General features: G+C 46.7%; 5 protein-coding genes across 30 annotated transcripts; 2 read left to right on the forward strand and 3 right to left on the reverse strand.

Annotated features, from left to right (window-relative positions):
• Positions 1-484: 484 nt before the first annotated feature.
• On the reverse strand, positions 485-5,385 carry TMEM176A (transmembrane protein 176A). The gene is given in 9 exon segments (XM_032643772.1): positions 485-794; positions 1,379-1,489; positions 2,036-2,104; positions 2,107-2,247; positions 2,411-2,467; positions 3,576-3,686; positions 4,173-4,356; positions 4,949-5,087; positions 5,319-5,385. Coding segments are annotated over 9 exon segments (921 nt in total). The 3' UTR covers positions 485-752.
• Positions 5,386-5,403: 18 nt separating this feature from the next.
• Positions 5,404-13,860, forward strand: TMEM176B (transmembrane protein 176B). Of its 15 annotated transcripts, none has more exons than XM_032643854.1 (8): positions 5,404-5,707; positions 6,428-6,493; positions 9,122-9,321; positions 11,089-11,199; positions 11,570-11,626; positions 11,866-12,093; positions 13,027-13,077; positions 13,547-13,860. In XM_032643854.1, exons 1-8 carry the CDS (start codon positions 5,587-5,589, stop codon positions 13,634-13,636), a joined length of 924 nt encoding a protein of 307 aa, XP_032499745.1. In that variant the 5' UTR covers positions 5,404-5,586; the 3' UTR covers positions 13,637-13,860. The 15 variants fall into 15 exon arrangements, with proteins under 15 accessions (XP_032499745.1, XP_032499744.1, XP_032499742.1 ...); XM_032643851.1 differs by having other exon boundaries at positions 5,435-5,707; positions 9,125-9,321; positions 13,027-13,146; XM_032643852.1 differs by having other exon boundaries at positions 5,436-5,724; positions 6,454-6,493; positions 13,027-13,146.
• An 18,026-nt stretch (positions 13,861-31,886) lies between these two features.
• Positions 31,887-38,466, forward strand: LOC116759819 (GTPase IMAP family member 5-like). 5 transcript variants are annotated; one of them, XM_032643977.1, is made up of 4 exons: positions 31,887-31,955; positions 32,372-32,465; positions 36,007-36,055; positions 37,015-38,466. In XM_032643977.1, exons 3-4 carry the CDS (start codon positions 36,013-36,015, stop codon positions 37,893-37,895), a joined length of 924 nt encoding a protein of 307 aa, XP_032499868.1. In that variant the 5' UTR covers positions 31,887-31,955; positions 32,372-32,465; positions 36,007-36,012; the 3' UTR covers positions 37,896-38,466. The 5 variants fall into 5 exon arrangements, with proteins under 5 accessions (XP_032499868.1, XP_032499867.1, XP_032499866.1 ...); XM_032643976.1 differs by lacking the exon at positions 31,887-31,955 and adding an exon at positions 31,982-32,077; XM_032643975.1 differs by lacking the exon at positions 31,887-31,955 and adding an exon at positions 32,124-32,238.
• A 2,685-nt stretch (positions 38,467-41,151) lies between these two features.
• Positions 41,152-46,016, reverse strand: LOC116759818 (GTPase IMAP family member 5-like). Its single transcript, XM_032643973.1, has 3 exons — positions 45,998-46,016; positions 43,770-43,818; positions 41,152-42,284 (listed from the first exon to the last, which is right to left on the reverse strand). The coding sequence occupies exons 2-3, from the start codon at positions 43,810-43,812 to the stop codon at positions 41,398-41,400; spliced, it is 930 nt and encodes a 309-aa protein (XP_032499864.1). The 5' UTR covers positions 43,813-43,818; positions 45,998-46,016; the 3' UTR covers positions 41,152-41,397.
• Positions 46,017-51,534: 5,518 nt separating this feature from the next.
• GIMAP1 (GTPase, IMAP family member 1) lies at positions 51,535-59,233 on the reverse strand. 8 transcript variants are annotated; one of them, XM_032643967.1, is made up of 4 exons: positions 58,990-59,194; positions 54,766-54,814; positions 52,919-53,775; positions 51,535-52,189 (listed from the first exon to the last, which is right to left on the reverse strand). In XM_032643967.1, the coding sequence occupies exons 2-4, from the start codon at positions 54,806-54,808 to the stop codon at positions 52,160-52,162; spliced, it is 930 nt and encodes a 309-aa protein (XP_032499858.1). In that variant the 5' UTR covers positions 54,809-54,814; positions 58,990-59,194; the 3' UTR covers positions 51,535-52,159. The 8 variants fall into 8 exon arrangements, with proteins under 8 accessions (XP_032499858.1, XP_032499854.1, XP_032499855.1 ...); XM_032643963.1 differs by having other exon boundaries at positions 52,131-52,189; positions 52,919-53,847; positions 58,990-59,195; XM_032643964.1 differs by having other exon boundaries at positions 52,131-52,189; positions 52,919-53,847; positions 58,986-59,195.
• Positions 59,234-68,509: the final 9,276 nt, after the last annotated feature.

Genomic DNA, 68,509 nt, shown 5'->3' on the forward strand with positions numbered 1-68,509 from the left:
CTGTTAGGTTTGGCGAATAGGGAAAACTAACAAGAGGTAGAAATGGGTAGTTTGGGTACTTATTCCTCAGGATGCCTCACTGCAGAATCATCTCAGGCTGGCTGTGTTTCTCTGGGAAGGTGAGAGCTCAAATCAAGCACCATCTCCATCAGGTTTCTCTGTCTCTGGCTGAAACACAGTAATTGCTCCCCTTCCTCATTCTTTGGGTTTAGCTGATGATACGCACCCCTCCACCTTGGTCAGCAATCCTGGTATGACAAAATTCATACCAGAGAGTGGGGATCAGAGTCTCTCTTCCTTTCATCCTTCATTCCCAGGCATTTGGGCCTACAGTCCCAGGACCAGCCTCAAAGAGAGTCTGTTTTCAAGACCGGCAACTCTAGACCCAGACTGGCTGTTGGGAGTGGAACGAGCTTTGTAGGTTTGCTGTTGCCTCATTCTCCTCTGCCTCCCTCCAGCCAAGAGAAATACCCTAAGCAAGAAGCTGGGAGCAACAGCACGGGAGTTTATTATCATCATTGCTCAAGAGGGGACATGAAGCAGGCAGGATGGTGAAGGTGAGCAGGAAATGGACCAGAGAAGCTCTGATGGTTGGTGGTGCAGGGCAGTAGCTGTGGCCATGGGGGAAGGATAACTGGGGCCAGAGGAGAGCCTCTCTTCCCGGCCTGGTTCTTCTTCCACGAGGCAGATGCTGGGACACCCAGTCCAGTTGGAGCTCCAGACATGAGTCCTCTGGAGAAGCAGGGCTAATTTCACTCACTCCTAGCAGTTTCTTCCAAGGGAGGGTCTCTTTTCTAAGGGAAAGGGAGGGGGTGGGACAGCCCATGGGGGAGAGAAAGTATAAATGCTCTGCACCAGGGAAGCTTAGTTCTGGAGCCAATCAGATCCACCATCAGCCTCATGGTACCTGACGCAAAGAGCCCCAAGGTCCCACCACGTACATGGACTTCCCTAGCTTCCTAGGGTCTCTTTTTCAGATTTTTTTTTTTGATGTGGACCAATTTTTTTAAAGTCTTTATTGAATTTGTTACAATGTTGCTTCTGTTTTATGTTTTGGTGTTTTGGCTGCGAGGCATGTGGGATCTTAGCTCCCTGACCAGGGGTTGAACCAGCAGCACCCCCTGCATTGGAAGGTGAAGTCTTAACTGCTGGATTGCCAGGGAAGTCCCTCACTAGGGTCTTTGGACTGGGTGTTACTTGGTCAGGGACAGGGGGTCTCTGGGCTGGGCCACTACTGGGGTGGAAAGACAGGAATGATGTCCCTTGACACTCACTGTAATGACACTTTTCTCCTCCCCAAACCATCCGCTCTCCATTCCTGTCTCCCCTGGACAGCACTGCTGCCCCAAATACACAGACACAAGCTTTAGGGACTCACCTCCTTAGATCGGTATTTTCTCCAGCAGCACAGACACAGGGGGACCAGAGATGCTAGAAGCAGCAGAGCCCAGACCCCCAACAGCATGGCACTGATGCTTATGAACAGGGCCTGGGGACAGAGGACCGAAGTTGTAGGCACCCAGAGTGACCGCTGCCATTTGTGGTCTGTCTTCACGCTGATCATGGCACAGGGTCACTCTCCACCCCATTCATCCCATCCCCAAGTCGGTAGCTTCCGGGGTGGGGGGAGGCTGAAGAAGGAGCCCGGGGTGGGAGTCAGTGGGTGTAGCATGCAGAGAGCGGCCAGTAACCCCTGTCACCGGGTCTCAGCGTCCTCATCTGAGCAGCGATGGGCTTGGGCTGTGGTCTGGTTCCCTGACAAGCCCAAGACTTGAACATGCATTTAACACCTTCGCAGCTCTTCACGTATTTGCAGTATTAGCTCATTTATTATGAGTTCAGTGTTTGTATTTCCCACAGATCTGTAACTCCCACAACCATAGGAACCGCTTCTGTTTCGCTCGCTGCCATGCTGTAGTGACGGCAGACGTGCTCGGGGCAGAGCAGGTCACGCCCTGTTTGGTGGACAGCCTCACTCTCCTCCACTGTCTGACCCTCCCCGCCCACCGCCTGCTGCCTTCCCCGGCCCGGCTACCTTCAGCATGTTCACATAGGAGGTGCACAGCTGCAGCCTTCCCTCGTCTGCACTCGGAGAGCTGGGGCCCCGGTGGGCCTCCAGGAAGGGGAGACATCACAGATACCATTAAAGAGAAAATGGTGGTACTCATGGAAACTTGTAGCCCCAATGATGATGGCGGCTGTGGCCGTGGAGAAAGGTGCCAGGGTGAGCAGGGTCCTCAGCAGGGCCTGGTGAGGGCAGTGCGCAGAGACAGACCTTGGAGACTCAGTCTCTCTGGAGCCCATCCCGGGACGAAGAGCGGGAAGCCTAGTGGAGGGGGCGGGGGATGGGCGGCAGGCTGGGGGTGGCCTCCAGCTTCCGGGGCTGGTGTCAACCCCTCCCCGAACTCACCCAGTAGGTGCCGCCTCATTTCTCATAAATGAAGGCGACAGCTGCAGCCAGCACAGCCTGGGGAGAGATTGAAGCAGCAGGGGTAGCTCAGGGCAGCCAAGCCCCGCCCCCCAGCAGCCTGCTTCTTTTTCCTTCCTCAACTCCCACAGGCAAAGCCAACCATCCTGCTGGCCTTTCCCCACAGCACCCCACGTGGACCTGAGGTTTTGAGCTGAGCTCTGTTGTCTTCAACGGTGAGGGTATTGAAGGCCCGAGGCTGCAGGACACTCTATTTTAGGGACATCAAAACTGCTCATGGTCAAGCCGGGTGTAAGCCCCCCTTCCCTTCTCCAAAACCCTCTCTTTTTAAGCAACACCAGGTGCTTTATGAAAGCTCCAGGGCGATGGGGTGGAAGGTCCGGGGTGTTGGAGGAGCTCTCAGTACAGGATCAGCGTCCGCTGCCTCGGGGTGAGGGCAGGCGCTCGTTCCAACAGCACTCAGCCTCCCACCCAGCGGGTCTTCCAGGACAGGAAGTCTGGTTGATGCCAAGGGAAAGATGGATCTGAATCCTGCTTGGCAGTTCTGTAGCTAATCTCAGTGCTTTCGGCCGTGGGGTGGATGAGGATCATTACTTTGGGCTCCTCTCTTAATCGATATGTGTGTTTTGCTCTTGTTCTGTGAGGGTGGGCAGGACAGAGGGCGCCTCTTTCCTGCTATGATCCGCCCACCCATCTCCTGCTGCGGGTGGCACACGTCCATCTGCTGACATAGCTGCTGTTGTCCGGTGAGCCCCCCTGGACTTCCCCTGTGTGCAGGGCCTGCAGAGGGCAATGGGAAACCACCGGGGGGTGCATCTCCCTTGCACACACCCTCCAGCACGTTCCGCCTCCCTCCATCTCAGTGCAAGTGCCTGGAGATGAGCCCTGTCCTAGATCCTTAGCTGATCTGCCGCTGAAGGTGGGAGAAGTGGTGGGAGAAGCCTGGGGCAGGGAACCCGGAGAGCTGACCGGTGACCGTGGCCCTCCCAGCCCTTAGCTCAGCTAGTTTCCCGTCTGTAGAAGCCTGGTGTCAGCCTAGAGCTCTGGGAGTCTTTGCAAACAGTCTACATTCTGATGGGGTCGATGGTGGTGGTCTCTCACCTCTGATAGGGGGTCCCTCTGCCCACGGTCCTCCCGCCCCACTCACCACAGCCCCTGTCCAGATGGGAGCTCCCGATCCAAGCAGCGTGGTGTAGTAGAAGATGAAGAGGAATCCCCCCAGGACCCCACTCAACACTCCCAGCACGGTCTGCACCACCTGAAAGATGAAAAACTTAAGAACCCGGATCCCGGGTTCCCAGGCCCAGTCTGCGCCTAAGCCTCAGGGGAGTTTTGAGGACTTTCCACTCCATGAAGTAAAGGTTAGAACCCTATGAAAGGGAAAGAGAGAGAGAAGAAAGAGAGGGGGCACGAGAAGGGAGAGGACAGGAGGGGAGAGAAGGCGAGGGGAGGGGAGAGCTAGCCCACGCTGGGTCATGAGAGGATGAACTCCGGGTTCCACCAGCTGGGACTTTCAATGGTCAGGGGCTCCTCTGTACCCTTCAGCCCACAGCCCACCCTACCTACAGCTTTCGCTGAGAGGCCAGTAAGGGAAGGAAAGGCCAGAACTTGATCTCTAGGAAGAGCATAAGACTGGCTCAGCATCCCATTCAGAGAGAGGCTGGCTGGGAGAGTGTGCGGCCAGAGGAGGGGGCTTACCCTTCCCAGTCCGGGGAGCCTGGGCGCCCGTCCTCGCCCTGCTCACCCAGGAGGCCACCAGCAGCCAGCGGTGGCCCAGGGCACGTGGGGGCTGCAGCAGGGGACACGTGCTCAGCAGCAGCTTGGCCAGAGCCGACTCCTGGTGGATGTGCACCTTGATGCAGGTGGGCTGGGGAGCCCCAGAGGCCACGTCCCCGCCATCTGCCACCTTCAAGCCGGTGGACACCCGCCTGGGAGGGAGGAAGGGGGCGCCACGGGGAAGAGTTGGCAGGAGGTTTGCACAGATTCCATGGGAGCTGGCGAGGCCCCCGGTCACAGTGCAGCATCTGGGACCTGCCTCGAGGGGTGTCATGTGAGGGATCCCTGCGTCTGCTGAGGCTGTGGCCACCGCTCAGCCCACTGGAGCCGCCCTCTTCACCCTAGACCTGCTGTCTCCCCATCCTCCACCCACGGCCTCAGAGTCTGGACCAAGCAGTGCCCTGGAGCCCTCACCTCTCTCCTTTCTGCTCCCAGCCCGCTTGTGTGATCACGGTCCTCACCCTGGCTCTCCCCTCTGCCTCTTCCCCTCCAGAGCCCTCAGGCTGCCGGACCGGACAGAGAGAGAGTCCTGGCTGCCTGTTGAACTACTGTTGCGGCAGTGGCTTCCCAGCTGAGCCCGGGGACCCACCCCCCGCCCCTACATATTTCCCTCTCCATCAATGGCTACTCAGCCCCATGCTGCCTGTTCAAACTGCGCCCCCCCAACCCTCTGCATGAAGTTGTGGGTGCAGATGGAGGCCAAAGGCCAGAAGGACTTGGCATCAAACGGGGACAAGGCTGTACCTGGCCTCCACTCCTGCCACCTTCCTGGATGCATATCCTCTACATGGTGGTTGGTCCTTCCCTCCCCAGCAAGTTCTGGGGGGCCTTTGAGGGGGCAGGGTGTGGACTCCTCTGGGGAGGCGCCCTGTGAGAAGGCTCTCTGGGAAAGGGCCACCTGGGCTGAGGGTCGGCCTCACCTGCTCTCCTCAGGGACCGGCAGTCACGGTCAAGGGTGATAGGAGGGCTGGGGACGGCTGAGTGGGGCCTTAGAACCAGGCAGAAAGGGGAGGGGTTTGGTGGAGCTCCAGAAAGGGAAGGATGAGGCAACTTCTCAGCATACAGCTGGAGCAAAGGGCCCCTCCAGGGTTTTCTAGCTGCCAGGGGAGATCACTTGGCTCCGACGCTCTGGAGAGCACAGAGGAGACTGCAGAGCTGACCAGCCCTGGAAAATCCCCCATCCCCACCAGGGCAGGGGCTTTCTGAACAAGGACTTGCCCGTGCTGTGTGCACCCCAGTGTGTGTGCTGCATAGGGAGGAGCACGCCAGTGTGTGCGTGTTTGTGCGCTCTGCCTTCTCCGGCCAGCCTGATTATCTATTCAAGACCAACCCCCCGCCCCCAGAGGGGCCCCTATGGGCCAGCTCTTTTCTGGGAAGTCAAGATGCTGAAGGTCAAACCCTCATCACTCCACCCCTTCCTTCTGCTCTCTCCCACCCGCTGCCGGGTGCCTCAGCTCTGGGCAGCTCTGCTCTACTCGGCCGCTGGTTCCCAGAGGACAGCAGGTGAGCAGGGCCCTCAGGTGAGCAGTCCAGGTGACCCGTCCCAGGAGACTCAGTGCAGGACCCCTCTCTCTTTCTCTCGAGGAGTCTCCAAGACCAGTCCCCAAAGCCCCCATCCTGTCTCACAGGATGCCATTCTCTCCCCATTCCTGGTCCCTGTAGGACCTCCTTGGGAGGGAGGGATACACTAGATAGAGGACGTGACACTAGAAAAATGGCTAGGGAGGTCGGGGGGCCCGTGCCTGGCCGCGTCAGCTGGACTCTCCCTCCCCAGTGCCCCATATCTTTATTCTGAGGGTGGGGTGGCTGAGGCTCGGGTGGTTTCCTGGTGAGAGGTCCTTCAATAGCAAAGGCAGAAGGTGGAGGGCCCAGGGTGTAGCTGGGATGCTGGCCCTCTCTCCCCAGCTTCAGGGGCACAGGGAGGAGCTGGGCAGAGAAGAGTGTCCAAGGCAGCAGGGGAGAGCCCCACACCCTGGAGTTAGGGTGGCGTGAAAGGGGATCTTCATGGGGCTGGCCTGGCTCAGAGGAAGGGCAAGAATCTAGGTTGATCTGGGGATTGGAGCTGGGAGTGAGGCGAGAGGGGGAAGCAGTGGTATCCGGAGGGCTCAGAGGGAGCCGGAGCCCAAGGCACATTCTGGACTCTGTAATATGGTGCTGATTGCTGGGCCCCAAGGAAGATCTGGCCAGAATCCCGGCTGGGCTTCCTTGTGTGTCTGTGAACAGGTCTGAACCTCCTTGCACGTCTGCAGAATCGTCAAACACCTGTCCTTTATACTGCACGGAGGCCAGGTAGGTGAAGAGAGAGACTGCTCTGTAAAGTTCATACGATACAAATGGGAAGGCCTTAAACTTACTGCTCTTGCTGGTGTTTTTAGAATTGTTATTAATAACGCTATGATTTAAACAGTGATAAGCGGGATGCCCATGAGAACTACCTGGAGAGGATTTCCTTTGGAGCTAGGCAAGTTGATTCTAAAGTGCCTAAGGAGAAGTAATCTAGCAAAAGTGGCCATGAGGGGCTTCCCTGGTGGCGCAGTGGTCGAGAGTCCGCCTGCCGATGCAGGGGACACGGGTTCGTGCCCCGGTCCGGGAAGATCCCACGTGCCGTGCAGCGGCTGGGCCCGTGAGCCATGGCCGCTGAGCCTGCGCGTCCAGAGCCTGTGCTCCGCAAAGGGAGAGGCCACAACGGTGAGAGGCCCGCGTACCGCAAGAAACAAAACAAACAAACACAAAACAAAAACAACAACAACAAAAAAAGTGGCCATGAAAGAAAAAAGTAACATGGGGGGGGCGGGTCATGAAAGAGCTCAACTAAATATTAAACTCTATTCTCATTATTAAAATCACAGTAATGCTGCCTGACTCATCAGATCCACCAATGGGCAGAATATAAAGACTAAAACAGGCTTGGATTCCTACGGGAATTTTATTTTTGCTCAGGGGAGCATTTTAAATCAGTGGGAGAAAGATGATGTATTCCGTAAACAGAATATACTCTTTAGAAGTTAACCATCTGAAGAGAACAAACCAGAACCAACTTGGATCCATTTTTTCCAACTTACAAGATAAATTCCAGATGGCTCAACATTTAAGTGTGAAAACTGAAAACATAAAAGCACTTAGAAGAAAACATGGATGAATTATTATTTTATAATCTTGAAATGGGAAAGTCCCTTTTAAGTACAATATAAAACCCAGAAATCATAAAAAATGACTGAAACCTTTGATTATATAAAAATACAAATGAAGTCAAAACTAAATCACAAATTGAAAGCCTTATCTGTAACTCGAGTCACCGATGGTAATTTTTCAAATACACGAAGAACTCCCATAAAGACCAAAACAAAACAGGGTAACACGAGGAGTTCATAGGATATGAAAGGAAAGCTCGCAAAAGAAGAGGAAAAAGGCTCTTAAACGTATGAAAGATGACCAACCTCACTCATAATAAGAGAACTGATACTGGAGTAGTCACAGAAAGCAGACTGGTGGTTGCTTGGGGCCAAGGGTTGGAGGGCTTCCTGGGGAAGGGACTTTAGGGGACTTTTTGCAACATAGAAAAATGTTCCTGGGGAAGGGACTTTAGGGGAAGGGACTTTTTGCAACATAGAAAACTGTTCTGTGTCTTGATTGTAGTTATGGTTGCACATAGGTACACATTTGTTAAAAGTCACTGAGATACACAATTAAAAGGGGGCATTTTATTGACTAAAAAGGATTAAAATCTACAACAGAATGTCATTTTTCCAAGAGACATTTGAAAAGATTAGAAAGTTTGCTGACACCTTCTGCTGGTCTTGGGGAGGAGCAGTGGATACTCTTGGAATTGCCCTTGCATGAGAATTGCATGGAAGTAGCTCCATGGAGGGAAATACCTTTTAAAATTACAAATACACATTCCCATTGACCTGCTGATTCCACATTGCTTGTAAGAAAGAAAATAGAGGTCCATAAATAGGGGACTGCTTAAAACAATTACGATGCATTCGTATAATGGAATACCATGCGGCCATAAAAACGAGTGAGGACGTATTTTATGGACTGATGTAGGATTATTATTTTATTTTATTTTATTTTTTTTGCGGTACGCGGGCCTCTCACCGCTGCGGCCTCTCCCGTTGCGGAGCACAGGCTCCGGACGCGCAGGCTCAGCGGCCATGGCTCACGGGCCCAGCCGCTCCGCGGCACGTGGGATCTTCCCGGACCGGGGCACGAACCCGTGTCCCCTGCATCGGCAGGCGGACTCTCGACCACTGCGCCACCAGGGAAGCCCGATGTAGGATGATTTTTAAAAGATGGTTCTGTGAACAAATCATTGTGCAGAAACTGTGTGTGCTATCCTGCCATTTGTGGGAAAAGAGGGAGAGAAAGAATATTTTTACATGTTTTTATATGCAAAAAAGTCATTGTAGGATATATTAGAAAATGATACTATTTTTCCACCTGGAAGACAACTAGCTGGCTAGGAGAGAAAGAGAGGAGAGTGGGTTTTAGCGGTATACCCTTTTTTATCTTTTGATTTTTTTTTAACCATATGAAAGTGTTACGTATAAATATGTACACTACGTTCCTGAAATAATTCAGATTCCTTTCTTTGTCAGTCCCAAGACCCAGACAAACTGTATCTGACCATTTTGGGAAGAGGTCCAAGAGTCTATATGGTGAAAACTCTAGAGGTGATTCAGATTTGCATCCCAGATTAAGGTCACTGTGACAGAGACTTCCCTGGTGGTCCAGTGGTTAAGACTCTGTGCTTCCAAGGCAGGGGGCATGGGTTTGATTCCTGGTTGGGGAACTAAGATCCCACATGCCGTGACTTGGCTTGACTCAAAGACTGTTTTCTCTCCCCGCACTCATGCCGTGTATTCCTTTTTCCCTTACTTAGATCTCAAACCTCACTTCTGTGCATCTCCCCAGCAGGCAGGATGACCCAAAACATGCTGGCTGTGAATGGAGTCGATGTGACCTCTACGCTGTCCCAGCCCACTCACATCGACATCCACATCCATCAGGAATCTGCTTTGGCACAACTGCTAAAAGCTGCGAGCTCCCTGATGGGGCGCCTGTCCCACCATCCTGCCAAGGCCAGCATAAGCTACGGACAGCTGGCACTAGGGGTAAGGGCGGGATGGAGAGGTGGGTTAGCAAGGTGACACAGAGGAGGGTAACGCTCCTTCTTCAGTACGATGCGGAAAAGGAGAGTGGGTTGAATCCCCATGAAAAGTCACTATTAGTATCCCATCTTGTTTGGGACAAGAACGTTTGGGAAGTTTCGCCACAGAGATTTAGATGGAAAGGAATAGTGGATCCCTCCTTTGGTGCAACGTGAGCAGTCCCAGCCAGAGCTGGGGGGTGGGCGGAAGGGTCCCTGGAGGCTGTTCATTCAGGTTGATCGAACCCACGTGGACAGAGGGCCTGCGATGCAAGGCAATATGATAGGCACTTTGGGGGAAAAACTTCAGAGAGAATATCTAGGCAATAACCTGAAGGTGCCCAGCGTCCATCAGAAGGGATCAGGCGACTACACTAATGCCTAAAATTAAAGGTAGCTCAGGTGACATCCTTGGGAGGCAGGATGGCGTCCTGCAGGGGTAGGCATCTGAGCCAGACCTTGAATGGAGAAGCAGCGTGTTTAGACAGATAGAGGTGGAAGATGGAAGAAAAGGAATTTCGGGTTAAAAGAATGGCAAGAAAGAGGGCAAAGAAGCCAGAAAGCATAGGACAAGTTCTGTCAGGGTACAGAGAATGGGACTCATGGCTGATTAGACTGGAAATACAGACCAGGGCCATATTGCTGAGAGCCTTGAGTGACAAGGTGAGGAGTCTGCTGTCCTGAATCAGCTTCGATAGTGGGAAGACTGTGGAGGGATTCCGAGCAGGTGCCTGAACTTCAGGCACCCTCACAGCCAGGAGGTGTCCAGGTAAGAAGCATGCAACGTCACAGCAGAAATGAGGAGGAAAGAGAGGAGTCCAAATCCTTTGTGGATGGGGTTGCCATGACTTGGGAGTGAGTGGATGTAGAGTACAAGGGAGGAGAGGAGTCCGGGAAGATGCTGAGGTTTGGAGTGAAGGAGACCGGAAAATTGGAGCCCTGGAAGTCAGCGAGGCAGACGCTGAGGGTGTGCGTCGGGTCCGGAATTTGGATGCAATGAATCTGAGAAGCTGGCAGGACATGTAGGTGGTGACGTCCAAGAGGCTGTGATAGTTGGATCCTCCAGGAAGCAGACGCCGAGGGGGAGTTGGGTGTGCGAAAGGTTTATTGGGGTGTACCATCCATGCAATGAAAAGGGCAGGAGCAGGGCTGGGCAGGGGGAGACATCAGATCATGAGGCAGGGCTGACGAGGTCTGGGCCAGCCCAGTGGGGAGCTCGGGAGCAAAGACTGCCCATCACAGGAGTTCCGTGTTAGCTGAAAATGGCCCTTGAACCACTGCCTTGCTTAATCATTGGCTGGGTAGCCACCCCGAAAGACTGTACCCTCAGTTTGAAAGATGAAGGGACCTTGAAGGCGCTGACCACTGTAGGCTGTCAGCTAACCACTCTCCTTTCTTGAAGGAGGTCATCATGGCCCATCATGGATGATGGGCTTCCCAAGGGAAAATGAGGAGGAAAAAAAGGAGGAATCATCAGGTGGGATGACAAATTGTGGTATTTAGGAAAAATGGGATTTAGAAAAGAATGAAGGATAAAAGGCTGGCAAGTCAGAGGGATGAGGGAGAACCAGGACGGGCTGCTTCACGGACGCTAAGGGAACAGAATTTCCAGAATCGGAGCTGCGGAGAAGTCAGGGCAGAGGAAGAGGAGAGGAAAGCCACCTAGGTGGGAGCTGGGTGGCTAGAGCAGGTGACTCATGGGAAGGGGTGTGGTTTTCCCCGTCTCTTGCAGGTGAGCCAGATACTGCTGGGGGCTATGAGCTGTGCCCTTGGAGGGCTTCTCTGCTTGGGGCCCTGGATCCAGCTGCGTGCCTCAGGCTGTGCCTTTTGGGCAGGGTTTGTGGTGAGTAAGAAAGGGGTTGTGAGCTCTGAGGGAGGCAACTGTTTATGGACAAGGAGAAAGAAAGTTCCTTTTGGACCTGGGTCAGGGATTTGGGGAAGAGACCACAGACCCAGAGTCCAAATGCTCTGTTATGAGGAGGCTGCCTTAGGGGGTGGGCAAAACCCTTCCACCCTCTGTTTTTCTCTTTAAGGCAAGGCTGGGAATAGCGGGGCAGTTGTAGGTGGAGTCCTGTCCATCTGCTAGGTTTCTTTGCCTGTTCCTTGGATCCTGCTTCAAATTGGCTGTTCTGGGGCCCTGTTGGGAGAAGTGTGACGGGAGATCATTTCAGGACAGCCAACTGGAGGACTTTTCTGGTGTCTTCTCTTCCCAGGCCATTGCAGCAGGAGTTGGGGCCATTGTCCATGAGAAACACCGTGGCAAACTTTCAGTGAGTCTGGGCATCCTCTGTGCCCCACAGTGTCCTCTTCCCCCTCTTATGTCTCTGTTTTCCTGCCCTGTTTTTCTGTCTTCTCCCCTTTGGTTTCAAATATCCTAAGATCTTTCCTGGAGGGGTAGGGAGGGTTTCCTCAGCCAGGAAGCTGGGGAAGAGGAGACCGGTTTCAGGCCGGGACCCCACGGCTCTGCTATCCATAGAGGGAGTCTGCAGCCTGAACCTCTCTCTTCTAGGGCTGCATATCAAGTCTGCTCGCCCTGGCTGGCGTTGCCACGGCCGTGGCCGCCGTTGTCTTCTGTGTGAATAGTTTAACCTGGCAACTTGACTTCTATGACATCAGCTCCATGTATGACTCCTTAGTCCCTGACATCCCCACCTTTGGGTACGAACAGACTAGACGAAGCAATTCCTATTCATCGTGGAGGGAGGAGCGCTGCAGAAACTACATGCAAATGCTGACGGTGAGAAAGGAGAGTGTCTTCCAGGACGCCTCACAGCTGTGCATTGGGGAATTGGGGCACCTGAGGGCAGAGATGTAAGCTCTCTGAGTTTCGACCTCATCCGAGGTCTTTGGTTCAGGAGGTTTTAACTTAATCTGAAGCCATTGTTCAGATCCTCACGGCATGAAAATTCCCTGAATCAAAGGGGATGAGGACAAAGAGGAGACACTGAAGCGAGGATTTCTTGAACCACCCTTCCGTCTTTTCTGGTGTGTGGCTGTTATCAGTTATCTATCCCTGCATAACATACCACCCCAAGATGTACTGGCTTAACACTGCAATTTACTATTACTTCTCACATTCTGTGGGTTGACTAGGCTCACATGGGCAGTCCCATTGTCTCATGCAGCTGCAGTCAGGTGTCAGTTGAGGGTGAAGTCATCTAAGAGCTTGACTGGGCTGGACCGCTAAGATGACACACTCACACAGCAGGGAGCTCAGCTGGGGCTATGAGCCAGGGAGCCTACAATGGCTTCTCCATGTGGCTTGGGCTTCTCGTAGCCCAGCAACCAGGTTCCAACAGGGAGCATCCCACTGTGAGCATTTCAAGAGGTAGGAAATGGAAGCTGTCAGGCCAAATAAGGGCTACCCCATAATTGACCTAGTGTCACTTCTACTGTATTTTGTTGATCAAAGCATTACCAGGCCCTTCCAGATTCTAGGGGGTGGAGCAGTGGATCCCACCTCTTCACAGGGGAGAGGTAAGGTCACATTGCAGGCAAGCAGATGGGATGGAGTCAGTGGCTGCCCCCATAGTTGGAAGATGCAATCTGCTTTGGTGGGAAGTAGTTAGTTGGACAGGGTCTGATCCCTCCTGGGGTAGCAAGATGATAGTAACAGCAGAAGCAGAGGAGCAGACCCCTGACTGTAACTGTTTTCTTCCTTTATCTTCAGGATTTGTTCCTAGGAATCCGTGGTCTGCTCCTGGCCATCTGTGTCCTGCAGGTCATTGTATCCTTGGCTTACCTGGGTGTGGGTCTCCAACGCTTCTGTGGCCAGAGCTCCCGGGCCCTGGTGAGCTGTTAGGGAGGCACTAGGGAAGGAGCGGATCTGGTTGGTGGAGCTCTAGCGGTGGGAAGGACAACGGGGCAGGAACACTGCTGGGCAGGGCTCACGCTCCCCCTCACTCAGCCCGCTTCCTGTGCTTCGCTCTGCCCTTCACTTTCTGGGGAGCATGACCCCATCACTGTGTCCTGGGTTGAATTCCGCCTTCTGCCTCTGCGCCCTTCTTTGCTCTCATTTTCCCACGTTCCCCTCTTTCCCACGTCCTAGGTCTTGTCTAGCTCCCCTTCCTCCGTCACCTTTTCCTTTCCTCCTTTCATTTGTCTGATTTCCAGTTCTATGGAGCTAACTCTACTCTAACCTTTTCCTCCCAAGAATTGATTTTCCTCCTGTTTTTTTTTTTTTTTTGCAGGATGAAGAAGGGTCAGAGAAGAAGCTGTGGGGGGAGAATTCAGTGCCTCCCTCTCCCCACAAGCAGAAGAGCACAGCTGTTGTCCTGTGAGCAGCCAAAGACCCTGCCCGGACCCTGCATGTCCCCCCAGAGTAGCCCAGGGCCCCTCACTGCCCCGTCCCTCACACTCGCTTCCTTAGGCTGCCCCTCCTCTCGCCAACACCCTCACCCGCTGTTCCCACTCCAAGGTCCTCAATTCAGTGAACACGTGTTGTCACATTTTCCCCAATGCTGATTAAACAGAAACAACCACAAAAAATGATTTTGTGCAGAAAGGATGTAGTCTCCCTTTGTTGATATGCACGGTGCGTTGGTACACATGGAATTAAATGAGAGTTATGGATCATATGGAAACAAGGTCCCAGTAAGACTTAATTTACGTTCTGCTCTATATCCCAAGTGCAAAAACTCCTTTTCATGATTTCCTTCTGTTCAGTGTAAAGTGAAAATAACTCTTACATACTTAGAATCTTTTTACCTGCTAAGGTTTTCTTTAAGCATCTATAACTGATCAGTGGGCTTGACAGAACCATGTGAGACATGAAGCAAGATCATTTCCTCCCTCCCTCCCTTTCTTCCTTCCCTTCATCTTCCTCCCCCTCTGTCTCTTTCCTTCCTTCTTCCTTCCTTCCTCCCTCCTTCCCTTTCTTTTTTCTCTTTCTCCCCCATCTCTTTCTTTCTCTCTTGTTTTTTGCAGTAATTACTGTTGGTTCTCTCGCTATACACACACACACACACCCCTGTTATTCTTCAATTTCATTGTAAATGACACGATTGATTCGTTTTTCACTTTTAAATTTTTCTATGTACAATATAAGTATATAGATGTAAGCCCTTCTGCTATGGAACCAGGTTCCTTTGTCCAATGTGCAGCAAGCCAAATGCCGAGATGCTGAGGGGTGCAGCAGAGAAAGTGTTTCTTCACGAGGCAGCCAAGCGAGGAGACAGGAGAACAAATCTCATATCTGCCTCCCTGAAGGTGAGGGGCTTGAGATATTTATGGGATAGAGAAGCAGGCTGGTCTTAGGCATGGAGAAAGGTGATTGGAAGTAGGGAAAATGTGAGGTAGCTGGTATTCCACGCCAGCATATCTGAGTTACATGCTTCTTCAGGGGATACATGTCCAAAAATGGAGGTACTTAGCATGATCTGAGGGTGGAGTTTTCACCCCTCTGATGTCAAAAGGTCACTCACTGGACCCCTGTGCAGGCCCAGTTTTAGGGTCGTTGGTCCCAACCAGTCTTAGCCAGCTTGAACTGGACAGGAGCCGACTCCAAGCCTTGGAAAACAACTTAAGCCCCCGTTACTATAGTGAACCCATTCATCAGAGGTGTTATCTATAGGGGGCCACTAAGGAGTCAAAAAATGATTAAGACAAGCTTAGTCAGTGAACTCAGGTTACAAGGGAGGGGTTTTTAACAAGCCGTTCCCTTCCCTGCACTTCTGTAAGATGAGCTCGAGAATTTCTGTTAGTCACCAGTTTCTGTTAGCCTTGATTTCATCTCTGAAGGGTACAAAAGCGGCCATGGTCTGTAGAATTAAGACGTCATAGGGATTCTGGCATTTTCGGTTCCAACATAGTGAGCAGACTTGCATTTCCATTGTGGTTTTATGAAATCTCTGAGAGGTAGGTGTCATTACTAGTTAGAAGACCCACAGCAGAACTGGCTGGGAGCCCCGCCTTTACCCCCTGCACAATCCTGCCCTACGATGTGGTGTTGGCAAGGGCAGAGCTGCTGGCATGGGTGAGGCATAGCCCCACCGTTGGAGGTAAGGGTGGTGGGCTTGTAGGTAGAGATTTGTAAGCAAGCTTGTGTAATAAAGGTCAAAGGGATGAGGTGGTATTATGTTCAGACTATTGGACAGTGCTTGGTAAATTACACCCTGAGGGGCAAGTGTGGTCTGCCACCTACTTCTGTAAATAAAGTTTTATTGAAACACAACCACACTTCTTGGTTTACACATTGTCTATGCAACAAGGGCAGAGTTGAGTGGTCTCAGTAGAGACTAAATGGCCCACAAAACTTAAAATAGAGTTTGCCGTCCTCTGGTGCGGGAGACCCCAGTGGAGGGAGTAGCTAGTCCTACTGGGTGATTGACAGGAGCCGGGGAGCCTGTGCTCTTGCTTCCCCAAATGTGAATCTAGCATGGGCAACAGGGAGAAGGCTCTGCCCCACCCTAGACTGACTGAGTCAGGATTTGCATTTTCTCAAGATTGGCAGGTGCCTCGTGCCTCCATCACCTTTAGAGAAGCACAGAGATAATCACAACTAGGTGTCTTGTTCAGATATAGAACAAGCCCCTTTGAATTTGATGTCTTTCATCCTTTTGATGCATTTGTTAACCTTAGCATTTTAAAAAGGAATTTTCGTGAGAAGAAACAACAGCAGGGCAGACGCAGAGGAAGCATCTTTCCTCTCTTCCTTAGCTTAAGATGCTGTCGGTTTTTGTGGTTCGGTATTTCTAAATCGTCCCTTTAGAGCTGGATTCGATAGAAATTCTTTTCATTTTTCATTCTGGTGAATAAACGACAACTTGGTAGTTTGCTTATTTGTTGATTTTGTTGCTGTTTTTCTAGCATGAAGCGATCTCTTACTGTCAGAGTCTGGCAGCTTCTTTCTTTTCCCCCTGACGTCTCTGTATGTCTCTGAGGGAAGGGGTCGCCCCTCCATCTGACTTCTCCCTCTCCCCCATTTCTTCTTTTCTGGGCTCCACTGCCCTCCCTCTCCTTACCCTGTGAATAACCTTGGAAGTTTCATAATCTTTGTTTTTCTTTTCTGTAGGAAATCAGACGTCATCCCCTTCTCCCCTTGCTTTTGTTTACTTGGAAAAACCAACGGTTATTTGTCTATTTGCACAACTCAGTTTCCGTGACCAGATTGGATTTATGCAACTGACTTTATGACCCTGGGATCCAGCAATTAATCACAAGCCTATTTATATTTACTGAAGTGTTTTAAACCATTCAGAGTGTAAAGAGGAAATGGTTCTATTTTTCTTTTCCAATCACGGCTTTTTTTTTTTTTTTGTGATACGCGGGCATCTCACTGCTGTGGCCTCTCCCGTTGCGGAGCACAGGCTCCAGACGCGCAGGCTCAGCGGCCATGGCTCACGGGCCCAGCCGCTCCACAGCATGTGGGATCTTCCCGGACCGGGGCACGAACCCGCGTCCCCTGCATCGGCAGGCGGACTCTCAACCACTGCGCCACCAGGGAAGGCCTCCAATCACTGCTTTTAACTGTGTTTTGTCAGCTCCCCATTTCCCCATTGGATATTGGTCCTTTTAACATCAGGACCAGATTCCAGATTCCACAACCTGGTCATTAAAAAGGTCTCATGTTTGGTATACAAGACCCAGTTCTGGTCATGTTTAAAACTGCAGTCATCAGAGCTTGGGTCCCCCTGTCAGCAGAGGCCGCTGCTTGGACTGGGAGGGTTAGGGATGTGCTGTGCTAGTGTGTGGCCCCTCCCTCTCCTTCCGGTTTCCTAAAGAGTCCTGAGGGAGGCAGGGGAGGGGATGGGGGTCCGGGCTTTCTTGGCTCAGCCGAGGGGCAGTGACCATTTGCTGATGTGATGTGGGTAGTGTCTGTTCTTGCGCCGTCTCGGAGGCATCTAGGAATTTCCCTGCCGGCTGCTCCGTTAGCTGCGTGGCTCAATCAGGAAAACTTCCTGGAAAAGTACATCCTAAGGAGACAGCTATGAAATGCCGGGGGTGGGGAGGGCTTTCCTGCAGTACGAGTATTCATTTACTATTTCTTGCCCCTGCAAGGCCCAGAGTCTCTTCAGAGATATTTCAGTGGATGGGATAAGGCCCCGTCGCCTCAGACTCCACAAAGAAGGCCCTGGAGCCTCAGAGGCAAAGAATTGCTCACAAAAAAAGTTTGCAATTAATTTTTAAGGGAAACTAACAGATGTGTGGACACGGGGTGGGGGGACGGGGAGGGTGGGATGAACTGGGAGATTCGGTTTGACATAAATACACTACCAGGTGTAAAATAGATAGCTAGTGGGAACTTGCATATAGCACAGGGAGATCAGCTTGGTGCTCTGTGATGACTTAGATGGGCAGGATCGGGGGGGATGGGAGGGAGGTCCAAGAGGGAGGGGATACATGTATACATAGAGCTGATTCACTTCCTTGTACAGCAGAAACTAACACAACATTGTAAAGCAATTATACTCCAATTAAAAGAAAATCCTTTCTGAAGTAGGAAGCAGACATTATGAAAGTGTTCATTTCCGCGGTCAGCGTTTATTGGTTTAGTTTATTTCTCCCTCTCCCATCTTCAGTGCCCCACTCACTCCTCATTCAGGAGGATTTCTGCTTTCTTAGTGGTTTCCTTTGAAATCTTTTTTTTTTTTTTTTTTTAAAGCATGTGCATTTAACTAAACAAACTCTAACGGTAACCAGTAACCTCATCCTCGACCTGAAAAGTACTGAGCCTTTAGAATGCTCCTTGTTAAATGATATTCTTAACTTGAGTGTTAGTTCTATATTGACTTATTTCAACCCCATAAATTAGATATTTTATTTTTTTCGTATACTCAGTGTTTGTTTAAATTTACCTATATTTTTATTAACGGGTAAAATGTTCTCCTTTTCCTCCTGTAGTTCAGGCCTTCTTTCTGATATCCTTTTTCTTCTTTTTTGAGGTACATCCTTTAAACGTTTCTTTAATAGTAAAGATCTCTTGGTGGTAAACCTTCTTAGTTTTTATTTATCAGAATATTCCTTATTATACCTGGCTCAAGAGAACTAGTTTCACTGGATATACCATTCCAGCTTTAGTTACTTATATCTAATTCTGGTTGCTTTTGAGATCTTTACTTGTCTTTGATGTTTTGAAAATTTACTTCAAAATGTGTAGGTGTACATGAACTTATGTTCCCTTGAAAATTCCTCCTGAGAAAGTATTTTTAAAAATTCCAAGCCTCAGAGTTCACACAATTGTTTTTTTTTTTTTTTTTTTTTTTTTTGCTGTACGCGGGCCTCTCACCGCTGTGGCCTCTCCCGTCACGGAGCACAGGCTCCGGACACGCAGGCTCAGCAGCCATGGCTCACGGGCCCAGCCGCTCCGCGGCATGTGGGATCCTCCCGGACCGGGGCACGAACCCGTGTCCCCTGCATCGGCAGGCGGACTCTCAACCACTGCGCCACCAGGGAAGCCCCACACAATTGTTTTTTAACCTGGGAAACTCTGAATTATGCCTTTGAACAATTCCTTTCCCACATTCTCCCTAATATTTCCTTCTGAAATTTTGGTTTGCCGCATGTTAGACCCTCTCACTCTAGCTTCCTTGTCTCCTAACCTGGTTTGTGCTTTTTATTTTTCATCTCTTTATTTCTACCTGCTGTGCTCTGGTTAAATTCTTCATAATTATTAACCAAGTTACCCAATTTCTGCCTCAGTTATGTATAATCTGCTTTTTCCGTTCCATTAAATTTTAAGTTCCATTAAAATTTTCTAGATATGATATTTGCTTCTTTTTCAGATCTTCCTGCTCCTTCTTGATATTCTCTTGTTCCTGAGTCATGCCACCAATGACCTATTTTATTTCTCTAAGCTTACTACATTATTTTTTTATTTTCTGTAAGAGAAGTACCAAATTTGAAGTCTTTGCCGTTTTTTCTCCCAACTCTCCCAACTCTCACCAGTACTGTCTTATTTATTTTATTAACATCTATTTATTTTTATTAATTTTTTTTTTTACCATTTTGACCATTTTTAAGTGTATAGTTCAGTGACATTAAGTACATTCGCATTGTTGTGTGACCATCACTACCATCCATCTCCAGAAATTGTTGTTATCCTAAATGGAAACTCTGTACCCATTAAATACTAACTTCCCATTTCCCCCACTCTCCAGCCCCTGCTAACCCCCATTCTGCTTTCTGTGTCTATGAATTTGACTATTCTATGTACCTCATATAAGTGGAATTATATAATATTTATTATTTCGTGTCTAGCATATTTCACTTAGCATAATGTCTTCAAGGTTCACCTATGTTGTAGCTTATATCAGAATTTCCTTCCTTTTTAAGGATGGACAGTATTTCATTGTACATGGCACATTTTGTTCATCCATTCTTCTGTTGATAGGCAATTAGGTCTTGAATTGTAATGCTAAATAAACCCTCCTGTCTTGTCTATACAAGAGTGATATTAGAGGGAGTTGGGAGGACAGCTTCTAAATATTTGCTGGATGAATCAATAAACGGCATGAATTATTTTTTGCAGTGTGAGTAGGGTTTTGTTTGAACTAATTATACTGTCTGCGGTGGGATCAGTGGAATGTATTTGCGGGGTAATTGAGTAGGGCAACGATTCTCAATGTGGGATTAGAATAACATTCCCACTAGGAATGAGAACCACCTGGAGGCTTTCACAAGCTATCCTAACGTTCTTGGTTGAAATATCTTGGTTCCACCTCTGGAACCAATGGACTAGTGTCAGTATGCAGTTTCATAAGTAGATGGCCCCAGCATTCATCATTCCCCAATCTTCTAGGCACAGCCCTAGATTTCCATTTGGGGATCCAGTTTTTCCTCATTGTCTGGCTGTGTGTTCATGGTGGGGCTTTATCCTCAGTTCCAGGCATAAGGCATGTGACCCAAACTTAGATTAAGCGCAGATCATTTCCCGCAGACCACGGTGATTGTTTCAGGAGTGGGCCCATGGCCAAGTCCGTCACATTACAGCAAATCTTAGGGCTACCTGGAAAAGCTCTTGCACTTGAAGAGTGCAAGGTTCACTTGAAGAGTAAACTTGAACCTGCAAGGATGTAAAGTTGGAGCTGTAGCAGCCACCTCGCCCCCACGAGAGGTTCTCCTGGAGCTGCCAAAGACCACACCCCCTCCACGGGCTCGAGAATGAGGACAACCTGTGGAACGCAGAGCTGAGAGGTGGGAAAGAACCACTCCTGAAGGTGTTGCTTGAGCTCTGAACTCAGCAGTGCCTGAAGCTGGATTGAGCCTTGACATTTTAGTACGTGCCCAAAAGTAGTCTTTTGCTTAAGCCTCTTGCAGTTTGAAAGAGTTCTAATTAATAGGCTGAGAGACTGGGCTAAGGTAACTGGCATTTAAATGGGTGCCCAGGAGTCCCCAGGTCCCACATCCTAGGGTACTGCACTCAAAACCGCCTGGGTGGGCTGCTGTTTTGTGGGGGTGAACCCAGGTGTACTTACTCCGTTGCTGTTACTTGGGGGGATAAAACATTGTGATTTGGGGGTTGGAGGGAAATCACATGTGCCCCAATATGGTTTTTACATTCTACTGCCTCCCTTCCCCCCATTTTCCATGCCCTTAGGAGAGAATTTGGTTACAAAAAATATATGTACAGCTAACAAGTTGTATATATTCTTTGCAACGAATGCAAATATACACATGCATATATATACGTATATGTATTTATATACTCATAGGATCGGTTTTTGGAAGGAAACACCAAAACTGGCTACCCTGATTGCCTGGAGGGATGGAAATTGGACATCAGGAGATGAAGCAGGGGGACTTTTCATTGTAGACTCATTCCTACATTTTGAGTATTCCCTAATCAGAAAAGCAGTTTCAATTAAATTATTAAAAAACTAAAATATTTGAAGACTTCCAGTAGATCCCTTCTATCCTCGCTAACCCAGTGCCTGCTCGGCGTTATCACCAAGCCCATCTGCTTTGTCACTTTACTACTTTAAATGGAGACGACAACATGACACGATCCAGGGATGGTCCGCATGCGCAGAGAACCCAAAACACAGTCGGACCCTAGGCAAAAGAGCACAAAAACCCCGTCAACTGCCAAGAGCCTTTCTCTAAAATGATTGCGCAATCTCTCTGGGGAGAACTGAGATTTCAAGTAGGGCTATGATACTGCATAGGAAAGCCCCTGTTTCTGACATCTGGGGGGTTGGGAGTCCCTGCCTGATGGACCAGAGTCGCTAATCAGGCTGCCTGGGCAGGGAGGGCCCCCCGGGAAAGTTCCCGCGTGGAGGCCACAAGTTCAGGCTGCCGCCACCTTCATTTGTAGGAATGAAGACCAGGTACCTGAGGAAAGCAGAAGCCCAGTGAACTGACAGAGAAGCCCTGAGAGATGCAGAAGGGAAATTAAGACCATTCAAATAACATCTTTAGCAAGATGAGGAATTGCATTAAACATTGCATCTATCAGCTTAAGAATGTGCTATCGATAAGGACAATTAGCAGACAAGAGTTACTTAGAGACTAAAAATATGGTTTCTAGGGCTTCCCTGGTGGCGCAGCGGATGGGGGTCCGCCTGCTGATGCAGGGGATGCGGGTTCGTGCCCCGGTCCGGGAGGATCCCACGTGCCGCGGAGCGGCTGGGCCTGTGGGCCGTGGCCGCTGGGCCTGCGCGTCTTGAGCCTGTGCTCCACAGCGGGAGAGGCCACAGCGGTGAGAGGCCTGTGTACTGCAAAAAAAAAAAAAAATATGGTTGCTAAAGTTAAAAAAAATCCAAAGAAAATCTAGAAAAGAATGAAAAAGAGGCATGAAATACGAGAGAAGAAAATAAGAGCAAAAGAAGGCCATCCCTGTGGCCATGGCTCTGTTAGAGAAACATCCACCAATAGCGGTGTCTGCAAGAGGGAACAGAGGAAAATCAACAGAAAGAAAACTGCAGAGTTAAGAAACTTTAATTTGCAGAGTGAGAAGGCCCATTTAGTGGCCAGCACAAGAAATACGAAAAAAAATAGACTCTTTCCCATGCAGACCCATCTTCATGAAAGGATAAGAAGATTCCAAAAGTTAAATAACAAAAATAATGTTTTGGTTGCTTGCAAAGGTATAGGAGTTAGATTGGCATCAGACCCAATCAGTCTGAGCTGGAGGACGAATGGAGAAATGTCCTCAGCATTTTGAGGGAAAATGATTTTGAATCGGCGTTTTGAAAGTGCAGTCAATCCAGTCCTTGAATGAAGGGGCAGAGAAATACTTTTATTTTCACAACATCTGGAATTCAGAAAGTTTGCCTCCTACTCACTCTTTAGTGATAGCTATTTGAAGGTTTGCGCTGGCAAAACTAGGGAGAGACCCACCCAAAGGAGAGATGGGATCTCCCAGGGCATGTGATCCAGAAGAAGAAGGACAAGAGGTGCGGTTGGCGGCAGGAGGGAGGTGGAAGTTGGGGGGGGTGGATGAGGGAGGAAGGGCAGGGTGAGGATGTTTCATCTTCCCTGTGAGAACCTAGAAAGTCACTCCTGTTGACGGAACAAGACCGGTACTCATAGATAATGAAGGCATCATTGGCCGAGAAAAAAGTAAAAATGCCAAAGAAAACTCGAAAATAGCTTAGAAAGGGCATATATGAACTTAAGTTATGCATAAATAAGTCCTCAAACCACATCATCTTGGTGTGCACCAACGTTATCAATACATGAATGAAACATTCAATTTTGATTAATCTTTATTGTCTACATACTTCATTTTATTTTGAATATTTATAATTTCAAATAGCATTACTTAGGGATTGAGCCCTAAAAATACAAATGTTAAAGGACATTTTCAAGCACACAAAACTATAGCCAATTGTAACACACCGCACCCACGCGCCCTCAGAACACATTTTCTACTTTCAGCGATCGGATCTAGTTTCATCTATATCCCCCTCATATTTCCTCTCTTTGGAGAATTTGTTTTATTGTGAAGGGTGTTTGCTGGTTTCTGTAGTGAAGAGCTGTGTTTAATACCAGATGAGACTCGCATTATCTCCGCTTCCCAAACTGATCTTCAGAGGACCTGGTTTCAGAAAATAATACAGGAAGGATCTGCAAATGTTTAGTGATTATTTCTGATATTGCATTTTTCATCATTCGTGGACTGATGACCATTTATGGAAGATGCTGGGAGTCAGAGGAAATCACGGCTACCCAACTGGAAGAATTAGCGGCATGTGTAATTAATCAGGATCAAATTGAGGCTTTAGCAACAGAAAAACGGAGAGACGCCAGCTCAGTATGATCTTATATCAAACCTGAACATCTTTGGGTATTTGGGCCTTTTAAAAGTTTCTTGAACACTTAAAAAATAGAAATAAATACTGGCCTTAAAAACTTAAAAAAAAATCTGATTAATCTTTTATGGGTGACATCACTAAGCGTTGGTTTTTCGGCAGCTCAGCATGCATTCCTGCTCTTTCTGGGAACAGGCCCCTGGTCTCCTTTGGAAACAGTCCTCCTCGGCTGTAAGCCCCTGAACCTTAACTAAGTGACTCTGACTTCACCAGCTCTCAACCCAGGACTGGCAGGATGCAGGGCATCGTGCGATGCGGGGTAATCGGCGTATCCCAGCCCCATGGCTTAGGTATGGGCTTGGGCTCCAAGGCTGTCCCACAAGACTCAGTCCTGGGATTTTTTTTGTTGGAGAGTTGAGGAGAGAGGGAATATAGCAATGACTGAAGCTAGATAAATTTCCTTTTCTGTTTAAGCTGTGTGAGCTGTACTTCTGTTTCCTGCAGCAGGAGGGGCCTGAGGGATTGATTAGCTTACTTAGAACTAGAAACAAAATGTAAAAGTGTTGAGAATGTTGCCAAGCACACAGAACAGGCCAGGCTGATGTCATTGCTGAGAGTGGACCAAAAAGTAGGAGAGCGCACCAAAATTGGCAAAGGCATCTCAGGTTTCAGAAAGTTATCCACAGATATCCATCCCTGATCCTGGGACCGGACATAATTGCTTACAAGTAAGTGAGTTTGGGGCTTCCCTGGTGGCGCAGTGGTTGAGAGTCCGCCTGCCGATGCAGGGGACACGGGTTCGTGCCCCGGTCCGGGAAGATCCCACATGCCGCGGAGCGGCTGGGCCCGTGAGCCATGGCCGCTGAGCCTGCGCGTCCGGAGCCTGTGCTCTGCAACGGGAGAGGCCACAACATTGAGAGGCCCGCGTACCACAAAAAAAAAAAAAAAAGTAGGTGAGTTTGAAAGACAGCAGCCATCGTGCACAAATTGTAAAAACGTGTAAAACCAATCACTGGAACCAGTAATTTAAAGTATTTTTTCATATTTTCAACTGTGACCCTTTCATACTTGCTTTGATTTTCAGTGCAGTATTTTTCTTCTTTTCCTTCCTAAAATCCCTGGTCACTCCTTTGGCCAGCCCCGCCCATTCCCAAGTGATGTGTCTTAACGACTGATGCTTGTTTGTACTTTTCTTGGTACTTGCTTATCTCTATTGAGGTATAATTGATACACAGTGAACTGCACATAATTACAGGATGCAATTTGGTACGTTTTGACATATATACACCACGATTAAGGTGATGAAAATATCCATCACCTCCCGGAAGTGTCCTTGTGCTCCTAGGCAATCTCTCCCCCCGGGCCCTCCTCTCCCCCCATCCCCAGGCACCCCCTGATTTGCTTTTCGTCAATGTAGATTAGCGTACATTTTCTAGAGTTTTCTATAAGTGGAATCATACGATGTGTGTTCGTTTTGTCTGTTTGTTTACTTCTTTCCCTCAGCCTAATGATTTTTTTTTAGTAAACCTGATTTTGTTTTTTTAATTTAATTTTTATTTTATATTGGAGTATAGTTGATTTCCTAAGCCTAATGATTCTGAGAGCCATCCACGTTGTTGTGTGTCAGTAGTTCATTTCTTTTTATTTATAATGCTATTCCATTGTGTGGATATACCGAAGTTTCTTTATCTGCTCACCTGTTGCTGGATTTTTGGGTCGTTCCCAGTTTGGGGCTGTTACAGGTAAACAATCAGGTACAAGTCTTTGCAGACATATGCTTTCTTTTCTCTTGGGAAACACCTAGGATTAGAATGGCTGAAACATCACGGGTGTATGTTTAGTTTTTCTTTTTTTTAACATCTTTATTGGAGTATAATTGCTTTACAATGGTGTGTTCGTTTCTGCTTTATAGCAAAGTGAATCAGTTATACATATACATATACCCCCATATCTCTTCCCTCTTGCGTCTCCCTCCCTCCCACCCTCCCTATCCCACCCCTCCAGGCGGTCACAAAGCACGGAGCCGATATCCCTGTGCCATGCGGCTGCTTCCCACTAGCTATCTACCTTACGTTTGTTAGTGTGTATATGTCCATGACTCTCTCTCGCCCTGTCACAGCTCACCCGGTTAGTATGTTTACTTTTTAAGAAAGCTACCAAGTGTTTTCCAGAGCCATGACACCATTTTATACCTCAACCATTTCCCTCATATGCTCACCAACACTTGGTGTGGTCAGTGTATTTAGTTTCAAGCATTCTAGTAGTCCTTTTTAATGGTTGCACAATAATTCCATGATATCCTTACCGAGGAACTTTTACCTCACTACCTGTATTTTTGCCTCTAGAAAAAAAGCTGTGCTCCTGGGCTGCGGTAACTGGAGCTTTTACTGCTGTGAGATGGAGTCTTTGGAATAGGATCACTCATTAAAGGGTACAGCTATTTAAAAGTGCAATAAATATTATCAGAGAGCTTTCCAAAAAGGCTAGAATCATTTTCATTTTACCAGCAGTGCATTAAAGTGACCTTTGTCCCTCTCCCTAACCTCACTACTGACTTTTGCCAGTAGGAGATATTGGAGCTCATTTTAATTTTTGCAAATTATTTTAACTTTCACCTCCTTGACTATTTATGAAGTTGAGTATCTTTCCATATATGTATTGGCTCTTTATTGTTCATCTTTGAACAATCTACACATATATTGCCCAGTTTCCTTGATTTTTGTGAGCTTTTTTTATGACATGCATTTTAAGATTTCATTGTATTTTTCAAATCTGTTTTTTTTTTTTTTGTCTTTAACTTTGAGGCCATAATAAAACATTAAAGAATCTTTTCTTTGATAACTTCTGGCTTCATGTCTTGGTTAAGAAAGTATATCCAACTCTTGTACATACAGTTTCCTATATTTTATTTTATTATTATTATTATTTTTGTGGTACGCGGGCCTCTCACTGTTGTGGCCTCTCCCGTTGCGGAGCACAGGCTCTGGACGCGCAGGCTCAGCGGTCATGGTTCATGGGCCCAGCCGCTCCGCGGCATGTGGGATCCTCCCGGACCAGGGCACGAACCCGTGTCCCCTGCATCAGCAAGCGGACTCTCAACCACTGCGCCACCAGGGAAGCCCTTTTGGTTTGTTTTGAAGTATAATTGACCTACTACACTATGTTAGTTCTTGTTGTACAACATAGTGATTCAATTATTTTGATACATTTCAAAATGATCACCATTATAAGTCTAGTTATTACTCACATCTTCTTTATCCATTCATCTATTGATAGGCACTTAGATTGCTTCCATATCTTGGCTATTGTAAATAACGCTGCAATGAACATAGGGGTGCATATATCTTTTCTAATTAGTGCTTTTGTTTTCTTCGGATAAATACTTAGGAGTAGAATTGCTGGATCATATGGTAGTTCTATTTTTAATTTTTTGAGGCATCTCCATACTGTCTTCCATAGCAGTTGCACCAATTTACATTCTCACCAACGGTCATGAGGGTCTCCTCTTCTACACATCCTGGCCAACACTTGTTATTTATTGTCTTTTTGATAATAGCCATTCTGATAGGTGAGAGGTGATATCTCATTGTGGTTTTGATATGCATTTCCCTGATGATTAGTGACACTGAGCATCTTTTCATGTGCCTATTGGCCATTCGTATGTCTTCTCTGGAAAAATGTCTATTCAGATCATCTGCTCATTTTTTAGTCAAATTATTTTTTTGATGTTAGTTGTTTGAGTTCCTTGTATATCTTGGATATTAACTCCCTTTTGGATATATTATTTGCAAATATCTTCTCCCATTCAGTAGGCAGCCTTTTCATTTTACTTTTTATTTTCCTTTGCTGTGCAAAGCTTTTTAGTTAGATGTAGTCCCATTTGTTTGTTGTTGCTTTTGTTTCCCTTGCCTGAGGAGACAGATCCAAAAACATATTACTAAGACGGATGTCAAAGAGTTTACTGCTTATGTTTGTTCTAGAGGTTTTATGATTTCAGGGCTTAGATTTAAGTCTTTAATCCATTTTGAATTTATTTTTGTATATGGTGTGAGAAACTAGTCCAGTTTGATTCTTCTGCATGGAGCTGTCCAGTTTTCCCAAAACCATTTATTGAAGAAGCTGTCTTTTCCCTATTGGATATTCTTGTCTCCTTTGTGTAGATTAATTGCCCATGTAAGTGTGGGTTCATTTTGGGGCTCTCTATTCTGTTTAGGCTAACTTTTTCTTCTTGAGTGAGTTTTGGTGGTTTTTGTGTCTTTCCAGGAATTGAAAGACGATTTCACCTAAAGTGTCAAATGGATGGGCATATAGAGTTGTTCACAGGATCTACAGCCACCTACATATTAAATAGCCATCTAATAATGGCTATTTAATATCTGTAGGATCAGTAGTAATGTCTTCTCTTTTACTGGTGATATTAGTAGTTTGTGTCTTCTCCCTTTTTCCCTTGGAAAGTATATTTTTAAAATTTTTTACATAATATTTTTTGTTTTTGGCTGCACTGCATGGCATGTGGGATCTTAGTTCCCTGAACCAGGGATGGACCTGTGCCCCCTGCATTGGAAGCATGGAGTCTTAACCACTGGACCACCAGGGAAGTCCAGGAAAATATTTTTTAGATGTTTATTAATTGGTCTTTTCAAAGAATCAGGTTTGGGGTTCATGTTGTTTTTTCTGTTTTTAATTCCATGATTTCTACTCTCATTTTTATCATTTTTCAATCTTCTTGCTAGCTTTTGGGTTTATTTTTGCTCTTCTATTTCTAGTTTCTTAAGGTTGATGAAAAAATAGATTTTTTGAGAACTTTCTTCTTTTCTGATATAAGCATTTAATTCTTGCTATGGTCTGAATGCTGTGTTCCCCCCAATTCGTGTGTTGCTTTAGTGTGGTACATTTGTTGCAGCTGATGAGCCAATATTGATACAGTATTATTTACTTAAAGACCACAGTTTACATGAGGGTTCCCTCTTGGTGTTGTCTAGCCTATGGATATTGACAAGTGTATAGTGAAATGTATCCACCATTATAACATCAGCCAGAATAGTTTCACTGCCCTAAAAATACTCTGTGCTCCACTTACTCATCCATCTCCCCAAACCCTGGAACCATTGATCTTTTACTGTCCCCATGGTTTTGCCTTTATTAGAATGTCGGAGTTGGAATCATACAGTACGTAGCCTTTTCAGATGGCGTCTTTTACTTAGCAATATGCACTTAAGGTTCCTCCATGCCTTTTCATGGCTTCATAGCTCATTTCTTTTCTGTTTATTTATTTATTTTTAATTTTTATTATTGTCTGCGGTGGGTCTTCGCTGCTGTGCGCAGGCTTTCTCTGGTTGCAGCGAGCGGGGGCTACTCTTTGTTGCGGTGCGCGGGCTTCTCATTGTGGTGGCTTCTCTTGTCGCAGAGCACGGGCTCTAGACGTGCGGGCTTCAGTAGTTGTGGCACACAGGTTCAGTAGTTGTGGCACGCAGGCTCAGTAGTTGTGGATCACGGGTTTAGTTGCTCCACGGCATGTGGGATCTTCCTGGGCCAGGGCTTGAACCCGTGTCCCCTGTATTGGCAGGCAGATTCTTAACCACTGTGCTACCAGGGAAACCCCTCATTTCTTTTCAATGTTGAACAATATTCCTTTGACTGGATGTACCACAGTTTATCCATTTGTCTACTGAAGGACATCTTGGTTGCTTGCAAATTTTGGAGATCATGAATAAAGCTATTATAAATATTCATGTGCAGATTTTTGTATGGAGCTAAATAATATATTTTTAAATAAAGGGATGAGAAAGGAGGGCCTTCTAAGAATGATAGAAGCCATAAAGAAAATGTTTGTTAAAATTTCCAGACTGAGCAAAAAACTTATTGTAGCTAACTTAGATGAACAGCAGGGGGTAGTATCTGCAAGACATTTGACACCAATTGACAGTTCTCTTTTACTGAGCATATTGTCAATTTAAATTAGAGACACAAGTCCCAAACTTTCTTGACTCTTTTATTTTGTTTTATTTTATTACCTCCATGCCTATGGCAGAAGAAAGAAGTATCAGTGATCTCCTTTGGATCTGTCCAAGAAACCTTATGAGTATTTAGACCTGTTAGGAATTACTAGATTTCAATTTACATCTCACAATGAGGAAAAACATTATTATTATTATTATTTAGTTATTTTGCGGTACGCGGGCCTCTCACTGCCGCAGCATCTCCCATTGCAGAGCACAGGCTCCGGACGCGCAGGCTCAGCGGCCATGGCTCACAGGCCCAGCCACTCCATGGCACGTGGGATCCTCTTCGACCGGGGCACGAACCTGTGTCCCCTGCATTGGCAGGTGGACTCTCAACCACTGTGCCACCAGGGAAGCCCTATTTTTAAAAATAAATTTATTATTTATTTATTTTTTGGCTGTGTTTGGTCTTCATTGCTGTGTGCGGACTCTCTCTAGTTGTGGTGAGAGGGGGCTACTCTTCATTGCAGTGCATGGGCTTCTCATTGTGGTGGCTTCTCTTGTTGCGGAGCACAGGCTCTAGGGTGTATGACCTTCAGTGGTTGTGGCACATGGGCTCAGCAGTTGTGGCTTGCGGACTGTAGAGCGCAGGCTCAGTAGTTGTGGCGCACGGGCTTTGTTGCTCCACGGTATGTGGGATCTTCCTGGACCGGGGCTTGAACTGTCCCCTGCACTGGCACGCAGATTCTTAACCACTGGGAAGTCACCAGGGAAGTCCCAGGAAACACATTATTAAATAAGACAACCATAATTCTACAAGCTTTGAGAGACCAATGGTTATTTTCACAGGGCAGAGCTACAGTTTTCGAGGACTGGATATCTCACAGACTCTGTTGCAGGAATAATATTTGCTGTTTTCCTCTGTAGCTGTAGGGGCAAAGGAACAATTTCCCTCCTTTTATTTGCTGGTATTTCTTTCACCAACCATTAGAAGCACTTATGGTTTGAAGAGCCATCACTAGAATTCCAAGAGCTAACACTGAAGGAAAAAGAGGAGTCCTGAATAGTCACAAAACTCTAAATAAAGAAAGGAAAGGGGTGAAAAGGAGTGTTAACCAGTGTCATATAGAGTAGGTAGTATTTTGCTTTCTTGAGTAATAAATAAAGGCCTTTCTTGAATCAACAAGAAAAATACATATAATTTAACAGAAGAAATCAGCTAAGTATATGAAGAGGCTGTTTAGAGGAAAAAGCACACAACTGTCTCCAGTAGAAAGCAGCTCATCTCACCCTATGTAGTAGCTGAGGAAATTCCTGAAGACAGAACTAAGATGATTGTTTTCAGTGATTAATTTGCATTTTTTCTAATGCACAGAAAGTAGCCGGTCAGGATCCGGAGTCTCTATGGTGTGGGGTCATGTGTATTAGCCTCAGCAGCTTAAGACAAGTAAAAGGACAGGTTTACCTCAACCGTGAAAAACTCACGTGGCAGGTGTGGATTTGCTACAGTTGAGCAATGTCTTGCGTACCAGGTATTTACAAAATGTGTGCTGAGATAACTGAATAGGTTGACTTCGTGCATAGAAGTATTCACGATAAACCAGTTGAGAGTTGATAAATGTCTAGCACAAAGAGTTATTTTTGTTTTAGAGGAGTTGATCTTTTAACCTCCTTTCCCCTACCCACCCACCCCCAACTAAAATGAGATATCAGAGGGATTTCTAGCTAGCAAAGACCAAAAATGTCTTCTGTATGTTAAAAGCATGCCTTTCTGTCCTCTACAGCAGGAGGGCATGTGTCCACCTCATTTCAGTGTAATAGCTATTATTGTTTGAAAAGTTAAAATGACAGTATCGATATGGGAGAATATTTTGTAAGTCAGGCATGGCTTTCGTTGCAAATGTGAAACGTGGGTGTTATCTGCATTATAAATGCCCTCCCCTCTCAGCAAAGAACCAAGAGTTACTTGCAGCTCAATGTCCTGATTATAGCTGTTTCTCAACTTACAGTTTTGAACCCAAATGTGCAAGTAATGGTTCAAACTCTGCCCCCTTCACTCTAAGGATGTCTCCAGAGAGGTGCTTCAGCCCCTGCAACCCAGGGGCCTCCAGCAGGGCCTTTGCACAGAAGCAGAGGAAGAACATTAACCAGGGCAGTGGGAGGCGCCATGTCACCCCTATCCACTTAAGTGCTTGTCACTTTGCCCAAATCGCACTATGGGTGGGGTCGGATGTGTCCCTGGCTTCTGTGGAAATGCAAGTCCACCTAGGTGAAGAAACCTACCAAACTTTGTTTCCTCCTCAGGTCAAAGCATGGGTGACTCGAGAGCAGGGCATTTGACAGAGAAACAAGAAGGGGGGCCAGAGCCAGAGGAGGTCTCAAGCAAGATGCCTGCCTTAAGTTCAGCCTTCACTGCCATCTGGAGTTACATCTAAGAAGCTATCTTTATGCAGGAGACATAAATGGTGGGCGTGGGGAGATGCGAGTTGGTCCAGTGTGGGCCAGTGAAGGGCGGTGGATGCTTGGTTTGGGATGCAACCGTGCCCCAGATGTTCATTGGCTTCCCCGAGTCTCCAGACTAACTCAGGTAGAGACCTTGTTCTGCAGAAAAGCCTTACAGAGATGCGGTGGGGAGAAGGAAATGGAACTGTTATTAAAAAGAAAACAAAACCAAGCCAAACCAAAAAAGAAAACCCTCTTCCTCTGGCGTCTCCGAGGGCTTCTGAGTCACTCTCTGAGGACAGCTTGGTGAGGAAACTCACACATTGTCCTTTCCCTCCCCTGGGGGTCACGGTCTTTTTCTCTCTCTCTCTTTCTCTCTGGCAGGTAGAATTGGTGGCCAGGTTTTTTCATCTGTCACTCCTCTTATGTTTTTGTGAAGAGACTAGAAGCCAATGAGAGAGGCTGCCTGGGAGAGGAGGGAAGATTGCAGCAAGATTGTCTGAGAACTTGCAGAACTTTCCAGGACATACCAGGTAACAGGGCTTGTTCGTCTCTCTACCTCTCTCTTTCCCCTTCCCTCCCTCTCCTTCTCCCTCTCTGTGCAGTTCTCCCAGTAACAATCTGTGTCAATCTGCACACTTGATCTTTCTAAGCCTGAGTTTCATTATTCCTAAATTATCAGGGTCAGGAATTACATACCCTAAAGCCCCAAATAACTGCAAACAGAAAATATTACTAGTACTATATTTTTCAGAACCTAAAATTTTGAACAGAATGAGCTCAGAGAGTAGCCCTTTGGTGATACTAGCTCGCTTATTTCTCGCGTTTGTGCAAAAGTGTATCCACATAGGCACCCACATCTGGGTGCACCTATAGAGTTCTCTGCGCGTTGCTGGGTGAGGGAGGACGGTCTGACCCTCCTCCCTGCAACCTGCTCCCAGAAGTCATAGGATGCCTTCTGAAGAACAGGCTGGAAACCGGCCTTGCGATTTTAATCTGACTTGATGTCTGTCGCTTGTCTCTGTCACACACACCACTCAACTCGAAGGCAAGTTTCTGTTTTCAAGAGGGAAAACGATTTCAGGAACAGGACAAGGTGATCCGCTTGGGTAAAACACGTGCTTTATTTCTGAGAAAGACATACAATTTATTGTTTTGAAAAATGATTTAACCTGCTCACTGACCAGGATGGAGTTACGAGGGCGTTATCCCTGGAGGATTACCCTGCTTGGCACCCTTTGACAGCGACCGGTGTCTCACCATGGCATCTTGTTTATGATTCCTAATCGGCGTGTCACCTTCTCCAACCCTCTCCCGTGGGGCCAGTAGGGAGGAGATCCTGAATACTTTTGGCAAATGAGAGTGAGGTAATCTGCCTGGGTTTTGGCCCATTTCACAATTTTGCCAAGGGTGCCTCTACCTTTCCTGTCCCCACGTGCTCCTTTCAGCCCTGCCCAGTGGAGACGTCGCAGGAAGTGGGGCTTCCCAAGGGTGGTACAAGGAATCACCTTCTTTCCCTGTCTTTGGAAGGAGCTGTTCTCTAAACTGGTCCAACCGTCCTCCAAGTGTAGGGAGAGAAGTGTCTAGCAAAGCCAGGTATTTAGTAACATTTTCAATGAGTGGATGGAAGGATGATGGCTCTGCAGTGAGGTTGATGGCCAGGAGGAAGCACGATGATGGTGATGTCGGGAGGGGACTAATGTGGCGACAAGGGCACAGGGATCTGCAGGGGACAGAGTAGGGGAGGGTGTGCAGCTGGGACACGGTGGCAGCCTTCTGGCCAGAGGTGTGGCCGTTTGGACTAGAGAGGGAAAAAAAATCCTCCCAAAATAATTGAGAAAGATGGTTCTTGAGAAGGGGCCCCTTTTTTCACTTCTCTTTCTGCTCAGGCTAGACTCAGAGAGAGCAGGAATTCAAGCCTCTCATTCTTGTTCCAAGATGGCTGGCTACCAGTCGCTTGGCCATACACATCACGTGAGTAGCGTTGCTTGACCCGTTCCCGAGGGTCTGAGGGGCAGCCAGAGGGGAACATCCCTCCCAGCACACAGGGCAGGCAGCGCACTCTGGTCCTGCCTGCACTCCCAATTGGCCGGGAGACACCGTGAAGGGGTTGCCATCTCTCTCGGGTATCCCTTCAACCCACAGTCCTGGGTGCAGGTGGCTTCACATTGCTGCTGTATTCCTCATATATAAAAGACGTGGACAGTGTTACCTGATTTCTCTGAGTCCAGGCATATCAGCTCCAGCCCCCCTCCAGCTCCCCTTTCTGCAGCTCTTTCAGCATCACCTTCTCTGCCCCTTAACATTCATCCAATCACTTACCTGGTACCAGCCTGGTGTCCTCAGATGCTTGGGAGCCCCTCCTTGCTGGTCCTCTCTGGAGACCACCATTCAAGATGATCCAAGGGCAGTAAATGAGAAAACAGAGCACCTTGGTTTCAAGATCATCAGCACAGAAAACAAGCTGATATCTAAAAAACACTGGTGTCCCCATTTGCCTCCCCTATGCAATCACATCTTTTAAAAAGTCCTCCCTGTAGACTTCGTGCTTGAAAAGATCCAGCCAAAGGTGAGAATTATTTTCAGGTTTGCTCCTTCTCCAGATTTCAACAGAGAGAATTAGCTGGATCGATGTATCAGTTTTCTCCAGAAAAAACGGAACCAATAGGATGTATATATGAAGAAATCTATTTGAAGGATTGGCTCACGCAATTATGGGGGCTAGTAGGTCCAAAACTGGCAGGCTAGAAACTCAGGCAGGAGCTGATGTTGAAGTCTTGAGGCTGAATTCTCTTTTGGCTTGAAAATACCATTAGAACGAATTACAAGATATTACCGGGAAACTGTCTGATAGAAGCTGAATTTTGACATTCAAATTAAAATAATTCCCAAGTTATTTATTTATTAAATTATTTTTCCTTCAAAGGTAATCACAGTGGCCAGTTTCAGAGGTGGAGGGGCTAGATAACATCCTATATGGTGTGATTCCAAGGAGTGTGGAGGAAATCTACTTATTCCAAAAAGTAGTTTTTTTCGGTTCACCTGTCCTAGATGCTGAAATTCCACAATTAGAGATTCATTCTTTAGCATTAACTCCTTGAGCCTTAGAAAATACTCTAAAACTTGGCACACAGTGAGGTCCTGATGCAGTTTTGGCAAGGGTCGTGAAGTTCTTTCCCAATAGTGAAGCTTGAGTAGTCATCCTTGGATGGGGCCTGAGTGGCCCCACTCGCTGAGCACAGGAAGTAGGAAGTAGGAAGAAAGACAAAGATCAAGAAAAAGGCATATGGGGTACAATGAAAGAAGGGGAGTGGACTGGAGAGGGATGCCCCTGAGGTAGCTACTGGTCAGAGACTATTTGAGCTGAGAATATGGAAGCATAACTCTTTGGTAACATAAGAGCTGGTCTGAGCCTAACAGATCAGGTCTTCCCTCTGTTTACCGGACGTATGCTCCACCCCACTGCCCACCTGGGGTCATGACAATCTCCTACTCCTGGCATGACCAACTCGTCCTGGTTTGCCTGGGGCTCTCCCAGTTTCAACACTGAAGTTCCTTTGATCAGGGGATCCCCTCAGTCCTGGGCAAACTGGGATGATTCGTGACCCTCTCTACCACCATCACCACGGAAACTTAGGGAAGAACGTCTTTTGTGAGTTTACCCAAGGCGAAACTTTGCGAGGCAATCTTGAGTTTGGGTGCCAGGACTGAGATCCTGAAGACAGAGAGCCAGGAAGCCAGGATATGACCAACTTCCTTAGTTGGTCTTCTGGGTGGACAGCACGTTTTCAGTGCGTCCTGTTAGTAGCTAAATCCAGGCGGCGGGAAACCACGTGCGTTGCTCTTGTGTTGGGACTGTGTATATACTCTTTGTGAGGAAGTTCAGTCTAGTGCCGAGAATGGCTGAGGGTCCGCAGCCCTGGGTTTTAGTCTCGGCTCGTCCATTAAAGTATGTGTGACCTTCAGTAGTCGTTTTTTTCTCCCTTCAATCTCCTCATCTATAAAATGTGGTGTTTTGTGTCGGATGTCACATCCGACTCGAGTATGAACAGTCTCTGCCTGTTTTCCGTCTAGAACAAAATGGAGGGGCTTCAGAAGGGTGGAGAAGACACGTGCATCAAAGGTAAGATCTGGTGGAGCCCTGCACAACACCTGGGGACCATGAACTCAGCATTGGGTCAGCAAACTTCCCACCGGTAGGGAAAGGTACAAGACTAGAGTCACCTCAACACAAAGAAAATGCATGTCCCCCAAGAAGTAGAACTTATTAGGCTATCTGCTGTCATGCTCTCCTTAGTGAGGGTAAGTTCTTTCAGATAAAACCCTGCCATCTTGTAAAACAGAGACCAGGCAGGGATGGGAGGAGATGAAAGTATGCGACTGACAATTAATTTAATGGTTGTAGGAAGCTCTGAGCATCAGAAGGCCTTCAGGGTGGGAACTGAATAGGGAGAATGTTCTGGAAAGGGTGGAAAAATTCAGCATCCCAAAAGGAGCGATCCTGATGACTTTGGCCAGCTGGGATGATTTATTCCACCAACCCTGCAAGACTTCCCTTTATTCTCTATGTAACAATATTTACTCTGAGCCCAGCCCTGTTCTGGGAAAAGAGAGTGTGATAGCCTAATTGATCCAGGGATGCTATTTCTTCTAGGTCTTTTCCTTTTTATCTTTCGTTCTCTTCCTCCTAAAAAGGCATTTATTACTCTTTTTGTCAGTTCAGGCTGCTAAAACAACCACCACAGACTGGGTGGTAATCAACAAATGTTAATTTCTCACTGATCTGGAGGCTGGGAGGTCCAAGGTCCAGGTGTGGTAGATCTGGTGTCTGGGGAGAACACTCTTCCGGGTTGCTGTGTCCTCATCTGGTGGAAAGAGAGTTCTAGTCTCTTTCTTTTCTTAGAAGGACGCTAATTCCATCATGGAGTTCCATCCTCACGCCCTCATCTAGACCTCAGCACTTCCCAAAGACCCAACTTCCAGATACCATCACATTGACGATTAGGGTTTCAGCATATGATTTTGGGGGGGACACATTCAGTCCATGGCAATGGCACATTAACTTTCTGTGTGCTCTGACAGGCGGAGGAGAAGAGAGCTTAAATCCAGGATCGTTTTGGTTGAGGATCATCCTGGTGGGCAAAACAGGCAGCGGGAAGAGTGCCACCGGGAACAGCATCCTCTGCCAGCCAGTGTTTGAGTCCAGGCTGGCGGCCCAGTCGGTGACCAGGAAGTGTCAGGGCGCAACGGGCACGTGGGATGGGAGGAGCGTCCTGGTGGTGGACACGCCCCCCATCTTTGAGGCGAGGGCCCAGGACCAAGAGGCGTACGAGGACATCGGGGACTGCTACCTGCTCTCGGCCCCGGGGCCTCACGTGCTGCTGCTGGTGACCCAGCTGGGGCGCTTCACAGAGCAGGACGTGGTGGCCGTGACCAGGGTGAAGGAGGTCTTTGGGGCGAGAGCCCTGAGACACACGGTCATCCTCTTCACCCGCAAGGAGGACTTAGCGGACGGATCCTTGCATGACTACGTAGCAAACACAGACAACGTCAGGCTGAGGGGCCTGGTCCGGGAGTGCGGGCACAGGTACTGCGCCTTCAGCAACCGGGCCTCCGGGGACGAGCAGAGGAAGCAGCTGGCCGAGCTGATGGCCGTGGTCGAGGGGCTGGAGAGGGAGCTCCAGGGCTCCTGCCTCAGCAACGACCTCTTCTTTGATGCACAGCGGCTCCAGCAGGGCGGGGGCGACCCCCATGGAGAAGGTCACGTGCGCTACCTGGCCAAGGTGCGGTCGCATATTGCAAAGCAAAAGCAAGACCTGAAAGAGGCCCAGAGAAACCGCGCCTTCAAGGCGCTCCTGCGAGTCAAACACTGGATCTTCGTGCACAATGCTCTTTGTGTGTGTCTTGTCTGGTGCAGCTTACTTTTTCTTCTTATTCTGCTGATCATTTGGTATCATCTTTAATTCTCCTGTCTCATCTGTTTGTCAGAGGCTTTTCTAAAGTATCACCTCAAGGATTCTTTGTTCATTTCAGAAATAAATTCTGTTGGTCTGCAGGGGACATGGTTTGTCATCTCCGCAGCTCCCAGCTTCCTTGTGGGTTTCTGGCTCGGTTCACGCCTCCACCAGTCCCTCGGTGAAGCCACGTGCCTCAGAGGAAGATGACGATGGCTCAGTTCGAGGGATGCCTGGCTGGTCTATATACAATCTCATTTTCTTTGTAGTGAGCAGCTCAGGCATAGGCCTGAGACCCAATTCAGGCCAATGGGAAGTGAGAAAAAGTCTGCAGAGCTGGGGCCAGGTTTCTGCTTGCCCAGGAAAGACCCCCATAGAGAGACAGTCTCTTCCTCCTCTGAGCATTGTTCGACCTGCGTGTAATGCTTGGAACGACAGCAGCCGTGTGGCTACCGACCTGAGGTTGAAGCCAAGCAGAATGATGGAGTCAACCCGAGCCACCGACTCAACCGCCTTGAAGCTTGCACTGTCTCTGCGTTTCCAGTATGTCAGCCAATAAATTCCCTTATTGCTTAAGCTATTGGAGTTTGGGGTCTCTTCTACCTGCATTTGAAAACATTTGAACTAATGAAGCGTTCTCCATATCCTTTTAAAAAAATCCTTAAATCTATCAGAACTTCCCTGTTTTCATGCTTCCTGTGAGTAAGTGAATCGAGACTAAATAAACGAATTTCTCTTTTCTTGTTCCCGGTATCAGGAAGGACCTCCCTCTACAGCCAAATTTCCTGCTTAGAGTAGACACTCACTGAATCCTGAAGAAAGTGAAAAATCCCTAGAGTTGCATTATTTTGGAAATGACAAAAGGAGGGGGCAGAGGAAATGGGACGATCCCTAGGGGGGTCTTTTCCATGCTTCCTTTATCCTTTGAGGGAGAAACAGAGCCATATTTGAACACTTTCCAAGGAGTTACTGTGGTGAACATTCATGTGTGAGTACAGGCTGAGCAAAACCCTTTCTCCTTCTCTGCTCTAAAATATCCTTGGGTTAACCCTCCGGCTTTATTCCTCTTGGAAATCAACAAAGGTGGAATGTCGTCTGGATCACTGGGCAACGCTGCTCCTGGGGAAAGATGACTTCTTGGTGCGGGGAGGCCTGGGAATGGACCATCTACACACCTGGAGGGAGACTGTCCTCCTGCAGCCCTGCTCTCTTAATACTTTCTTGGGCCGAGTTCCTGCCTGGTAGGGATGCCTTCCCTGGAGGGAGGATGAGACCGCCCCGCCCAGAGGGCTTCAAGGACAGCACACCCAGATCCAAAGTCTGCCTTCCTCTGCGCAGCCCACTCTCCCTCTGAGGGTCCGGGACAGTGCAGGGAGCCACTGTCACGGGGAGGCGAGACGGAAACCTGGGTCCCTCCCGACCTTGCTGCTAGTGCCCACACTGTGTCAGTTCCACCCCGTCGGTGTCGCCCCTCCGCGTTCCCTCCTCTCCTTCCCCACGCCTCGTGTTATGGCGCAGACTCTGACGGCCAAGATGGAATTCTTTTCTTCTGAATGGTATCCTTTGTTCTCAGGCTTACACTTATTTAGTCCAATGGCCACATTGCGGCAGCATGGTCTTCCTAAAATTCCTAACTTACTTAAAAGCCTCGGGGAGGTAGCCCTTGAACCCTGGGGGTGATGCCCAGGGCCCCGCCCAGCCAGATGCCTCCCTGCATCCCTCCTACCAGGATTCTCATTCCCCGCGTTGAGCGTGGGCTCCCTCCTCCTGAGTGAGTCCCGAGTGGGAGGGGCCGGCACATTCCTAGAAGCCCAGCCCTGGCTAGGTTGCCTCTGCCCACCCCCGAACCCCACCCCCCGCCCCCCCTCCGAGCCCGCCCCCTCCTTCTGGCTGACACATTTCTCTCTCATACCCATTTTTATATGCCTTTATCCCCCTACCGCGCTGAGCATAGAGCCCGACACTCAGTGCTCACACAGGTGTTGGTGGAGCGGGACTGGATGAAGATAAGGAAGGGAGAGACCGAGTTAGGTCGGACCGTTTGGAAACACTGCATTGAGGAGGGGGTCCTTGGGCTGAGAACGCAAGAGTTCCTTGGGGTTTCAAGAGTTTGTGGAGCTCAAACATAGCACTGCTTGCACAAGATTGGAATCAGTTATGGGGTAGCGCTGTAGAGACCAACACGCACCTTAGTACCAGTGGAGGTTTGCAGAATGACGCTTGGGAATCACAGTTAAGTTCCTGAGATTCACTCTAGCGTATCCATCACTTGCCCATCCAGTCACAGGCTGCCTGGGACGACTGCGGGTCTCCCCTACAGGGTACGAAGCAGGGGCTGGGGGCGGCAGCTATCCCAAAGGAGAAGCTCAGAGGGGCCGCACAGGGCCCTCCTCTTCGGATTTCCCGTTTCCACTGACTTCGTGACTTCCACTCAGATTTCACGCCAATGTCTGCCCTCTTCTCTTTGCTACCATTGAAATGGGCAACGCCACCCTTTCCCCAAATTTCTGCAGGTATCACACACGATTGTGCTGACTTTGGGGTTCAAGATGTTCCAGTACATCAGAGCTCAACCCATGATGGAAAACTTCCTAAGACGGGGGTCGGCTAGCCGCAGGCTGCAGACCTAATCCAGCCTGCCGCCCGTTTTGCATAACCTGTGAGCTAAAAAAGGGCTTTTACATTTATTGAAGGGTGAAGAAATCAAAAGAAGCAAAATGTTTCACATACGAAAAGTACATGAAATTCAAATTGCATAAAGTCGTATGGGGATGCAGCCTCGCCTGGCGCCTGCATCTTGTCCCTTTGCTCTGCAAGGGAACGGTTGAGTGGCTGCAATGGAGACCAGATAGTCGGCTAAGCCTGAAATACTACCCTTACAGTCTGGCCCTTGTCAAGCCCCGCTCTAACAAATTCCAGTTCCTTAATTTCCCAGGCACTGACTCTGCACGGACCCCATTCCTCTTCTCCCTCACCCCCAGTCCCCTCCCCCTTTCTCCCTCAGCCTCTTCAGGCCCCCGAGACCACCCCCGCCCCCCCACCGAAATGTCCTCATCTTTCTCTCTTGGGGGGGGTGCCTTTTTATTTTTTTTCCACAGCCTTCAAGGAACTCAGAGTACGTTTCTGAATACAATAAGGAATTCCACCACCAGCTTTTAATATAACATGTTTCTCTCCTCAACAGCAAGACTGTAAAAAGTAGGTCACAGAGGTGAGATGCCCACACAGCATGACAGTCCACTCACTTTCCTTCCTGCAGGCTCCCTAATATTTCACGACTGTATCCAGTTAGTTTATTATTTGCTTTCACCATTTTTAACAAAACAAAAAGGGGATTTTCCTTTGGATTTTACCTAAAATGCAGCTGAAGAAAATGGATGGTGTGTCTGATGCAAGGAAGGGAAATTGAAAGTGAAACTACACGAAAAGCAAATAAAGCTCCTTATCAACACAGACAAAGATACTGACTCTGACAAAATGGAAGCTGATGGCAGGTATCATCTGAAAATGCTCAGCATTCGTGACTGCTACACAAGATAATTAAAACGGCAAGAAAACTCAAAAAGCATATAACAAAAAGAGCAAATATTCCGATGTGAGAAACGATCCAGTGTTTGACTCGCAGGAGCGCCTTGAAGGCGCGGTTTCTCTGGGCCTCTTTCAGGTCTTGCTTTTGCTTTGCAATATGCGACGACACCTCGGCCAGGTAGCGCACGTGACCTTCTCCATGGGGGTCGCCCCCGCCCTGCTGGAGCCGCTGTGCATCAAAGAAGAGGTCGTTGCTGAGGCAGGCGCCCTGGAGCTCCCTCTCCAGCCCCTCGACCACGGCCATCAGCTCGGCCAGCTGCTTCCTCTGCTCGTCCCCGGAGGCCCGGTTGCTGAAGGCGCAGTACCTGTGCCCGCACTCCCGGACCAGGCCCCTCAGCCTGACGTTGTCTGTGTTTGCTACGTAGTCATGCAAGGATCCGTCCGCTAAGTCCTCCTTGCGGGTGAAGAGGATGACCGTGTGTCTCAGGGCTCTCGCCCCAAAGACCTCCTTCACCCTGGTCACGGCCACCACGTCCTGCTCTGTGAAGCGCCCCAGCTGGGTCACCAGCAGCAGCACGTGAGGCCCCGGGGCCGAGAGCAGGTAGCAGTCCCCGATGTCCTCGTACGCCTCTTGGTCCTGGGCCCTCGCCTCAAAGATGGGGGGCGTGTCCACCACCAGGACGCTCCTCCCATCCCACGTGCCCGTTGCGCCCTGACACTTCCTGGTCACCGACTGGGCCGCCAGCCTGGACTCAAACACTGGCTGGCAGAGGATGCTGTTCCCGGTGGCACTCTTCCCGCTGCCTGTTTTGCCCACCAGGATGATCCTCAATGAGGACGAGGCTGCAAACAGCTTATGTTCTATCCCGCCTATAAAAGAAAAAAAAAAAAGAGTTTTTCGTGTTTTACTAAGTCAGTGATTTAAAAAAATTTATTTTATCTTGGAGTTTAGTTTATGAGCAATGTTGTCTTAGCTTCAGGTGTGCAGCAAAAGAATTACTCTATACATACACGTGTATCGATTCTTTTTCAAACTCTTTTCTCATTTAGGTTATTTCGGAATATTGAGCAGAGTTCCCTGTGCTATACAGTAGGTCCTTGTTGGTAAAGTTAGTGATTCTTAAGATTTTTAGGTCACGGACCTTTCATGGTATCTCATGAAAGCTATGGACCTCTCTCCCTGCCAAACAGTGATATTTAAATACATACAAATGTTTGCATACAACTTTAGGCGACTCTTGAATGGCAGGAAGCCACACTGGGAGCCTGAACTTGGACCCATAGCCAAGAGTAAGAACTGCTACACCATGAAGGATGCTCCAAGGACTTCATCAGGACCAGGGAAAATACAGCTTTCAGAAAGCTGGTCCCTGAGCTTCTCCAGGGATGGTGCTTAGCCCAGTTTCATGCTAAATAAATGTGAGATTAGAAAGAGGCGGAGGATGAGAAGTCATCAGTGAGAAACTATGATCACCTCTCTTTCACCCACCAATTAATTCCCAGGTACACAGGCTGCCAATCACATTCATCTGAACCTTGGGGGTAAAGGAAGTCTCAGATGTCAGAGCTCCAGTGACCAACCAACGAGGACCAGCTGAATGTCCCCGGGTTTCCTCTTTTTGGGTGGGGAGTTGGATGTTTGAACGTGAGCCTACAGAAGTCTTGTCGTTAAAGTCAAGGACGGAGTCTGACAGATGACCCTGGATCCGTGGCTGAAGAAGAGATGATAAGACCATCATGTATGAGAAATACATGCGTTGGAAAGATTGTCAGTTTGGCTGATAGAATGACAGGAAATTAGAACAAAAGTGGTGTTGTCGAGGGTGACCCTGCATCAGGAGCTAAAATCTTCTAGGGATGAAGAGAGCGAGAATCCGAGGATGTCTGGAGTTCTCATGAGCTCAAATGAATTAAGTTCATTTTAGTCTCCTAAAATCTGTTATTGTTATTCCTTTAACTCTGTGTTGTTTCTTCCCTTTCTTAAGTATCCTGGATTTTTTTTTTTAGCAAACACGATCACTAAATCTTTATGGGGAACTTTTCCTCTTTTCAGTTGAGTGCAGGCAGGGAAGGATATCATTTTCACAATTTGTTTCCAAGTCCCCCGACTTCTGACTTGAAGTTTCATTTCCTCATTTCCCATGCATCAGGGCACAGGGGAGAGCTTCACACTCGGGTGTGTGTGGCTGTGATGATGGTGGGGAAGATAAGAACATGGTAGCTGCCTTTTCTTCTGCAGTGGAAAATAACTGGGTTTCTTTTCTGTCACTGTGTTTGAGGTGAGGGAAAGGAGGAGAGAAAACAGTGACTCTTCCCTGATGCCTAGAGCTCTTGAGAATTTGGAGGCTTTCTTACCTTCAGCCATAGTCCCGTATCTGCTCCTCTGAAGCCCTTCCATTCTCTTCTGGAATAAAAAAAGGAAAGGAATAAAAAGCAGGTGTCCATATGGGACTTGGTGAGGCCTGAGAACACCTCCAATTCAGACAGCCAAGAATAATTATCCTTAGATGAGCCGTTTCCATCGCTAATTTTTTAACTTATATTTTACTTTCAAATATCCATATATAACTTTAAGCAAGCCAGGTGACGCTAGGTTGTATTAACACAATGAACTCCTGCTTTTTCCTCATCCTATAGGAAAGCATGAAATGTTTGAAAACAAATCAGTTGATTATCTCCCCTCTACTTGAAAAGGCATGAAATAAAGAAAGTCTTCTTCTATGGAATGAGAAGCAGGATTTTGTTTATTGTTTTATTATCACTATTGTTATTGGAATCAAAGTAAGCAAACTTGCTAGACTAGAGAACAAAAATTGCCTTGCTGTAAATGACATTGGCTTGTTTGAAGTACTGGCCATTTCCAGCCCCAGAAACTCTTTGTACCAGATGGATATCCCAGTGGCAAGGAGGAAACTACAATGTACCTTCCAATGGGAGTGTGGAATTGGGGAGCCAGGGCTCCTTTGAGCACGGACATGAGAGGATGCAGTAGAAGACGGAGGAGCACGGCCACCACCCTCCCTCCCCTCTGAGCAGCTGGTGGAGAGAAGCTGGTGCCATGACTGAGGGCCAGAGTCAACATTCAGGACAAATTCAAGATAAATTCATTTCCTGCTCAGTTTTAAACCACATGTCCTTCCTTGTGGGTCTCCCAATAACCACTTAAAAATTTTTCCGGTAGATATACCCAGAAATTGGCAAAACTATGGGGATAAATGTTTCATTCAGATGAGACATAATATTGTGTCGTTCTTCTTGGTGCTAGAAAAGGCGAGCATTAGAAAAGGCAAGCATGCAATGTGCCACTATAATTAAGATGATCTCCGAGACTGTATTTTATTTATTCAGTTTTAAAGATTATGCAGTTCTGAAACAAACATTTTAAGGGGAGAAATACACAGAGTAGTGAAACAAATGCCCACTAATTGCAGTGAACAGATCTAAGTATTTTGGCATTTTCACTGCTGCTGTTTGGTTTGACTGAAAAAGTTAAAACATTACACATATAGTTCCATTTATTTATTTTTTGACTCCCCCCAACCCGTCTCATTCTCCCTCTTCCCTTCAGAGGCAACCAATATTCTGAGATACACGTGTATGTATAGGTAATACATAGTACTTTTTGGCATCTTAATCTTTTATGCCAGTGACATTATTTATGTAGCATTTTATCCAACTCAATTTTATTAACAAACACTTGGTGTGCCAAAATACGTGCTTGCTACTACAAACAACGCTGCAGAAGAATCCCCCTACACGTCTCCTTGTGCACATGGACGATTTCTCTGGGATATATAGTTTCCACCTGACAAGATACTGCCAAATATGACTCCAAGAAGCATGTGCTAAGTCATACTGGCAGCAGCCATGGGTGAGGATCCCCCAAATCTTCACCTACGCTGGGTGATATTAGACTTTTCATATTAGACTTTTCATGTCACCCTGATGGGCACATACTAGGATGTCTTAATTGGCTTAAAGGTGCATTTTATTGATTAACATTGAATTCAAAACGGTTTCCATAGTTCACTTGCTATTCAGGTCGATTCTGTTATCTCTGCCTCTTGCACATGTTTCTGTTCACTCAGGAGGGAAGAACAGAAAAATGGCCCTCATTAGGGAAACCAGCCCTTGTCACATCCTCAGAATTTATTAAGGCAACTTCCTTCCTTTCCTTTTCCTTCTGCACCACTTTCCTTTCCTTAAGCCCAGAGAAGAGCATCTTCCTCACCACATTCTCCCACACGCTGTCCTGGCCTCTGGTAAATAACACTCCAGCTTTTGCTAAAACTGCTCAAATCCTCTGACATCTTTTCTACTTCAGACGGCAGTTGCTATATATTGGAATCAATATATCGATGTGGTAAAGCCGATGACGACAGTGGTGGTAAAGCCGATGACGACAGTGGTGACAATGTCGATGATGAACTTTACCATGGTAGTAATCCTCTGTGCAGCCATTTGTAATTTTCAAGTTTCTTTCATGTCCATTCTTTGAATCGTTCTCCTAAATTCCCTATGATGTGATCAAGATAGGTATTAAAGTTTCTATTAAAATATTAGGAAACTGAGTCTCAACTGACCTGCCCACGATCACACAACTTCCATGGAGCTAAGACCAAAACATGGCTCGTTTTGCCTGTGTATTCTCCTAGATTTATCAGGGTGGAGAAGAGATTATACAGTCAATGAACCTCTTGGAACACCACATACCATGCTGCCATCCACGGTCAGGACATAAACTGAGGCAGGCAGGCTGGACGCTTACCCTAAAACTAACAAAGAGAACTGTATTGCAAAATCTTGAGTGCACAATTTCAAAGGAAAAAAAGAATTATTCAAAGGTAAAATCGCAGGGCCAGAAGTTGCTCGGAATGGAAGTATCTCAGTTTAAAGCAATCTGGTGTTTCCCCATGACTTGATGATCAGTGTGACCCCAATGGAGCTCTGTGGCCTCACAAAAGCCAGTCGAAGTTCAGGTTACATTAGCAGAGGCGCGCACGGTCCTCCTGAACCGTCTTCTGAGTGGGTCAGGCTGCCGGGGGAGACACGTCCCCCCGAGGAGTGGATTATTTTGGACAGATACTAACAAATAATAAAGTGTGCAGAGGCTAGTCAGAAAGGATATTGATGGAGATGCTAAAATGAGTCATAGAATATTAAAAGGACAGAATCAAGCCTAAGAAAAGATCGGGAAACATCCTAAACTCGAAGGAATGTGACACGTGTCAATCACATAGTAGACAGAAGAGGGAGAATCGGGAGTGGAGGCAGATTTCTTCTCCACAAGGAAAACCCTTTTAATGTTCCCCCAGGCGGGATCAGGAACCATGAGAGAGTCGCGGGCAGTATGCGGGCAGAGATTATAAGAGTATCTGACAGGAACAGCAGGACGATGTAGCTTAGGTAGGAGGTTGAAGCCAATGAGCATATAATGTACCTCCTGATTTGTACATTACACGAACCTGATTTTATCTTGACGGCACCTTACTTTATCAAACCATTGGAAAGCAGGCTCTCTCATGCTGTTTTAGGAAAGATAAAAATATTTTCTGTCTTCCTGATTCATATTCTCCTTCGCCCATCTGCCCCCTCCCTCTGTTTCCTGGTATCACTTGTGTCAGAGTTCAGCATTGTGATTTCATAACGCGGCTTTCACAGGAGCTTTAGCAAAGGGTTGGTTCCTGTACACGCTGGAATCTGTCTGCCGTACGGTCGAGTTCGACATCGTGTCGTAGGAAAAGTGTGGGTATTTGGGGGAGAATGGGCTGGTTTGCAGAAGATCAATGGAACAATGTTCACTGAGAGGTTCCGTTTGGAGCGCGTGGCTCAGTGAGGGCGGGAACATAATGACCCCGAACTTGTCCTGTGGAGCCCTAGGAATAGACTCTCGGTACCCAGGCCTCTGCGGGTGTGGTGCTTGTCAGGGATGGGGCGGGGCTGGTACGGGGAAGTTAAGAGCTAAAACTGAGACGTCCGCCCCACCTAGTTAGGGCACCTGGTGAGTTTCAGTTTTCTCATCTGTCAAATGGGATGAGAATCTTAGTGAAGCTTTATGAAACCCCGTGAAGCTTATGAAAGTCAGAAGAGCTAAGAAGTAGGCAACTAGACGGAAAAGACCTCCACGCTGTGGAAAGCTGTGGGCCGTGAACGCGGGGTGAGCGGTTCCCGAAGCCGCTTCCCTCCCGCTAGGAATCCGCGGTTGCCCATAACGCTCACCATCGGCGCCCCGTTTCACTGATGGGAGAGCCCAGAAGTATGGTAACCGGTGTCAGATCCCACGAGAAATCAGTAGCCCTGACTCAACCGCGGCCTCCAGGACGCGCCCCCCCTCCCCGGGCCTCCACCCAGGACGCTGGGACCCCCGCCGGGTTCCCCTTACCAGGCGCGGCGCTGCGGGCTGGGTGCCGGCGGGTCGGCGCGAGAGCGCGGACGAAGGTTCCATGGAAGGGGTGCAGGGCAAGAAGGAAAATGGGGCTAACGGAGTGCACCCCCTGTCCCCGCAGCTGGGGACACCCCCTCCGGATGGGGCGGAACTGCTGCTGCGGAAACTGGAGAGCAGCGAGTTCGGAGCGCGCTGTCCCCCTAATGGGATGCTTCCTGTTGGAGCCCGCGAGCCCCTCGCCCACTCCCATTTCCTCTTTAAGACGTGTGCAAAGAAGTGATGTTTGGAGCGTGAAAGAGAAGAACACGGGCCCCAATCCTCCCAGTTCCCCCGTTGCTAAAGACCCCTGTTGCCTCCGCGGGCGTGTCGTGCTCTCCGGCCACCATTCCCGGAAGATCAACGTTTCATCTCTCCTGTTGAGTCCAAGTACCTCTCACTCTAACACAGACCACGCTGACCTGAGTCTCCCTGTGAAAGCACCTACAAAGAAATCTACTGAGAAAATTAGTTATTTTCTTTGGCACAGGAAAGAATCACTGGCTTTTCAGGAAGGAGAACTTCTCTACCTTCGTGAAAAGCTGGAGCCCAGATGTGGAACAGGTTAGAATGGAGCCTTCCTCCCTTCCAGAAACTCCCCAGGGCTGGGAGGCAGAGAGTGACTACCCTTGTCTTTTGTTTCTTGGGGTTGGGCGTCTCTTCTTGGGGGTGTGTGTGTGATGTTTGAGGAGTGGTAAGCAATTCTCTTCAGCGTATCCATGAGCTATTTCGCCAGCATGTGGAAGAATAGATCTTAGGTGTTTTCAGATGTAGTAAATCAAGGTATATACACGATTTAACACTATTTCCAAAGTAAAAAGGAGTGCCTAAAATTAATGGTGTAGAGTGAAAGGAAACATAAAATAAATAAGAACTGGGCCGAGAAGGAGATTGAATGTAAGGTATAAAAATAATGAAGACCCTAAATAATAATTAAAACAAAACACTACATCATTTTGGAAGACAACTACTTAAAAAAAAAAAAGAGGTAAAAGACAAATTTAGAAAAAAATCTCAAAATATTTTATTGCTGGAATAAGCAAGCACAAATGCAGTTGTATAAGAAAAGGCAAACATTGCCACTAACAGGTGAAGGCTCCCAGGGCAGAAAAAAAGAGTCTTGGGTCATAGTCTAGCTCTGGCTTCCCCAAGGAGTTATAGGAATTCCTCTTCTAGGGAGTTCAATCCATAGGATATTCTCTGGAAGGCGTAGTGGCGTCTGCCCAGCCAGGTGATGAATATTGAATATTGTACAAGAATTGAATATTGTACAATACTGAATATTGTACAAGACTATATAAGAGGGTATGCATTGTTTGAAATCTTCTGCTTGACAATCTCATCTTGGGGGCTTCCCTGGTGGCGTAGTGGTTAAGAATCCGCCTGCTGATGCAGGGGAGATGGGTTCGAGCCCTGGGTCAGGAAGATCCCACATGCCGTGGAGCAACTAAGCCTGTGTGCCACAACTACTGAGCCTGCGCTCTAGAGCCTGTGAGCCACATCTACTGAAGACCGCGTGCCTAGAGCACGTGCTCCGCAAGAAGAGAAGCCGCCGCAATGAGAAGCCCGCGCACGGCAACGAAGAGTAGCTCCCGCTCGCCGCAACTAGAGAACGCCCATGCGCAGCAACGAAGACCCAGTACAGCCAAAAATATAAATAAATTAAAAAAAAAGAAAAACTCATGTCCAAAAACAACTCTCAGAAGTAAGTCAAATATGAACCTCTTTAGATAAAATGACAGTTGATCCAGGCAGCAGGGCATGGAAATATGAAAGAAACTTCATCAGCACACGATCAACGAATTTTTATTCTTGAAGAGATAAAAGAGAAGGTGAGGAAAAAAAAAGAAAGAAAATGAGAGGACATGTAAGTAGTCGAGATATATATGTATATATATATATATATATATATATATTCACTCAAATAGACAGTTTTTGAGAAGTTATAGCATTTTGACCCTGTGTGTCTGGTTCAGGAAACTCTTCCTATAGGACAATAAGGAAAAATAAGTTCCAGTTCTGATTTGCCACGTTTTGCCCTTAGAAAATCACTTGACTCTCAGTACATTACTTTCCTCTTCAAATAAAAGGCTGTTAATGATAATTACCCTTCATACCTCATGAGGTATTTTTCATCATAAAATATTAAGGCAATAAATTGTCATTATATTATAGTGTTCTCTCTACAGCTTCTGTTTTCTATTTTATGATCATCCTTATATTATTTTGTTTTATGATCTATCTTGTATTACATGTGTAACATTAAATTGTACATATTTAAAATTTTTTTGGCTGCCCGCGCATCACGCGGGATCTTCGTTCCCGACCAGGGATGGAACCCATGCCCTCTGCAGTGGAAGCGTGGAGTTTTAACCACTGGACCGCCAGGGAAGTCCCTAAATTACATTTTAAAAACTAAAAATTGTGTCTTCCATTTACTTATGAGTCATGTTGCATAGTTCTAAATCTAAGGATTAGAAACTAGCAATATTTTAGAGAACAAATACAACTTTGACCGCACTTTGTAAATATATTTGATGACTAATCATGCCGACCTTATATTACCACTAGCTCCCAACTCTATACATAGAAGAATGAGGAGTAGTTATTATTATGAAGAATAAATGCAGAGTATTCATGAGTGTGAAATTTATGTATTTATGAGTATGAGATTTATTTATGAGGATTATTATTATGAGAAGTTTCTTCTTAGACTTTTTGTTTCTGTACTGTATTCTTATGGAATTTAGCCTACAAAGTGCTTTCACTCATGTTACTTCATCGTACATGAAAGCTATAAGGATTAATATTAATATATACATCTCAAGAAAAGCTGAATCCCCTTGTGCCCAAGGTCCTGGAGCAAGTTCATAGGGACCGGCTTTGTCACACAAGCCCTCTGCACATCTCCTGCTCTTTCCACTGTCCCGCACAATGGTCCTGGTGATGCCCCAAGCAGGGTGTTTTACCCACGGATGTCAAGCCTTCCTCTGATCCTACACATTTCTATATGCTACAGTCCGCATGAGAATTTTACAATCCTAACACTCATATTTATTTTAAAAATCACATGTCCATTTACAAACAAGACAAAAATAATAAGCAATGACAGAAACTGGAGGGCATATGTGGACACCCTGACGTGAGAAAACGAAAAATGAAAGAACAAGCAGGTTACAATCAACCCCATGGTAAGCGAAGTCTTTGGCTTACAATGTATGCCCGTGCGCACGTGGCCCTGGATGGGAAGCTGCGGACACAGGCGGTCTCCGCTACGTCGGCCCCTTCCTGGGGCCCTCAGGGTGTGGGAAGAGTCCCTCCATGGCCGAGAGTTCTTGCATGGGCCCAGCACGACGCTGAAGGCAGGAATTGATAATGGACTTTTTTTCCAGCCAGGCTTCACAGAGCCCAACTCCCTGCCCCACTACTATGGCCCTCAGGTACCCCCCCCACCCAACTGCAGGCCACTCTAAGCCCATAGTCATCCTGAGTCTCTGCAGGCCCTTAACCCGAGGTGGCATCGAAGTGCATGTGCATAGGCCCCTTCTCCACGTGGAGCGGGGATGGCCCTGGGATGCCTGTGCACCACCTCCCGGCCCTGAGCACCCCTGAGCCCTGGTAGTATTGGGATATCTGCCTCCTCCTGTATCCACACCTCCTAACTAGCACGTGACTGATAGAAAGACTTCCTTTAAAGTGTTCTGTCACATTCAGAAATATGGAAATAAACAGATCCTAGCGTTTGCTTACACAACGTAAGGATGGCATTCACAGACTTATGTGGGTTGGCCCATCCCCTGTAAAAACCCCACGGTACAGCCACACCTAACCTCCGGTGCTCTGTGGCTCTCTGCCGATGACCCTGCCACCCCTCTCTTCTCCATTTTGAGACAGGCGCTTTATTATTATTATTATTATTTAAAAATCCAGATAGATGACTACATTGAAGACATTGCATGTTATTTTCCCCAAATCTTACTTCATTTTGGACAGACATGAACCATAATACATGCTAGAAAGTTGGAAACTGTGTTATTTTCAGTGTAGTTACATTTAACTTCTTGGTACTAAGCCATTGTACTGGTAAATAAACCGATGTATCAGAAGTAAACATTAATATGCATGACTGTGACATCTCTTTCCTTGATGATAATAAAAATTTACAAGGATCAGGGGCTTCCCTGGTGGCGCAGTGGTTGAGAGTCTGCCTGCCGATGCAGGGGACACAGGTTCGTGCCCCGGTCCGGGAAGATCCCACATGCCGTGGAGCGGCTGGGCCCGTGAGCCATGGCCGCTGCGCCTGCAAGTCCGGAGCCTGTGCTCTTCAACGGGAGAGGCCACAACAGTGAGAGGCCTGCGTACCGCAAAAAAAAAAAAAAAAAAAAAAAAAAAAATTACAAGGATCACTGAAGGGAGATATCTACCCATAAGAACGAGAAAACATCAAGAAGAGAGAGTGCAGGCTATGCTCTGAATGTTTGTGTCCCCCTCCCCAGCATTTACATGTTGAAAACCTAATCTGGAGAGGATGGTATTAGGAGATGGGGGTCACCGGGAGGTTATTAGGTCATGAGGGTAGATTCCTCATGATTGGGATTAGTGCCCTTGCCAAAGTGCCCCTTCCATCAAGGTGAGGACACAGCCAGAAGTTGGCAGTCTGCAATCTCAGAGAGGGCTCTCCCCCAAACTGGACCGTGATTTTGGACTTCCAGCCTCCAGAAGTGTGAGAAATAAATGTCTGTTGTTTGTAAGCCATGCAGTCTGTGTTTTTTTGTTTTTTGTTTTTTTAAATAGCAGTCCAAAGGGAGGAAGGCAGTGTCTAAACAAACACAAGCTCAAAATAAAAATAGCTGTTTTCCCTTTGCTATGAATCCATTTTCTACTAAAAATCACCAGTCATTCCATTATTTTTCAAGAGAGGACCGAAACATCAAGCTAACTAACACGTTTTAAGGCCGTTTTAAAATTGCACAACTTTATTTTAAAACTGTTTACTGGAGGAAATATGAAACTCTTGAAAACTCTGATTCATTTGAAATCCCCCTTCAGACCCAAGTGTTCAGTTCCTTTCTTGCCAAGTTACCTGCAAGGCCTCTGGCCGGTGCCTGTAGAGCACGCAGAGCAGGACCAGGGCGCCCACTAGGGTGCACACGCCCAGCTTACGCCAGGTCCCCCGCGCCTTGGGCCACCGCCACAGCCAGGTCAGCGGCCAGCGCTCCCGCCGCCTCTGCGCGCAGAAGGCCACTCGCTCCGCCACCCTGCGCAGCCTCTTCTCGGGGTCCGCGCCCTCCAGGGCCTGCGCCAGGCTGTACAGGTCGTTGGTGTAGGGGGCGCCGCCGTGGTGCCTCACCAGCTCCTCCACCAGCCCCATCAGCGCCATCACCTGGGCCTCCCGCTTCCCGCCGGTGGCTCGGTTGTCGAAGGCGCAGAATCGGTCCCCACACTCGGCCACCAGTTCCCTGAGCGCGCGGTTCTCGGTGTCGCGCACGTAACGCTGCAGCGAGCCCCCAGCCAGGTCTTCCTCGCGGGTGAAGACCACGATGGTGCGCGTCACGATGCCGTCCCCGAACAGCGCCTTCACCCGCCTCCAGGCCTGCTGGTCCTGGGCCGTGAAGCGGCCCAGCTGGGTCACCAGGAGCAGGGCGTGGGGCCCAGGCGCCGAGAGCAGGTAGCAGCGGCTTCTCTCCGTGCAGTCCGGGTCTGTCTGGGAGACTTCGGAGCTGAAGAGGTCCGGGGTGTCAATGATTTCCACGTCCCACTTGGCCCACCTGCAGCTGCCCGTGGCGCAGGTCCGGGTCACCGACGTCGCCCCGAGCCTGGAGATGAAGCGCTTCTGGCCCAGGATGCTGTTTCCCGTGGCGCTTTTCCCAGTCCCTGACCTCCCCGCCAGGAGGAGCCGCAGCCTGGGCTCCTGCAGGGCAGACTCGCGGGCTTCTAAACCTGTGAGCACCAATGATCTGTAAGCTCCCGAACCTGAAAGCACATATCCTGGTACCCGGGTCCCCTGGATGCCTTTGAACAAAGGAGAACAGAGTGCTTCGACTTTTGCTTTTCGGACCAAACCTTTACTGAGTGCCCTGGTCGGAGATTTGTGAACTCCGGGGGATCTCTACCCGTCTATTTCTTCCCTCTTTGGCGTCACACATGCACCTGTAGGTGCGCCAGCACCCGGTGAACGTTTCTGTAGAGGACATCCCTGTATAATACAGGCCATTACTTCGTGTGACATGACCTGTCATCCACACTGGGCAGAGCTGCTCCCTATTTCACAACTTCAGTGGCCTCTGCCTTACTTCCCCAGATACCCTCTTACTAAAGAAAGGCAGGAGGGGCAGTGGGTCTGGCCACGAGGGCTGTCTGGGTCCCACACCCTGGGTTTGAATCACAGCCCCACCCCCGGCCAGCCTTGTAACCCTGGGAAGATGCTTAATCTAAGTGCTAAACCTCTTCTGCACAAATGGGATCATTAATGTAGCGCCGTCCTCATAGGGCTGTTGGGAGGATAAGATGAGACCATCTCTTCTTCCCTCCCTCTTTCCCCCCTCATCCTCTCCTCTCTCTTAAACCTGCTGCCTAATAAGATACCTGGTTAACCCTCCATCCTTGTTCCCTAACACCTTCTACCTAGTGAATTATGTTCCCTCTAGTATATAGTTGGATTCCCTCTACAGCCCCTTCTGTGGAGATCAGAGGAGGTTTATTCATTTTACTTTGGGAACGGAGGTGCAGGTTAGTCAAAGAACTCAATATCTCACAGCAGGTCAGGGGCAGAGATCTAGGTCAAATGCCAGCCCCAGGGCTCTTGCTGTTTCATCCCAGCATCGAGAAAACTCTGGGGCTTCCCTCCATTCAGTGTTGAGATAGCCCATCCCCCTTACTACCCGGAGCTCACACCTGGGGGCAAACACGCGTTGTGAGGCATGTTCTTACCATAGGCGTTTTCTTCATCTCTTGCTGTCTTCTGTCCTCTCATGATTCCCTGAAAGTGTCCCCAACACAAGTTATTTATTTTCCCATTCGTTCACTCGTTCATTATTCATTCATAGGTAAAACTACCCACTATGTGTCAGGCAAAGCCCAAAATGCTGGTGACACCACAGTGAAAATGTCATAGTTCCTGCCCTCTCCGAGCATCAGAATTTAGGGAAGACAGTGGAACAGCTTGGTCTGTGGTTGGGGCGATACTATGAGAACACCTGGTGAGCTTGTGCTGTCTTTTCAGGGCCTCGAAATGCACAGAGCAGAGGGGAGATGACAACACTTCCTCTATGTCAATGAATAAGCTTTGATGTTCATTTTCCCAGGTAATTCTATGTCAGTGACGTAAGTTGTAGAAAATAAGTTTTCCCTGGAGGTTCAGCAGCTGGGGGTGGGGTGGGGGGGGTTTGTCAAACCCTGAGAACAAGAAAGTTTGCTCACTGACTTAAGACCTACCTTAGGGTTGTTGGCCTGGGAAACAAGAAGAAACTTGGGATTTTGGTTTTGGAAATCAGAAAACAGACATATTTCCCAAGCTGACCTGGAAAGCTCCTGATTCTGTGCTCAGAAAACCACAACATTTGGCTCGTCCTAATATGTCTAGGAGGTGGGATCCAGAAGGTGGAGGAGGGAGACCCCAAGCTCACCTGCCCCCATGAACACATCCAAGCGACAACTACATAGAGAGCAACTCTCTCTGAGAATGACCTGAAGACTAGCAAAATGGCTTTTCTACAATCAAGGCTGTAAAGAAAGAACCACATGGAGTCTGGTACAGGGGGAGGAGAAGCAATCTGGTTGGGACCTGAATCCCTAGTGGGGACCTAGAAGTGGAAGGGGCTATCCCAGGCTTGGGGATTCTCCCTGGGGAGTGGGGGGTCTGAGCCACATATTAGGCACCGCAGGCCTGGGCTTGACACTGGGAAGATGAGCCCCCTTAGCTGGTTTGAAAATCAGTAGGGCTTACTGGAGGGCTGTAAGAACCTGAGACTCTGGTCTTGAAGAGCCCAAGCATGCTTGTTGTCAGTCCCAGTGCAGAGGCAGTACACTGAAGACTGCCTGGTGCTCTGGCCAGCCTGCCGGGACGGCCCCAGAGCACCTCCCAGCCCTCTCCAGGCTCCCATTCCAGCCCCCCACAAAGGCCGAGGCTGCCATTGCCAGTGGGCATGTGTGCACCAGGGAAGGAGCAGAGAGAGCTCCGGTGTGTGGCTCCAACCCCCCTGGCTCTCTATCCTGCCTCTAACCAAGGGGTACACACTGAGGAAAAAGTAGAAGCAGCTCAGAAGTGCAGCCTCAGGCTCTCAGGCCCTGGCCACCTCCCCAGCCAAGGTGAAGACTGTCATCACATCTGGGGGAACCCAACTCCCTTAGGACTCCTGCCCAGCCCCTTGGTCCTTGACTCTTCCCACAATAGGCTAACAACTAGCCCTGAGCCGAGGAGAAGCCCTGGCTGGCACCTGGCTCTGGCTCTAGCCCTCTGCCTCCAGCCTTGCTTCCCACCAAGGTGGTGGCCGCCAGCACACTGTGGGAGAAGAAGCAGTCCCCGCTCACTTCACGTCCAGCTCTCCCACCAAAGCCACTGGTGACAGGCACACTGCAAAGGGTTGCTACCCACAAGGACATGCCTTTGAGACCTGGACAGGTAACCGTTTCACCTAATTTCATAGAGACACACAGAGAAAGTCAAACAACATGAGAAAACAAAGGGATATATTTTAAATGAAAGAACAAGATAAAACCCCAGGAAAAAACCCCTAATGAAACAGAGATAATAATTTACCTGACAAAGAGTCCAAAGCAATAGTAATAAAAATGCTAACTGAACTTGGGTAAACAACAGATGAACACAGTGGGAACTTCTGCAGAGAATTAGAAAATGCAAAAACCAGTCAGAGCTGAAGAATACGATAACTGAAATGAAAAATTCGCTAGAAGGAATTAAGAGCAGATTAGGCGATGTAGAAGAACACAGAAGACAGACTAGTGGAAATCATCCAAGCAGTACAGCAAAAACAAAAACACATTTAAAAAAATGAGGAGAGTTTATGGGACCTCTGGGAAAAGGTCAAGTGTGCTAACATTCACATGATAGAGGTCCCAGAAAAAGAGAGAAAGGGGTAGAAAATGTATTTGGTGAAATTGTAATTGAAAACTTTCCTAACCTGAAAAGGGACAGATATCAGGTACAGGAAGCATGGAGCACCCCTGTCAGAATGGTGTCATCCAAAAACAAGAAACAACTGGTGTTGTTGACGAGGATGTAGAGAAAGGGGACCCTAGTACACTGATAGCAGGAATGTCAATTGGTACAGACACGGTGGAAAACAGTATGAAGGTTCCTCAAAAAATTAAAAATAGAACTACCATATCATCCAGCAATTCATTCCTGGGTATATATCCAAAGAAAATGAAAACACGAATTCAAAAAGATGTGTGCGCCCCGATGTTCATAGAAGCAGTATTGATAATAACCAAGATATGGAAGCAACCTAAGTGCCCATCAACAGATGAACGAAGAAGGTGTCATATATATACAGATAGATAGATAGATAAAATGGAATATTACTCATATAAAAAGAATGAAAAAGATAAAAAAGAATGACATCTTTCCATCTGCAACAACATAGATGGACCTGTAGGGTATTATGCTTAGTGAAGTAAGTCAGACAGAGAAAGACAAATGCTGTATGTTTCCACTTATATGTGGAATTTAAAATAAAGCAAACAGAGGAATATAACAAAACAGAAATAGACTCACAAACACAGAGAATAAACTAGTGTTTACCATTGGGGAGATGGGTGGGGGAAGGGGCAAGATGGGGAAGGGGATTTTAAGAGGTACAAACTACTGGGTATAAAATAACTAAGATACACCAATGTAATGCACAGCACAGGGAATATAGTTAATTAATATTTTATATTAACTTTATATGGAGCATAAGTATAAAATTGTAGACTCACTATGCTGTATACCCGGAAGTAATATAATATTGTAAGCCAATTATACTTCAGTAAAAAATAAGTAAATAAATAAGTCTAAATATAACCTGTGTGCTGGAGAGACTGGGATGCTCCCCTCCAGCTCTTTATGTTCTTGCCTCAAACCTGAGGCTTTTTGAAGTAAAATACCCACTCCGACATTATTTAATTCAATTAAACGTTCTGTGGTCAAGTTTCCCTGATCACACGAGTGCCTGAACACGACAGCACAGTTTCTCCTCAGTCTAGTCCAGCCTCATTCCCACCTAATCCGCTCCCCAGTCAGCCCCTCCACAAACAGCAGATTGCAGGGCCTTTTCCAACCCACCTTGTGGACCATTCGTCCCACCACACACTTCTGCCTGAGTCCTGTCTGTGCTTCAACGTCCATTTCAAATTCTACCTCTTCAGGTCGCCCACCTGGTTCCTACAGGTAACTGTGTTCTCCCCCTATTGGCACCAACAACGAAGCAAAAGCAAAGGGAGAGGTTGGCTGAATAACCTGTCTCTGGCGAAAGGGCTCAGATGGTAGGTTTGCCTAGAGCTCAAGCCAAAGCTGTGGGTGTCTCTGCAGTAACTCTCCTGCCGCCGCCCCCCACTCCGTTACCCACCCCACCCCCATCACCCCACCCCCCAAAGCTTCTGTAAAGTTTACCCCAGGGCTAAATCACATAATGTGATTCGTTATTTTGTGTCTAGAAATCAACAAACTCCCTTAATTGACACCAGAGCAGCCCACAGAGCCCAGTTTGGGGTGGGGAGCAGATGTTCAAGTGATCATGTAGGGCAAGGGCTGAGGACCAAGTTCACAACCTCAGCTGTCTCTTGCACTATTGTGGCTAGTGTTAAGGAGAGTGGAGGTTTTAGGAGGGTTCGGCTCAGATATATACCGAATTTTCACTTTGTAACTTGCTCTGAGCTTAGCTTCCCTGTAAGTCCCCAGAAATACCTTTTGCTTTTGCTGCACATGTATTTGGGGAATGTTCATTGCCTTCGCAGTAGTTCTAGCAGAAGGACTGAGGGAGCAGGGAAGGAGAGAGAATTTAGTCCCAAAGAAGAGCGTGTGTGCAGCAGAGCTCGAGAAGATGCTTACCTGTTCTTCTGAACTTACTGTGTTTGACACTCAGAACAACCTTACAAACCTAGAGGCACATGAAGTTACCGTTTCTAGATCCTGCCCCCCTTTCACATACTTACCAGAATGCAGCTGCCCACTCAGCCAGCTTCACACAGGCAGAGCTCTTCCTGTTCCCCACAGGTCCTGCTCCGGGCTGGTTCCTTTTCCCCTGTGCTCACCGTTCCTGCAGGATTGGCGACAGGCTCTAATGCTGGCTCCAAGAAGCTCCTGACCTACCGCCTGCCCTTGGACTGTGGGTGCAGTGGGCGGTTTCCTCTCCACACATGGAGGAAGTCTCTGTGCCTCTCAGACCTCAGAGTTCCGGAAGCTCAGGGAGGGGGAGCCCAGTGGTGATGACTTAAAGAGACAGAAACATTGGCCAGTGAGGTGGTGGGTGTGCAATGTTGTCATTGCGAATCCCACCCGCTGCTTTGGGCTATGGTACTGTTTTCCAGAAGTTCCTGTGACACCAGCATGTTGTCCCTGGCAGGTTCTATAACCTCAGCGGGGAAGAGCACTTTAGGTTTCTGAGGACTCGTTTTGTTTCTGACCTTTGACCAGCAATCTTATCTCCAGTTGTCTTTTGCTTTTCAGGCATTTTTAAAAAACAAAATAAAATGGCCTTCCTTCCCCAGGACAGGAATTTGAGAGGAATCTCTGAGTGAACCTCAGAGTGGACAATGCCACCAAAGTGGTCCTACCTGCTAGGAACATCACACGCAAAGTCTCATCATTCTGAAAAAAAGGAGGGCTTTTCCAGCTATTAAAAATAGGACAGCCGGCAGAAGACAGAAAATTTTTATACAGGGGCTTAACCTAGCCATCTCTGTTAGTACCTCCAACTCAAGTGACTGTTTCTCCTCTTAGGAGGGTATGAGAAAGGTGGTAAAATAGCCAATCATTGTGTGGGAGAAGTATTTTGGTGACAACACGCCCTGGACCTGGTTAGATTATTAACAAACCATGTGATCTTGCCTAACTCACTTCAACTTCTGGAGTTGACTTTCCACGGATATAGTGAGGGGATAACTTCATCTGAAGCTATGGGCTGGGTGTGATGGTCACCCATTCCTGCCACTCTTTAGTGAAGAAACCCAACTCCCACTGAACTCCACCCGGTCACCCCCCCCCCCCACTCTGCCCCTGCCCATACCTCCAGCTTTATTGAGGTATAATTGACATATAACAATGTATGTGTTTAACGAGCATGATGTGTTGATTTGATACACTTTTATATTTCAGAATGATTACTGCCATAACATTAGCTAACACCTGCATCATGACACATAATTACCATTTCCTTTTGGTGGTGAGAACATTTAAGATCTACTCTCTTAGCAATTCTCAAGTAGATAATACAGAATTACACTATAATCACGGTGCTGTGCATTAGATCCCCAGACCTACTCATCTTCTACGTGGAAGTTTGTACTCTTTGACCAACATCTCCCCATTTCTCCCATTTCCCAGCCCTTGGTAATCACCATTCTACTCTCAATTTCTATGAATTTGGCTTTTAAAAATTCCACATAAAAAAGTGATATCGTACAGTATTTGTCATTCTCTGACTGCGTTGGCTATTTGAAATATTTTGTGCTTCCTTACAAATTTTAGGATTGTTTTTTCTGTTTCTGAAAAACACTGTTGGAATTTTGATAGGAACTGCATTGAATCTGTAGATACTTTTGGGTAGTATGGTAGTATTTTAACAATATTAATTCTTTCAATCCATGAGCATGGAATACATTTTCATTTATTTGTGTCTTTTAATTTCTTTTATCAATGTCTTATAATTTTCATGTGCAGGTCTTTGACCTCCTTTCTTAAATTTATTCCTAGGTGTTTTATTCTTTCTGATGCTACTGTAAATGGGATTATTTTCTTAATTTCTTTTTCTCATAAATCATTATTAGTGTTTAGAAATGCAGCTGATTTTTGTCTATGATTTTGTATCCCACAGCTTCATTGGATTTCCCTATTACTTATCACATTTTTTGAGTGGAGTCTTTAAATTTTTCTATATATAAGATCATGTCATCTGAAAATAGAGACAGTTTTACTTCTTCCTTTCTGATTTAGATGTCTTTTATTTCTTTCTCTTGCCTAATTGCTCTGCCTGGGACTTCCAGTACTATATTGAATAGAAGTGGTGAGAGTGGGCATTCTTGTATTTTTCCTGATCTTATAGGAAAAGCTTCTAGCTTTCCACTGTTGAGTATGATAGCTCTGGGCTTATTGTATATGACCTTTATTATTAGAGGTTTGTTACCTTTGTATCCAGTTTCTTGAGAGATTTTATCATGAAATGATGTTGAATTTTGTCAAATGCTTTTTCTGTATCTATTGAGATGATCATATGGTGTTTCTTTTGTTTTCTTTTTTTAACATCTTTATTGGAGTATAATTGCTTTACAATGGTGTGTTAGTTTCTGCTTTATAACAAAGTGAACCAGTTATACATATGTTCCCATACCTCTTCCCTCTTGCGTCTCCCTCCCTCCCACCCTCCCTATCCCACCCCTCTAGGTGGTCACAAAGCACCGAGCTGATCTCCCTGTGCTATGGGGCCGCTTCCCACTAGCTATCTATTTTATGTTTGGTAGTGTATATATGTCCATGCCACTCTCTCACTTTGTCACAGCTTACCCTTCCCCCTCCCCATATCCTCAAGTCCCTTCTCTAGTAGGTCTGTGTCTTTATTCCCGTCTTGCCCCTAGGTTCTTCATGACCTTTTTTTTCTTTTTTTCTTAGATTCCATATATATGTGTTAGCATACGGTATTTGTTTTTCTCTTTCTGACTTACTTCACTCTGTATGACGGACTCTAGATCCATCCTCCTCACTACAAATAACTCAATTTCATTTCTTTTTATGGCTGAGTAATATTCCATTGTATATATGTGCCACATCTTCTTTATCCATTCATCTGTCGATGGATACTTAGGTTGCTTCCATGTCCTGGCTATTGTAAATAGAGCCGCAATGAACCATTTTGGTAACCTGACTCTTGTTGAATTATGGTTTTCTCAGGGTATATGCCCAGTAGTGGGATTGCTGGGTCGTATGGTAGTTCTATTCGTAGTTTTTTAAGGAACCTCCATACTGTTCTCCATAGTGGCTGTATCAATTTACATTCCCACCAACAGTGCAAGAGGGTTCCCTTTTCTCCACACCCTGTCCAGCATTTATTGTTTCTAGATTTTTTGATGATAGCCATTCTGACTGGTGTGAGATGATATCTCATTGTAGTTTTGATTTGCATTTCTCTAATGATTAATGATGTTGAGCATTTTTTCATGTGTTTGTTAGCCGTCTGTATATCTTCTTTGGAGAAATGTCTATTTAGGTCTTCTGCCCATTTTTGGATTGGGTTGTTTGTTTTTATGTTATTGAGCTGCAAGAGCTTCTTGTATATTTTGGAGATTAATCCTTTGTCAGTTGCTTTGTTTACAAATATTTTCTCCCATTCTGAGGGTTGTCTTTTCGTCTTGTTTATGGTTTCCTTTGCTGTGCAAAAGCTTTGAAGTTTCATTAGGTCCCATTTGTTTATTTTTGTTTTTATTTCCATTTCTCTAGGAGGTGGGCCAAAAAGGATCTTGCTGTGATTTATGTCATAGAGTGTTCTGCTTGTGTTTTCCTCCAAGAGTTTTATAGTGTCTGGCCTTACATTTTGGTCATTAATCCATTTTGAGTTTATTTTTGTGTATGGTGTTAGGGAGTGCTCTAATTTCATACTTTTACATGTAGCTGTCCAGTTTTCCCAGCACCACTTAATGAAGAGGCTGTCTTTTCTCCACTGTATATTCTTGCCTCCTTTATCAAAGATAAGGTGACCATATGTGTGTGGGTTTACCTCTGGGCTTTCTATCCTGTTCCGATCATATGGTTTTTATTCTTTATTTTGTTAATGTGGTGTATCACATTGATTGATTTGTGGATATGGAACCATCTTTGCATCCCTCTTCACATCGTTTTTGAACAGTGTCTTTTCTTACCTAATTGCTCTAGTTAGAACCTCTGGAACAAAGTTGAAATGAAGTGACAAGAACAGATATCCTTGTCTTATATCTAATCTTAGCAGGAAAGCTTTCAGTCTCCCATTATTTAGTATGGTACTAGCTGTAGAATTTTCACAGATGTCTCTTACAAGGGTTGTCGAATTTTCCTTCTCTTCATAGTTTGTTGAGTGTTTTTACTATGAACCCGTGTTCAGTTTTCTCAAATGCTTTTTCTAAATCTATTGAAATGATCATTTTTTCCTTATACTATTGATATGGCTTACTACATTAATTGATCTTAAACCAATATTGAATTTCTGGGATAAATTCCACTTGTTCATGGTGTACATGCCTTTTTATATATTGCTGGATTCTCTTTGCTTGTATTTCGTTGGGATTTTTGCATCTATATTCATAAGACATATTGGTATATAGTTTCTTTTGTTGTGATGTCTTTTTCCGGTTTGATATCAGTATAATACTGGCATCATGGAGTGAGTTGAGACGTGTTCGTCCTCTTCTATTTTTTGGAAGAGATTGTGAAGAATTGGTATTAATTCGTCTTAGATGTTTGGGAGAGTTAATCACTAAAGCCATTTGGGCCTGGGTGTTTTGTTTGTGTTTTTTGTAGTAATATTTTTTATTAGTAATTGAATCACTTTAAGTGTTATAGGTCTATTCAGACTTTCTATTTCTTCTTGATTCAGTTTTGATCGCTTATGAATTTGTCCATTTAATCTAAGTTACCTAATCTGGGGGCCATAAAATTGGTCATAATATTTCCTTGTAATTGTTTTATTTCTGTAAGCTCAGTACCAGTGTTTCCTCTTTCATTCATGATTTTAGTAATTTAATTTTCCTCCATGTTTTTTTGGCCAGACTACCTAGAGATTTGTCAATTTGTTGATCTTTTCAAAGAATCAAGTTTTGGTTTTGTTGATTTTCTATATTGTTTTAATATTCTCTAGTTCATTAATTTCCACTCTAACTTTTATTATATCCCTCTTCTGACTGCTCTACATTGTTTGCTTAATTTCTTACTGCTTTATTATGAAATATTAGATTATCGTTTTGAGATCTTCTTTGTTTAATATAGGTATTTCCAACTATAAAGTTCCCTCTAAGCATTGTTTTAGCTCTATAAATTTTGCTATGTTGTTTCTTCATTTTCATTCATCTCAAAGTATTTATAATGTCCCATTTGATTTTTTCTTTGACTCATTGGTTATTTAAGATGGTGTTTAATATCCACATATTACTGAATTTCCTCAATTTTTAAATTGATTTCTAATTTTACTCCATTTGGTTGGAGAACACACTATGTACGATTTAAAGCCTCTTAAATTTATTGAGGCTTGTTTTATGCCCTTGTAAATGATCTATTTAGGAGAATATTCCTTGCGCACTTGAAAAGAATGTGTATTCTGCTGTGGCTGGGTGGAGTATCTTGTGTTAGATCTAGTTGATTTATAGTGTTGGCCACATCTTCTATTTCTTTCTTGACTTTCTGATTAGTTGATCGATGCATTATTCTTAGTCAGGTGTTGGACTCTACAGCTATTACTGTTGAATAGTCTATTTTGCCTTGATTGCTGTCATTTTCTGCTTCATGTGTTTCAGGGTTCAGTTGCTAAGTTCATATGTTTATAATTGTTATATTTTCAAATTCATGGATTCTTTCTACTGTCAGTTCAAATCTGTCATTAAGCCCTTGTGGCAAATTTTTAAATTTCAGTCCGACTTTTGAACTTCAGAATTTCTATTCTGTTCTTTTTTTTTTTTTTTTTTTTTTTTTTTTTTTTTTTGCGGTATGCAGGCCTCTCACTGTTGTGGCCTCTCCCGTTGCGGAGCACAGGCTCCGGACGCGCAGGCTCAGCGGCCACGGCTCACGGGCCCAGCCGCTCCGCGTCACGTGGGATCTTCCCAGACCGGGGCACGAACCCGTGTCCCCTGCATCGGCAGGCGGACTCTCAACCACTGCGCCACCAGGGAAGCCCTATTCTGTTCTTTTTTAAAAAGTAATTTCTATCTCTTTATTGACATTCTCTATTTGATGAGATATTGTCATGATAGCTTCCTTTATTTCTTTAAGTGTGATTCCTTCAGCTCTTTAAATATATGTATAATTGCTGCTTTGAAGCTCTGTCTTCAAATCCAATATCTGGGCCCTCTCACAGGCAATTCTTGTTGCCTGATTTTTTCCAGTACGTGGATCACACTTTTCTGTTTCTTTGTATGTCTTGCAGTTTTTGTTAAAAAACTGGGCATTTTAGGTAACATAGTATAGCAACTCTGGGTATTGATTCACCTCCTGCTTTTCTGGGGCTTGATTTGCCGTTGTTCCCTATTTGTTTAGTGACTCAGCTAGACTCTTCTAGTGAAGACTATTTCCCCCGCAGTGTGGAATCTCTGATGTTGCTCCTCAGAGGGTGCAGACTTTGGCATTCACACAGTCAGCTGGGATGAAAAGTTTTAGCAGTGCTCTCTCTGAATGTCTGTTTCCCTAATCTCTTTGTTAATCTGTGTGACTCTATTGGTATTACACGCTGCTGTTAGGCTTACTAACTGCCATTTGATTGCACTCTAGTTTTTGACCAGGTTCATGAGCATAAATTGCTCCACAGTCTGATCTAATTAAATTTGGTGTCCTTTGCAGGGGTAGTTTTCACGGCCAGTTTTTCAGGTTTTCTCTGGCCCTAGAAGGACTCTTCTTACCTGTCTATTTTTCTGGTTCTTGCTGGTAAAATTGTAGGCCTATGGTTTCTCTTATGGCTCTCACAACGTTACCAGTCTCCTCTAAAATCTTTATCATTTTCAGAAATACGCTTTCACTTGAACTTCCCACACTCTATTTCAAATAATTGCTTCCTTTGGGGAGGGCTTTAGAGTTTTCTGTTATTATGAACTTCTTTTCATCCTGAACAAAATCTTTGAGCCACAGCTCCAAGCCCAGAGCAGGGGATGGTAGCCTCTGGAGTTCTCCACTTGCCTCTCCTAGCATGAAACATCTATCTTAAGAGGGAGCTGGAGTGTGGGCAGTTGGGGCCTGTCATGCCTAGGGTAGAGTGTCTGCCCTATGAAAAGAGGAGCAATAGGGTACTGCTGGCTGAACTCACCAGAACTTTAGTCTCTGCAGCTCAGTGTTGGAGGGGATGGGAAATGTTGCCAGCCTGGCCCTGTTGGTACTATACTATATTCTTGCTGGGTAGCTGAGGGGAGAGGGAGCCCCATCTTCTCGGCCACCCCTGCCTAGAATGGAGTTTCCTTCAAGCTGAGCTGAGGATGGGTTGGGGACGGAGAAAGTGGGTCACGGCTCAAGCACGATACAGACTCTCACTGTTCTTACTCAGATTCAGTAGACTTTTTTTCAATAAATGTCTATTCACTTGTTATATGATCTTGGGACAACGTCTAGAGACTTTGCTTTCTTTAAAAAGAATTTCCACTGGTTATGGTTTTTCACCAGTAATAAGCTTGCAGGGCTCCCCACAATGCTTTCTGGAGTTGGACACCCTGTCATTAGTTTAAGTTAAACTTTGGCCATGTCGCTAGCTCCGCTCTTCTTCCTTCCTGCTGAGTGCATGGGTTTTGTAGAGTTTAGTTTCCCATTCTTGTTGTTCTTTATTGTAGTTGAATGAAATATAGTTAACAGGGACCTAGGTGGCAGCTGCCATTGTCTTCCAGATTGCTATTTTATCTGGAATCCTTGGTTTTCCACTAAAGACAAACATGCTCTACTTGCAGAGGATAAGAAAAATGTTAGTGTCTCCTTATATTTCCAAATAGTCACGTGCGGCCTCTCAAAGCTTAGAAATGAGTCATTAAGTACCAGTGAGGCTGCTCAGCTGTTTATTAGCTACTTAGGCTTTGAGAACTTCGTTGTCAGGATTTTGAAAGACAGCAACACCCATACACACCTATTCAAGTCTAGAGCAGAGTTTATTTTGTTTCGTTCAGTCAAAGTCAAAAGTGCTGACTGCTGGACCTGCTTTCAACGAGGCCCTGCTGTGGGTTTGGAAACTTACAGGAAAACCCTTGCACTTCATCCTCAGGCCAGGGCAGCCTGAGGAGGGCTCTGAAAAGAATCCTAAGGAGAGTTCAGTGCAGTTTCCACGGTGAGATTTCTCTTTGGCCTAGCCCTTCTCCTCTCCCTTCTGAACACTTCAGCAGGTACCAAGAGGGGGACCTGGACCCCGTAATCTAGCCTTTCATAGCCTGTGCTATGACCACAATTTCAAGTGATGGATAAGACAGAGTGGTGAGGAAATGCAAGCAGGAAATGGCTGCAGCTGAGGCAGGATGTGGGTTGTTCTCTGCACAAGCGAGGGTAAAATAGAACATCCTGTCGCCCACTTCTTGAAAATCTAGGGATTTACGGGAAACAAAAAGCAGTTTGTGCTGTGATATGCTGAGGTGTACATTGCAGTGGTTCCCTTACCCCTTGTAAAAGTTTTATTTATAGCACCCATCGTTAGTAAGAAAGCACTGAAGAACAATGTCTTTACAGGAGGATTGAAGGGAAGCAACAAAAGCTGTCAGATTGAAACCAAAAGGAAGAATTGAAAATAAGAGCAGAAATCACGCAAACCAAATTACAAACGGCAGAAAGAAAGCAAGTTATTGAATGCTATCGGGTGACTATGGCAGCCTTTAAATTCTTTCCCAGCTCTTGTGCTCCTAATCGGGCTCTTCCACCATTAGGATCATGGAATGGCTAAGAATCCAGGGGATTTCTAAGCAGACATTGTGGGCTTTGGAGGTGTAGGACTAAGAAATCTAGGTAGGCAAAGAAGGAAGGGAACTGTGGGTTTCCTGAGAGGAATAGAAAGCTGTGGGTGAAAAACCCATTTCCTTGCTGACTGCTTTTTTGGCTATTAGAGCCAAGTGGTAAATAAAGCTGATATATGTAACTGTCTGTAACCATGGTCTGTAACCATCCATTGCTCTGATGACCCTCGGAACTCAAGAACACCGAGAAGGGAGGGCCTGTACTAATATTGGTCCCGCATCCCAAACCCCTGAAGCCAAGAGCCTCAGGAATGTTCCCCCCAACATGGTGGTCTCCCTTTTCTGCACCACTGCTGGAAGTTTATAACTATAACCAACTGATATCTGAGAAGCAGTATGGGTAAGCAGGCCAGGGTTCATGATCCGTGCCAGTGGGAGAGTCTGGGGATTTGTTCTCGTTGGGCAAGGCCCAAATATTAGAGTATGATACAATTCCGCGATAGACATCTGACGTCAATAATACTTCCTTATCGTCTCATCTGTTAAGATGATGGGCTCAGAGGGGTCATATTTTTCTCCCCCAAACCATAGATCTCGCTAGTGGCAGAATCAAGACCCACCTATGTTTCCACTGTCTGCATTTCATATGTTAATGGAGAGACCTGGTGCCCATATGCTAAATGAGAGTGTACGACTGAGTCTTATGGAGTCAGACAAGTGTCAGGGGCTCACAGGGGGATGCTGAATGCCGTTAAGCCATCAGACAGAGATGGTAGTCCTGCACTGCCAGTGTAGCCTAGGGAGAAGCCCTCCATACCTTTAAATGCATTAAAGCTTGTTTTATCTTATTTTAAGGGATAATGTCCTCCTCTTC

The sequence above is a fragment of the Phocoena sinus genome, chromosome 9, assembly GCF_008692025.1.
Source record: "Phocoena sinus isolate mPhoSin1 chromosome 9, mPhoSin1.pri, whole genome shotgun sequence".
Taxonomy (NCBI): Eukaryota; Metazoa; Chordata; class Mammalia; order Artiodactyla; family Phocoenidae; genus Phocoena; species Phocoena sinus.

What these genes read in the sequence shown, in the direction of transcription:
- TMEM176B (XM_032643849.1), top strand. Translation starts at nt 5,587, where the DNA reads ATGCTGAAGGTCAAACCCTCATCACTCCACCCCTTCCTTCTGCTCTCT. An exon ending in CCTTTTGGGCAGGGTTTGTG is followed by an intron (nt 11,200 to 11,569) that starts GTGAGTAAGAAA and finishes TTCTCTTCCCAG; the next exon opens with GCCATTGCAGCAGGAGTTGG. An exon ending in GCCAGAGCTCCCGGGCCCTG is followed by an intron (nt 13,147 to 13,546) that starts GTGAGCTGTTAG and finishes TTTTTTTTGCAG; the next exon opens with GATGAAGAAGGGTCAGAGAA.
- LOC116759819 (XM_032643977.1), top strand. Translation starts at nt 36,013, where the DNA reads ATGGAGGGGCTTCAGAAGGGTGGAGAAGACACGTGCATCAAAG. An exon ending in AGAAGACACGTGCATCAAAG is followed by an intron (nt 36,056 to 37,014) that starts GTAAGATCTGGT and finishes GTGCTCTGACAG; the next exon opens with GCGGAGGAGAAGAGAGCTTA.
- LOC116759818 (XM_032643973.1), bottom strand. Translation starts at nt 43,812, where the DNA reads ATGGAAGGGCTTCAGAGGAGCAGATACGGGACTATGGCTGAAG. An exon ending in ATACGGGACTATGGCTGAAG is followed by an intron (nt 42,285 to 43,769) that starts GTAAGAAAGCCT and finishes TTTCTTTTATAG; the next exon opens with GCGGGATAGAACATAAGCTG.
- GIMAP1 (XM_032643962.1), bottom strand. Translation starts at nt 58,183, where the DNA reads ATGGACGTTGAAGCACAGACAGGACTCAGGCAGAAGTGTGTGGTGGGA. An exon ending in TGGGACGAATGGTCCACAAG is followed by an intron (nt 54,815 to 58,120) that starts GTGGGTTGGAAA and finishes GGACACTTTCAG; the next exon opens with GGAATCATGAGAGGACAGAA. An exon ending in ACCGGCCAGAGGCCTTGCAG is followed by an intron (nt 52,190 to 52,918) that starts GTAACTTGGCAA and finishes TGCGGTACGCAG; the next exon opens with GCCTCTCACTGTTGTGGCCT.